The 72089-nt window shown below is 35.9% G+C and overlaps 1 protein-coding gene across 1 annotated transcript; it reads left to right on the top strand.

The window, feature by feature from the left end:
• Positions 1-19797: 19797 nt before the first annotated feature.
• LOC116635222 (translationally-controlled tumor protein-like) lies at positions 19798-51629 on the top strand. The gene is given in 7 exon segments (XM_032409160.1): positions 19798-19985; positions 36468-36530; positions 36922-37033; positions 48552-48638; positions 48964-49016; positions 51114-51472; positions 51475-51629. Coding segments are annotated over 7 exon segments (1017 nt in total).
• Positions 51630-72089: the final 20460 nt, after the last annotated feature.

The following is a 72089-nucleotide window of genomic DNA, read 5'->3' as shown; positions in this document are numbered from 1 at the left end:
TGCATTTCTAATTATTATAACTTTAGAAATTAACACTTTTTAGAGGGGCATTATAGAAGGCAAATGAGAGAGATAGTATGTATGAGATGATGATTTATAATGGCCAATACATTTGGATTATAGTTAGGTCCTTTTAAAATTCTGTGTGGCTTAATATTATTATGAAGATAACCATAGGATTACTAAAAGGAACTTTCACCATGGCCCATTATCAATTTAGCCAAATTGGTTTATCACTTTAACTAAATATATCACTCAATCAGATGAATTTTATTTAAGTAAAATGGAGGTTATATTTGAGTACCATACATACACACACACATACACACACACACAATTCGCATGAAATGAATACTTGTGCCTCAAACACACGTTCAGATGTTGGAATTAAAAATACTTGGTAGATTAATTTTGCAAAGTGGCTTCCAAGTATTCTCTCTCTCTCTTTCTCTATTTCTCTTGGAGGGAAGTGATCTGAATATTGTGCTTCGATAGCTATTATTCAGTGTGTCTAATTATGCAAGCAGCGGCAAGGTATGGATAGTATACATATGCTGGTTATGTATGACAGAGCATCATTTTTTAAATTGAGAGGCATTGACACATCATTATAAAGAACACATCATTACCCAGTTCAACATCTTATGTGTTAGTGTTCATAACAGAACTGTGTCAAAAATATAAATATTGCATAAAAACAAGGGCCTCCCTAGGTTCTGTAAATGGATACGTCGTAAAAAAATTCTGATTCCCTTAAGTATATTTAGACTATAGCTATTTTTTTTTTAAAGATTTTATTTATTTATTTGACAGAGAGAGCGAGAGCAGGAACACGAGCAGAGGGAGTGGGAGAGGGAGAAGCAGGCTTCCCGCCGAGCAGGGAGCCCGATGCGGGGCTCGATCCCAGGACCCTGGGATCATGACCTGAGCCGAAGGCAGACGCTTAACGACTGAGCTACCCGAGACTACAGCTATTTTTAAAGTCACCTGTTCTAGGGTCTGAGGCCAAAATAGAATTTGTAGTTGCTGGAATTGAAATGAAATGAGAAAACAAAAATATCTTTTTTAAAAAGAACAAAACATTTTATTTATTTACTTGAGAGAGAGAAAGAGAGAGAGAGCACAAGTAGGGGGAATGGCAGAGGGAGAAGGAGAAGCAGGCTCCCCGCCAAGCCGGGAGCCTGACGTGGGTCTCAATCCCAGGACCCTGGGATCATGACCTGAGCCGAAGGCAGATGCTTAACTGATGGAGCCACCCAGGCGCCTGAAAACAAAAATATCTATCTCTACATAGATGTACATATTGTGAGCAGATAACAACTCAGATTTCTCTTGTGTTACTATATTTTTATAGAGATCATTTTACCTTTGTAAAGCCTGAAGATCTCTGATATAGGTTGATTTCCATGGACTGAAATCGCACAGTATCAAGTTATTTTAGAATATTTTATAAGATTTCAATTCCATCACAAGAGTTTTTATTAATATGAAGGATTCTTTGATCAGAACTATTTTTTCTTTACCACATGCCACTTCAATAAAAATTATTTAAAAAATTTTAAGGACTATCAAATTCCTTTAACCTTCCAAGAAGCATTCTATCAGTATTATTTATTTAGTTACAAAGATTATATGTGCTCAAAATAATAAATTTAAAAATCCAAAAATATAAAGAAAGATGAGCACAGCTAATTACGCTTCTTTCAGTGTGCTCTTTGCTTTCCCCGTTATTCTGCAGTTAGCAATGTTGACAATATGGCAAATGTCCTTCCATAATTTGGTCATGCTAATTCAACATACATGCAGAAATATTGCTTGTTTTAGTTTAAAAATGGGATTTCACTATGAACATTGTCATTTTTTTTTTTAAAGATTTTATTTATTTATTTGAGAGAGAGAGAATGAGAGACAGAGAGCATGAGAGGGAGGAGGGTCAGAGGGAGAAGCAGACTCCCTGCCGAGCAGGGAGCCCGATGTGGGACTCGATCCCGGGACTCCAGGATCATGACCTGAGCCGAAGGCAGTCGCTTAACCAACTGAGCCACCCAGGCGCCCGAACATTGTCATTTTTTAAGTTACGAATTTATCATGAATATCTTTCTAGATTCATAGAAAAAATCTAATTATTTGCACAGCTTCCTAATAATTGATAGAATCAATATATTGCAATTTGTTCATTCATTCCTCTATTGATGGACATAAAAGTTGTTTCCCATTTTATGTCATTATCAATAATATAGTTATGGATATTCACATATCTGTTTTTTTCTATTTTTTTTTCTTTATACACTGATGCTTTTATTTCAACAAGATCAATTTGTATAGGCAAAGTTGCTGTGTCGTGTAACCTGCTCAGATAAGGACAATGACCTTCTACAGATTTCAGTAACTCATTGCCAGACCAGCAGTGTAGCTGAAGGCTTTCCTTCCTAATGCCTAATGCCTAATGCAACCGTGGTCTTCCCAACTTTTATTAGACTAGGTTAGAATTTTTAAAAATTCTTTGCATTTATTGGAATTTCTCCAGGCACCAGTGATTTTGACTTTTTATGCATTTATTGTTTGTTTGAGATCCAGAAGAAACCAGTAGTTAAGACTATGGATTTTCAAGACAGATTGCTTCTTCGAATCCTGGTGCCTCAAGTTAGTAGTTGGGTGACCATGGTCAAGTGACTTAAGGTCTCTGTAACTCAAGTTTCTTACTGTGTAAACTGGGAGAGCAACAGTTCCCAGCTCAGAACAGAGGTGCCTGGCCACCTCCACCTTCTCCTTGCTCTCTTACACTTCACATCCAATGACTGCTGAAACTGCCGTCTGGCAAAAAGCAGACTTTTGTCCCCAGAACCTCAGAGGCAGTGGTTCTACACTGGCAACAGCTTCCTTTAAACCTTTGTGTGAACTTCCCCTTCACGGTCACATTTTGCATTTCTCTGCAAGCTATGGAGAAAGAGAAAAGGGCCCTTGACATCTGGGAATTGGCTTGGAACTCACAGTGTGGTCTTGGTCTTCTCTTCAGCATAAATATTTTCACACACATCAACATCAGAGAAGGTCACATGACTTTGACGGATCAAAACAAAAATGAGACCACTCCACAATCACGTTTGAACATAAAACAGGAACATTGTCCTAATCACAAAAATAACCACAGCTCCCCTAATATTGGCTAATATGAGTGATTGTTGCTTCTTTGGCAATCATAGTTTTCCCACTGGACTGGTTTTGCCTCTTTCTAGATAATATTTATGAAGATACAAATCATTGAATTATCCTTGTTTCCAGAGTAAATATCTATCTGCATAAGCGAGCCCCCAAATTACCTAACACAAACCTAGATCTTCCAGCAATTCCTTTCTAATACCCTCTTGCTAGGACATTCCCCCTGGTGTGCAATGAGTGATATAGCCAACTTGTTCAACCACTGATATTTTCCTGGTAGTCTTGGCTGGAGGCATCAACAATGCAAATTGTTAACTCACACTAGCACTTCGGATAAACTGAGAAGTGATTTAGCAACTCTGTGATTCTCAGAATCCCTCTTCTATACTTTGACTTTCCCAGCTCCTTCCACGACTATGAAGGTCTAATTTTTATAATATTATCTGCTTTGCTGACTAAACTCTAATGCCCTCATAATAGCATATATTTTACATACTAATATTTTTCTCAGTTCTATCAAATTTTCTATCTATGCTTTCTTATTATTGACTTGATTCTATATTGATATATTGTCTACATGTTTGGAATCATTCTGAAATATTCTTTGGAATAATGTATATTTGAAACGAAATATTTTTCCTTCATGTGGCAACCCTTTGAATTGACACCAGCATATTTTTAAGTAAGTTATTTATTAATGTGGAATCATATCAATCACTCATATGACTTACTTCATTCTGATTTATGTCTCTGTTCTGATGCATTTGGCAGGTCAAACTTAAAATTTTGTGATAGAGACCCTTGACTTCATTGTATTTCCATAATGGAGAGATCAAAGGAAATCATTTATAATGTGGCACGGTATGCTAGTACATGAAAGAGCTTAGTTCAACTTTTGTTTATGCCTCTTCCTAGTGGTGCGTGATCATGATCAAGTTAATGAAGCTTTTGCAGTTCCAGTTTTCCCAATTATAAAATGGAAGGAGTATATGAACTGCATTGTCTTTGTCATTGAAATAAGTACCTATTGTCTAGCACAGTATCTGGCACATAGTGGGCATATCAACCAATAAAAAAATAAATTTTTCAGTTCCCCATGTGTTCATTCAATAATAACTTAGTGAGTAGCTTCTCTATGCCCTGTATCAAATGCAAGAAGAAAATAAAAATGATGAAAAGAGGAATCCCAACCTCTAAAGAGTTTATGTTATGGTAAGAAAAGTGGATGAAAACATTTATTGAAAAGAGAAAGGAAAAGAAGTAGGGGAGGAAGAAGAGGAAGGCAAATAAATTTAATTCAGTGTGGCTCTATTTATTTCCAGTGTAAATGTTGTTCTTTATTGTTATTTTACTTTATTTTATTTATTTTTTATTCAAGTATAGTTAACATAGGGTGTTATACTAGTTTCAGGTCTATAGTATAATGATTTAACAATTCCATACTCGGTGCTCATCAAAATAAGTGCACTCTTAATCTCCTTTATCTATTTTACCCAGCCCACCACCCACTTCTCTTCTGGTAACCACCAGTTTGTTCTCTGTATTTAAGAGTATTGTTTTTGTTTGCCTTTTTTTTTTCTTTTTTTGTTTGTTTTGTTTCTTAAATTCTACATATGAGTGAAATCATATGGTATTTGTCTTTCTCTGACTCAGTTCACTTAGCATTGTACCCTCTGGATCCATCCATGTTGTTGTAATGGTAAGATTTCATTTTTTATAGCTGAATAATATTCCTGTGTGTGTGTGTGTGTGTGTGTGACATTTTCTTTATCCATTTATCTATGGATGCACACTTGGGTTCCTTCCATATGTCAGCTATTGTAAATATGCTGAAATAAACATAGGGGTGCGTGTATCTTTTTGAATTAGTGGTTGTGTTTTCTTTGGGTAAATGCCCAGTAGTGGGATTACTCAATAATTTGGTATTTTTATTTTTAATCTTTTGAGGACCATCCAAACCTTCCACAGTGGTTGCACCAGTTTGCATTACCACCAACAGTGCAAGAAAGTTCCTTTTTCTCCACATCCTCGCCAACACTTACTATTTCTTGTGTCTTGTATTTTAGCCATTCTGACAGGTGTAAGGTGAAGTTTCACTGTGGTTTTGATTTGCATTTCCATGATGATTACCTATGTTAAACATCTTTTCATCTGTCTGTTGGTCATGTGTATGTTTTCTTCAGAAAAATTTGTCTATTCATGTCCTCTGCCCATTTTTAATTAGGTTGTTTTTGGGGGATTGAATTATATGAGTCCTTTATATATTTTGGATATTAACTCCTTATTGAACATATCATTTGCAAATATCTCCCCCCATTCAGTAGGTTGCTTTATTGTTTTGCTGATGGTTTCCTTTGCTGTGCAAAAGCTTTTCATTTTGGTATAGTCCCAATAGTTTAATTTTGCTTTTGTTTCCCTTGCCTGAGCAGACATATCTAGAAAAATGTTTCTGTAATCAAAGATATTACTGCCTGTGTTCTTTTCTAGAGTTTTATGGCTTCAGGTCTCACATTTAGGTCTTTAATCCATTTTGAGTTTATTTTTATGTATGGTATAAGACAGTAGTCCAGTTTCATTCTTTTGCATGTAGCTGTCCAGTGTTTCCAACACTATTTGTGGAAGAGACTCTTATACATTGTATATTCTTGCCTTCTTTACTGTACATTAATTGACCGTAAAAACATGGGTTCCTTTCTGGGCTCTCTATCCTGTTCTGTTGATCTATATGTCTGTTTTTGTGCCAGTACCATACTGTTTTGATTATTACAGCTCTGTAGCATATCTTGAAATCTGAGATTGTGATACCTCCAGTTTTGTTCTCCTTTTTCAAGATGGCTTTGGCTTTGGGTTTTTTTTTTTTTTTTGGTGTGTGTTTCCATACAATTTTCGTATTATTTGTTCCACCTCTGTGAACAAATTTTATAGGGATTGCATGAAATCTATAGATTGCCTTGGGTAGTATGGGCATTTTAACAATATTAGGTATGTGACTTTCCTCAATAGCTTATGAATTCATGTTTATCAGATTTAGGGAAAAAACAGACCTTCATTTATTTTTGTACTTTGTCTTTCCAATTTTCAAAATACACTGTTTCAGTTTTCTTTGGCTTTTGTTAATTTTTTAACTACTACTGCCTCTGACTAAATGATTTTACTTGCTAAATATTGGAAATTTTAGGATATAATATAGGCAAAGTTATAGAAGACATAAAATTAATATTGTTACAGAAAATGTATCTGTACCTGTGTCCAATACTGTTTCATAAGTAAATAATCTATTTTCATAAATGAGACATAGATGAATGTATTCTTCTTTAGTCACTGATCATAACATTTTGAGTGGCTTTACGTTACAGAGATATTTTGACCTCTTCCTATTTTTTCCTATATCTTTTTTCAAACTTAGTATCTATATTCACCTGTGATTCATATTACATTTTCCAAGGACAGAGGTTATGTACTGTATGTACAGACATAGAATTTGAAACACCAAGGCTCACACACACAAAAAGCAGAAATAATGGCTTTATTTATGCTTTGCTGATATTGCTCAGACTAAAATGATCCTTTTAAATGAATCTTCTTCGTATGAATATTTAGTTTAAAAATCAATTTAGATTCAGAACAGTCGTAGGGTTCTGCAAAACATCATCTCCTATGGTTAATTGCATATATACTCTATTTCAATGCATTTGGGAAATCATTATTGCAAGCACATTTGATAAATCATAAAGATGATTTTTTAATGAAAGCTAACTGAACAGGATCTTGCTCTTATTTTAAAAGTTATATTCAATAGCTCCCTGAAGTATAGATTTTATTAATTCATAACTGAATCATAGGGCAATAAGACAAAAATTATAAGAGACTATGGACTCTGAGAAACAAACTGAGGGTTCTAGAGGGGAGGGGGGTGGGGGATGGGTTAGCCTGGTGATGGGTATTAAGGAGGGCACGTTCTGCATGGAGCACTGGGTGTTATACGCAAACAATGAATCATGGAACGCTACATCAAAAACTAATGATGTAATGTATGGTGATTAACATAACATAATAAAAAAAATAAATACATAAAAAAAGAAGAAAAAAGGGATAAGCTATTAATACATGCAACAACATGAATGTATTTCAAAATAACTGTGCTGAATGAATGAAGCCAGAAAATGAGTATATTACTATGTAATTCCATTTAAGTAAAACTGTAGAAAATGCAAACTAAACTATAGTGATGCTGATAAATTGTTACCTAGGGCAGAGGGTAGGGAGGAGTGTAAGGGAGGGGTTACAAAGAAAGGGGCACAAGAAAATTTGGGGGGAGTTATGACTATGTTCACTATCTTTATTTTAATTGTGGTGATGGTTTCACTAGATTGTGTTTATACATACATATATATATATCATATGTATATATATATATATATGATATATATATATCTCACATAAATACCAAAAGTTACAAAAGTGTATAATTTAAATATATGCAATGTATTGTATGTCAGTTATACACCAATAAAACTGCCAAAATTTGTGTAGTTTCTAAAAAAAAAAAAATAAGAGGCTGTAGACACAAATGCATTTGCTTATGGAAAACTGAACTCAGTTGGCACTTGAGATGTCTCCTCCCCATAACCGGAGCGGCTATCAGGGGTGCTACCGTCATATTTTAAGAAGGAGCTTCCAGGACAGTCTTCCAGACCGTGCTTTTTAATATTTCTCAGGACTAAAAAATGTTCCCGCTTCTCAGATTTCCACTCCCTTTGGGCAAGGGTTTCAAAGAAGAATGCCTGTGGCTGAGGTTGCACGTGGAGATATAATAACGCTGTGCTGAGTTTTACTGCTGTGCTCCTGATCTGCCTGACAGCCTGGGGAATAGGTGGTATTCTCCAGAGATACAGGATCACTGCCATTGTATGACTAATCGGCCTGTTAGTGCGTTTTGTTCTTATAGAATTTGAACTGGCAAATTATAATACTATTTATACACTTCAGGGTTTTTTTTTAAAGCAGTTTATTTTTTTTTAAGAGTTCATTTATTTATTTATTTGAGAGAGAGAGAGCGAACGAACAGAGGGAGAAGCAGGCTGCCCGCTGAGCAGTGAGCCCGACGCGGGGCTTGATTCCAGGACTCTGGGATCATGACCTGAGCTGAAGGCAGATGCTTAACTAAGTGAGCCACCCAGGTGCCCCTATACACTTCAGTTTTAATAGGACTATAAAAGGAAGTATTGAGGACTTGAAATGTATTTCATATATAGATTGATGTAAATGCTAATTTTTATACAAATAAAACCTCCGTCATCACCATGCAGTGGCCACGTGATAGAGACCATTAGTTAGTTTATGAAATTGCCTCAAGAGAGAAGGTATATATCCTAGTAATAGAGTCTGATACACTTTGCTTGTCCAATCATGTGATCTCTTTTGCTTCTCCTTTTACCTACTCAAAATATACTCTGTGAAATTGTTAATAATAATAACAACCAGAATTTATTGTATTTCTACACTTTACATATTTTACGTATCACGGAACTCACAACAACTTCCTCACATATAAAATTAACCCCATTTTATAGATGAGACTCTTGAGGCTCAAGGAAGCCAAAGCCACTGAGCAAGTAAGTGTAAGACTTGAATGGTAACCAAGATCTAATCCCAAAGTATACATCCTTTATTACACAACACTGACAATTTATACTGCGTTTTATTCATTCCTTTACTGGTGTGTATTGGCCTCACATAGATAGGTACATTTTAGCCCGAATTCTGAATCACTAAACCACAATAATAGTCCAGGGAGGGTAGTGGCTCATGGTGGCCTTCTGCCTAAACAACACAGAGGTGGTTTTCCACATTTCGTAGTTAAACTGTGGTCACTTTAGAATTTTATTACTGATATGTCCAAAGCATATTTGGATAGTCTTTAATACCAGCTTGTTTTGGACTTACAGGAATGATTGGGATATTTGGAATAAAAATTCATACTAAGGGAATAGAGGGTATGTAAAATACCAGTTCATGGGCAATTGGCTTGGGCTAGAGTGCATGACAGTTCTGTCATTCAGATTATCTTCTATTTCCCTAATGCACACTTTTTTAAGATTTTATTTCTTAGTAATCCCATACCCAACATGGGGCTCAAACCCACAATCCCAAGATCAAGAGTTGCATGCTCTACTGACTGAGCCAGCCAGGTCCCCTCCCTAATGCACATTTGATTAAGCCCTAGAAAGAAGGGGCTGCAAACATAAAGCAAAAACAAAAACAAACAAACAAAATCTCTGTTTCATCTTTCTTTGGGGCAATGATTCATGTGCTGGTGTTGGTGGGTATAACAGTTCTGACAGACATTCTTTGATAATCAGTTATGGGGGTTAGAGAGGGACAGAGACCTTGAACAGTGCTCAGCCAGTTGAAATCGTTACAAAAAGGCAGAGGAAGAAAGAAAGGAAACATCAACTATTACACCTGAAGTGTGAGGTTGTGATTCTGAACACAACTGAGGCACTCTTGAAGTTCAAAGAGAGTTTTACAAGACAATATCCCCAACATTGGTGTTAGACCAGAGAAAACATGTGATGACTGTTTTTCATACCCACATTTTTCTCCAAAAGCTGGTATGGGTCTAAGAGGCGAAGATATCTGATGCATAGAGCTTGATAATCAGATGGGAATTTTTTTTAAGACTTTATTTATTTATTTTGAGAGAGAGAGCAGGAAAGCACGTGTGCGCGTGCGTGTGCAGGAGCCCAGGGGAGAGCAAGAGGCAGAGGGAGAAGCAAACTCCCCACTGAGCAGGGAGACTGATATGGGGCTCGATGCCAGGACCCTGAGATTTTGACTGGAGCCCAAGGCTCAACTGACTGAGCCACCCAGGCACTGCATCAGATGGGAATTTAGAGAGCTTATGTTTCAACTTTCTAATCATATAGAGAAAAGAACTGAATTTTTGAGTGGTGAGGTCACTTACCTAAGAACACAGCTAGTTATTAGCAGAGACTGAGGAAGAAGAAAGACCTTATACTCCAGTCCCTTTACACTAAGCTGTGTCTTATCTTTAGAGCTCAACAATGTATTTTGGAGTGATTAGAGTTTATGTCTCAGAGCACAGAGTTTTGAGTCAGATAGATGTGGGTTCCATCCAAGTCCTTTTTCTGCAAGGTGTATGGCTCTGGGCAAATTACAGATTTCTCTGTGCCTCAGTTTCCTTATTTGAGAAAATCCTAATAATGACAGTATCAGCTTCAAATGGTTGTTTTAAGCATTCATTAATGATATAAGGATAGGCTCTTACTTTATAAGTACTCAGAAAGGGTACTTATTTTATTCATTTATACCATATCAGAGGTTAATTCCAAAGTATTTTTCTTCAGATGTCAACATATTCTCATGTAGTTTTAAAGAAATTTTGGAGGGCTGTCTGGGTGGCTCAGTTGGTTAAGTGGCTGCCTTTGGCTCAGGTCATGATCCCAGGGTCCTGGGATAGAGACCCATGTTGGGCTTCCTCCTCAGCGGGGAGTCGGCTTCTCCCTTTTCCTCTACCCCTCTTCCCCCTGCTCATGCTCTCTTTCTTTCTATCGAAGAAGAAATAAATAAAATCTTTAAAAAAAAATAAAAAGTAATAAATACAAAGAAATTTTGGAAATAAGAGGCATTTTCACTTTCTATGTTAAGAAAAAATTCTGTGGATGTAATACTGATTAATTTCATCAGTAAACATTCACAAGTCACTTGTGTGAGCCTTACATTTCAAAAAAATATCCACTAGGATTAAATCTTCACAATAACGCCCTATTAAATGTCCTGATTTCACATTTAATAGTGAACTGATGGATACATTAGAGAGCCAAGTACCTAAAAATGTGGATTGATAAAGTAATAAATTATTCCTTTATCAAAGATCCATGAATATGAATATCTACAATTACCAGAACTCTGTTACAAAAATGAAATTATTTTGCTTTTTGAACAATGAAATGATTTTAAGGAATTTGCATGATTCTAAGAAAAAGGCTTCATTCTCAAATTTTATTTTATTTTATTTTTTAAAGATTTTATTTATTTGAGAGAGAGAGAGCCCAAACAGGGGGAGTGGCAGAGGGGGGAGAGAAGCAGGCTCCCCGTGGAGCAGGGAGCCTGATGCAGGGCTTGATCCCAGGACCAGAGATCATGACCTGAGCTGAAGGCAGACAGAAGCTTAACCGACTGAGCCACCGAGGCGCCCTCAGATTTTATTTTAAATACTTAGAAGAAAGGATGATTTTCACAAAAAATATAGTAGTTACTGTTTATGGAACACAGTAGAGGGTATTGAAAGGAAAGCTATATATACTGAAATGCCAGTCAATTTGCCTCGTTGTATATTGTTTAGAATATCTGGGGCAACTTTTATTAGATGCTATTACTGATTTGTATTTTACAAATAAAGGAACAAAGGCTTAGACGGGTCAGTTGCTCAAGATGAGAAGGTCAGTTAATCGGTTAATCGGTGGAGAATCCAGAACACAAATTCCTATCTAAAGAATCTAAAACCTTGCTCAATTCATGACGTCCAACTGTGTATTCATGGTGATAATCTTACTATGGATACAGTATGGATAAAGGATGATTTTTTTACGATGCGTAAATGGGTATTTATACTGACTAAATTTTAGCAAAGCCAAATAAATACTGATTTATATATGGTTGAGTACTATATTAAAAACATAAATTTCAAAATCTGAGTAAACTGGTATCAATTGAGATTGTGTCTATTTTGAGAATAATTTAAATCTTGTCTAATTTTTAAAAGATTCGGAAGTATCTTAAGCATGGAAAAATAAAGTAAGGGAACATAAAAGTAATATGCTTCCTAGTGTCTAAGGTAGAAGAGAAAATGGCTAATTTTGCTCACACTACTTGTTCTGAGGATGCACAGCTCATCAGAAAAGAAAAATAAAAGGATAAGTAAAGAAAACAAAATCATTGACCTTTAAGGGAACTTTACTTGCAGGCTCTATGTATAAGACATGCTGAACACTATAATAGATGATACCTGTAACATTATATGACCTTTTCTTAGGTCAACCAATTATAAGCCTTAAGACAAAATGTTAAATCCTAGTTCAGTGGAAGTGTTTCTATGAACTGAATAATAGAGTCCAGTTACCTGGCTTGCTGTCTGCCCTCTTAGAAAGGTCGAATTTTAGAGAACCTATAGAAATAAATGGTTGTAATGTCCCTTAGGTCAACCCTTTTCAAATATCAGTTGTCAAGCTTTGACAGCTGCCATATGAGACCAAATTTCAAGTTGAGAACTCTGACAAGTAAGTGAAAGGTGTTCTGAGTTTTGATTGAAAGGAATCCTCGTGCTCTAGAGACCTGGGATATAGGTTGCAAAGTTCATATTTTGAAGTGAAAATCAAGCACTATGACTAAACCCGATCACCATGTGTTACTTCATGCAATAATTCCTATTTATAGTTAAATGAGAGGCACAAAAATGATACCATTTTTATCAAGTCAGATCATTCATTTGTTTTAAGGATTTCAAATTTAGGATTGCTGGTAAGAAATCTGTTTTTATCATTTCTCCCCACTTTGTCCAATTTGAAAAAAGTCTTCTTTATGTGTTAGTATGTACTTACTTTTTTAATGTTTGTATCACCCTAAGATTTTCATATCTAACTCATAATGTAATTTTATTATATAAATACACTTTAGGAATCAAGTACTTATTTAAAAAAAATGTCATTTGACTTTCCTAGAGCCAGAATCTTCATGTTACATAAAATAAATATTTTGGCGATATCAGAGCATTAATCATTCTATCTTTGGTGTTCAATGTCTATCCTTTGTTCAATTATTTTTGATAACACTTTCTTCAAAGGTTTTATATTGTGCCTGATAGAGTTTAAGCACAGTTATAAACTCTGATAGGTTGTTTTCAGGACTCTACCTAATTATGATCTCCCTTCAACTCTCCCTTATTTTGGAAATGCATATATTGATCGATTCGACTGAAATTCTCTAGCTAATGAGGTGAGAAGCTCATACTCAATGATGAAATGACAATCTGAGATGCAGTGACACTATTTTGCTGCAACATCAGAGCTTAGGAACACTACCAATTACAGCTAGAGAGTCATTGACTGTATAAAGAGAGATGGTTCCAGACTTTAGTTTTGACATGCATCTCTATTCATGTGACTGGTTAGAACTGATGGCAATCCATTCAAATCACTTAATATTTGAGGGTCTGCTACTAGGCGATGTGAGGGATGGAGAGATTCACTTTAACCATTCATTCAACAAATATTTATTAAGTCACCCCTGTATGCCAACTACTACTCTTCTGAGTAGAAGATATTCAGCAGTGAAACAAAGTGACAAAGAGAAAGCAGTGAACAAAATATATAAAGATGCATTAGTTACAACTTTCTTTTAAGGAGAGGAAAAGAGAAAAATATGTACATATTAGACAGTACAGACAAGAGAAATGTCTAAAAGCAAGGCCAAGAACTTAAAAGCCAACATTCATTGAAAGTTAAAAGCAAAATTGGAATTGATCTTTTGAGTCTTGTCCTAGTCTTTAAAATACTGAAAACATCTTTTTAACCTAATAATCAGAAATATCCTCTGGATAGAATGAAGAAAAAACATCGTCAGGCCCAAAGTGATCATTTTCATTCCCTGATTCCATAGTCCACAGTACTTAGGGTTGTTACAAACCATTTTAAACAGAGCCTTCAAATGATGCATTTAGACAAGAACTAATTTACCAATAACCATTTGGAACATTGCCATCTTCTGCAGAAATATTTCACAATGAATACTGCTTTAAATAGAAGCTGTTGGAATAAAGAACTTTTTTTTCCCCCTAAAATTCTCCAGTACCTTAAAAGGATATTCTGATTCCTGTCTGTTATCACTTGGCAGTGCATGCACATGTCTGTTTCTACCACTTGGGGGCGCTGCTGGAGGTTGAGGGTGGGACTGTTCACCCTTTTTCTCCCAGGGCACTTAGCCTGACATTGCGCAAATGCGCATTAAAGAAATGCTGACACAGTTGAATTTTGATCCTAATAAAACCGCTCGTTCTTGAGACCTGCACAGTGTCACATTCAGAAGAAACAAAAAGATGACTCTGAACATTCAAAGTAACAAAAGTTTCTTTACCCAAATTTCTCTTAAGAAGGGAGGTGGTGAAAAGCTGCTTAGAGCACTGTCTGCAGGCTCTTCCTTCTTTACCTGCCGAAGTTCCTCCCCATGTAAGCAGCTGCGTATTCTGTGCCTTTCTCCCTTCCCTTTTTTCCCACTTTGAGAATTCCCAAAATGATCCACAGGATTTAGGCTCTTGCTATTTCTTCCCCTTTCATCTTTATAGATTTCTCTCCCTCAGTTTCCTTTCATAGCCTCTCTGCACCCTTCGGACACCTTTTACATTGCCCCTGTTCTCACCACCTCCAGTCCAGCAAAGCCAGGTTCCGGTAATGCCATCCCAGCAACACAAACACTCCTCCCCTTAGGCTACTGGAGAGCAAATGATTGGAAATGCTCAAAGTAGTTTTGTGTTTCTTTGACTGTTTCTTGTTTTTATTCATCTCTGTCACAAGCAAAAGACCTGTGAGTTGAACATGTCTGCCTGTTCAAGTCTTTGAGAATAAGGAAGCCAAGGCATTTAGTAAACACAGTGGTGTTCGGCAACTGCGGACTTGTGCAGGGCTGAGCGGAGCCAGGTATGCCGTAAGCAAAAGGTTCAGGAGTGAGCCTGTTACACCAGAAAATGACAAGTCACAAACCCATACACTCTAGCCAGTGTTTAGGCGGGTTCCTGCTACTCTGGCTAGTACTTAGAAAAGACTAAAACCAACATAGAACTAGCAGGATGCTACAAACTTAATGATTAAGAATGTCTCTCAAGGGCTGACAGGACTGCTCCCTACATTCTCAGCCGCCCCCCTTTAGCCAAGCAGGAGCTATCCTGCTTCCCTCACTGGCCAACACCTCCAATGGCTTTGAGGCTCCTACCACCTCTCACCTTTTCAAAGTTTTTGATTTGTCCCTGACCCTTTTTCATACTCTGCCTATGTCCTGCTCTCCACTGAATTCTCCCCACCAATACATGTTTTAACGTCTCCTATCTTATAAAGAAACTGCTTCATCCCATGTTTACTCAAAACTACTGCCCCATTTCTGTTTCCTTCACCTAGAAAAATGACTGAAAAATGTGACATCCCTAGTCACTCTTTAGTTCTTGGAACCACCCATCCCTTGGCTTCCATGACAATGCACGCTAGGTGGTTGTCTTCTTTTTTTAAAGATTTTATTTATTTTTTTGACAGAGAGAGACAAAGAGAGAGCACAAGCAGGGGGAGCGGCAGAGGGAGAGGGAGAAGCAGGCTCCCCACTGAGCAGGGAGCCCGATGCAGATGCGGGGCTCAATCCCAGGACCCTGGGATCCTGACCTGAGCCGAAGGCAGACGCTTAACCGAATGAACCACCCAGGCGCCCCTAGGTGGTTTTCTTCTTACCTCACTAGAACTGGCTTCTAATTCTTTTTGGTTGGTGCCTCCTCCTTGATTCTAAGGGTTGTAATAAATTAGAGCTTTATCCTCGGCCCACTTCTCTATTCTATCTACGCAATGTACGTAGGTTATATCATCTATCTAGTCCTGTGACTTTAAACACCATCATTGTCCAAAATGCTCTCAGAAATCCCACACTCATATACCGGACTGCTTCCTTGCCATCATCATGTGGTTGGATAATGTGGTTGTCTAAATAGCTTTTTAAACATGTGTTGGACAATAGGGAACTCTGGATTTCCCTCCCTCCCCTCGGTTTGTTCCATTCCTTTCTATCCTGTTCTAATAAAGGGCCCAACTATCCTCTCAAATAGCCTCCTAACTCATCTCCCTTCTCCAACCTTTCATCTCGGCAGCACAATTTCCATAAAGCGGACAAGGCAATATTTCAAAATGTAAATCAGATCATGTCACTTCTCTGCTCTAAAAACTCCAAGGTTTTCTTTTCAAAGTTAGAACAAAATCAAAGCTCATTATCCTGGCTTACAAGCTCTAAATGATCTACCCCCTTTCCTCTGAAACTCAAGCCTCTCCCCACCCTTGCCTAGCATACTTTTGTGAGTGGGGCTTTCTTTAGATATTGTCAAAGTTGCTGAGCTGAGGTCTGTTTAGGGATTTTGCACAAACTATTTCATCCATAGTTGGTCACATGAGCATTTTCTCAAATAAAAATATCAGTAGTAATGTTTAAATTACAAGCATTACCAGAAAGCCTCATGCATTTCAAATTATGAATATGCTTATTTACTAAGCAAGGTTGACTCACATATATGCACTGATCCTCACTCTGACCTTCACCTGGCTGGCTCCTTCTTATCATTCACATGCTGACTTAAATGTCACCTCTTCAAGTGACTTTAAGAAGCCACTCAGTCATTCTCTATTACATCACCTTTTTACATTTTTCCCTGTATCACTCAGCACTAGGCTGAGGTTGTGTATTTGTTTATCCTCTGTCTCCTCCAAGTAGATTAAAGTCTCTGTGAGAACAGAGACCTTGACCGTGTTCTTCTTCATTGTCCCCAGGACCTCTGCCTGGCTTAGAGCGGGCACTCAGGAAATATCATTCACTGCATTGCGTTGCGTTCCTTATGACACTTAGCCTAGTGCTTGGCTCATATTTTAAATTTAACGATAGCTTTCAAATGTTCATATTTCCCTGAGTCAAATTTTATACCTTTATAATTCCACTGTCCCTCAAATATTTAGACTATGGTTCCTCCCATTATTTTTTATAAAAAATAAAGCTATAGGGATGGAACACATGAGAGTTCTTTTAATAGAAATTGACAGAGAAATCTATAGCATCTCTAGGAAAAGGAGAAAAAAAAGAAAAAAACAACTTCAGACAATTTATACTTTAGAAGAAAATATGGTCAATGCCTCTATTTGGACAGGTATAATATATACCGTAGAGATTTTTCTCCAATTGTATATGGCCATAAGGTAATAGTAAACAAAATAAAAAAAGAATGTAAGTAGTGATTCTGTGTTCCTATGTGTAGAATGCGAGGTACAGCTCTCTCCAAAGGTATTCCCCTTTTCACCCTACTCTGCTCACTTCTTTCTATTTTCTACCGGTAATTTTCCACTACTTTCAAGAATCACTATCCACTGGTGAAAAATGAGAAGAGGTGTTGACAACAGGTTTTGGTGCTTACTGTTTTAGATACTATTTTTAACTGGATTCATTCTCTCTACTGTTACACCTTAGCTTTGTTGTTGTTGTTGTCAACTTAAAATGATCAGAAATGAAGCTCATTGCATCCTAAACATTTTAACAAATATGAACATTTCAAAGGAAATTCATGTTCTATGCTTTACGATTGCTGATCATTTCTATTGAGAAGAGGGTGGAAGGAGCAAACTACAAAGAATGGCTAAGTTAATTGTCTTGAAATTATATTTCCTTAACAAACGCAGCACTCTTCTTTGGTTTTATTTTTATTTGGGGGTGTTTTCAGTAAAGTAAGGAGCATATTGAAGAGGGACCCTAGAACCTCTTTTTCTTTCCCCACTTCCATCCCGATACTCTGTTCTGGTCTTTTAAAAAGAGGGCTTTGTTTCTATGTTGTTTCTTTATCTCTTTTTTAAATTTAAAATTCAAGGTCAAAATACCAACTTGCTTAGAAAACCTGAGCCAAATGTATGATAAATAATATTTTCATTTCTCCCAAATAACTGGGAGTAACTTCTTTCTTTGATCAGGTAAGCTTTTTCCTATAAAATATCAGTGATTAATGTTTAAATTACTATAATCACCTGGAAGCCCAACACATTTACAATTCAGAATAAGCTCATTTACTAAGCAAAATTGACTTACAAATTTGTTCCCCTTTTAATACTATTATATAGTAAGTGTCAGGCAACATTCAGTGAAATCGAAATGTCAAGTGTCAAGTGTCTGCAAAACAACTTACTAAGTAGTCAGTGGACCAGGTCAGTTTTCCTCAAAAGGAAATGCATTTGACAGTCCTTGTTAAAAGGTGACATTATAGCCTGAAAGGAGAGAAAGGACAAATGCTGATGAATATGCACAGAATAGAGATAACAAACAATTCAGTGATACAGCCCATATATGCAGTAGTTTGCTGAGTTTTAGATTGTTACATTTTTACTGAGGATGATTTTCTTAAAATATCACCTTAAGGGAAAATTCATTGCCCCAAAATAATGATTAAGGTTGCATTTTTTTTCTCAAGTTATCTTTTCTGAGACCAGGAAGCAGTTTGGCTAAAAGATTAAAAAAAAAAAACAAAACAAAAAAACAGGAAAAATTATGCCAATGAAGAGTTTAGCCTGAGACAGCTCTTTGGCATGAAGACAAGGGAAACATTGTTAGTTGGTCATAATCTTCTTATATATGCTAAAATAGTAACATTATAACAAAATCTTTTATTTTAATTATTATGTACAGTTGACCTCAACTTGGACAACATGGGTTTGAACTTGAGGGGTCCACTTATATGTAGTTTTTGTGTTGTTTTATAAACGTAGTACAGTACTATAAATGTACTTTCTCTTCTTTATGATTTTCTTAATAACATTTTTTTCCTTTAGCTTAGTTTATTGTGAGAGTGCAGTGTATAATAGATACAACATACAAAATATGTGTTAATTGACTCTATGTTATGGGTAAGGGTTCTGGTCAACAGTAGGTTATTCGTAGTTAAGTTTTGGGGAGTCAGAAGTTGCATGTGGATTTTCTACTGTGCGAGGGGGTGGTCCCCCCTAATCCCCATGTTGTTAGGGATCAGCTGTACTTTAAAGGATCCTGTGCTGTTATAAATGCACACAGACACATGAGCGGGGACAGAGCCTTGTGGGAACCAGCAGCTCTGGTTTTAGGAGCACTCAAGTTTTTACTGGCAGGACATGTGGGAATATCACTTTTACTCAGACATGAATTTTACTCCCTTACTTGTAGCCCCCATTTTGGGATGGCTTCTCTCACAGCTAAATGGTCTTCATTAAACTACTCTTTGACTTTGAAATGCTGTTTTGTGGTTGCCCGATGACAGGAAAATTGGGACATTGATCAGAATTTCACATTTCTCTTTTATTAATTTTTTTATTTTAGTAAGATACTCGAGAATGTTGGATTGACTACATAAAGTTTATGTTTCTGTGATGTATTTGTGACTATTTTAAAGAAGTTGAGAGTGTTTTATTATCTTAGGTAAAATGATCTATTTCAAAACTTGCTATTTTGAAGATGCCCATTTCTAATAAAGCAGTAGGGTCAGCGATTACTACCATCAGTTTGGGTTTGAATGAAAAGATCAGTGCCTCAGCATGAGTGCCTTTTACACTGAGCACACATGAGAATTGTTCATTGATTTATGAGCCTCGCCTCCATGCGAGGCCTGTAACTACTGACATCATGACACGTATAGAGCCTCTGACCGTGACATGTGTTCGCTGAGCTGCTTGCTCTTAGACCTGTATCACGTTCAGCTGTCTAGGGCTGTGTTTTGCCCACAGTTCAGGACTAGGCCTCATGCTTTGTACATAAAGGTGTTCTTCATTACCTGTGGTGTCATTACCCTCTGGGAGTCCCTTATTTACCACGATCATGGGGATTCTGAGACCAGCTGCTCCAACGTGTGGAGTTCAGCCTCGCAGTATTTCTGTGAGCCTCACTGATATTCGGAAACAGGGGCTCGGCACAGCAACGAGGATTTTAAATTGCTTAGTACTACGCACTGAAAGAGAGCATGATGTCACCTTTGACTCTTTCACACTGAATATAGTAGTTCAATTGTACGCTAGTATTTAAGATGGCAACCCTGGGGTGCAAAGCTCCTTGTGTGAAATTGAATTGAGAATTTCATTGTGTTTATATTTATCCTTGCTATTTAAAATGAGCAGATGAGTGCTTTGTTAAAAATGTATTATTTCCCCGTCTTTCTTGTTTATTAAAAGATCACAAATATCTTGACAGTGTTCTCTACCAAGCTTGTCCACTGTTGAGAAACCTCATGCCATCTAAACGGGGTTTCAATTTAATCAGTGATTTGATTTTCCTGCTTACCTTCTCATTTCTTTGATCAGGATTCTTTGATATGCACACCCCCCCTTTCTTTAAGTCATCGGTTCATGTACACAAAGGAGAATCTACTTTGTAGGACACTTAATCTCTAGTTATTTTCAATTGTAAAGTTTTAACTAACGTTCTGGGAGACTGGTTGAGTTATGTTGCATTTTGAGTTCTCTAATGGAATTCTTTAAACTTGTCATTTTCAGATGATTTTTTTTAACATTTCCAGCTGAGCAATAAAATATTTGCACCATATTGACTGCTCTGAATGTATCCTATGGCATATGTAAAAATAAAAGTCTGAATTTCGATGAGCTCAGAAATAGATTTTCATTTTCCCTCCTGTGAAAATAACAAACTCATAGTCAATGCATCTGTACTGTATTATTTTGTTTTTTCTACCTTCTCCTTTGGGTTTATGAAAGGAAATAAGAAAAATTCTCAACCCAATTTAGGAAAAAAAATAAATAGTGAGGCTTAAAAGTTGTATAAAAGAAGTCCTCAAATTAATGAAAAGACAGGAGGAAAATCCTTGGTTAATTAATTTTCGGTTGACCCCTGAACAATGTGGAGGTTAGGGGTGCTGATCCCCTATGCAGTCAAAATTCATGTATAACTTTCAACTCTTCAAAAACTTCACTACTAATAACCTACTGCTGACTGGAGGCCCTACCCATAAAATAGTCGATTAATACATATTTTGTACATTAAGTGTATTATATACTGTAGTCTTACTGTAAACTAAGCTAGAGAAAAGAAAATCTTAAGAACATCATAAGAAAAATATGAGAAAATATATTTACAGTACTGTACTATATTTAATTGAAAAAAATCTGTACATAAATGGACCTGAGTAGTTCAAACCTTTGTTGTTTAAGGCTCAAGTATATTTTTTGAAGTTAATGACCATTGGCCCATGTTTTCTTTTCTAAGAGCATGGCATATTTGAATTTTAAAAATTCATTTAAGGAAAAATTGACTCAAAAGTAAGGAGAACAATGAAGATCTTGTTAAGTATGAAAACTAGGAATTAACCACATAGATGGCATAGCTATTATACAATTAAAGCATTAACTCCAAAAAGTGTATGTGTGTGTGTGTGTGTGTGTGTGTCTATTTCTTTGCTTTCTTTTCCTTGAGTCATTTACTTAAATAAGAATGATGTGTTTTTCTGTAAGATTTTTTTTTCCTATTTTTTACATGCACTTTAAAAAAATTAAATCCTGCCAAGGCAGACCTGCTCCTGGGCAGCAAGGCAGACTAGTTCTCCTGCTACCAAACACTTAGAGCTTGGATAAATAAGAAATATATTTCTAAATGATTTGGGAAACAGCCAAAATCAGAAGGGAGTACTGGAAATTCCCAAGAGGTTCCTTCTACCTGCACCCTTTCTCCTTCCATAAAATACACATGCATACATGTGTGCACACTTCTACACACACACACACACACACACACACACACACAGACACAGAGGAATCTGAAAGAAGCAAATTGATAAGCAACCTGGGGGCTGAAATTGCCCTGTGGGCAGCTTCCAATATAGGAAACTGAATTTTGGGAGTTAACAGCATGTGGAGGATATGAGAATGGGTCTTGGCCTCATAAAATGAGAAAGATAACCTGAAATCCCCCCCATAAAACTTGGAATCTGAAAAGATAGACCTTAAATAAAAGTGTGAACTTAAAAACACATACACACACATATATGTAGAAAATATATATAAAATATATGTAAATATAATATATAATTATACTTTAAAATTAAATGTAATTATATATATTAAAAAAATATTTTTAAAGCAAAGTGAGAGCCTATTGGCAAAGCAAGTCAATCAGGAAACCTTTCTATCCTCACTGAGACTCTATGAGAGATAAAGATAAATGACCAGAACTACAACAATAATAATTTCCCCTGAGAATTTGTCACAGACTCCTGGTCTCACAGTATTTTTGATTTGTTTTAATAGTAACATCATGATTTTGGAAATTCCAAGTTAAAAAATTAAATTAAAATGTACCCAGGGTTAGTAGCACCACCCAACCCCATCTCAATATTTCTACCAGATAGATTAGCAAAACATGAGCCCAAGAAGAAAAAAAAAGCACAAGAAGAAATTTTAAAGAGCAAGAGTCAAAATCATCATCATCATAATGATAATAGCAGTCAGCCTAGAGTCCCCAGAGTGCTTTAGGTGCTGGAATATTATTAAAACAGAATTTAGCATTTAAACATATAAAATTGCTTTAAAAGTATATAATCAAATAAAAAAAATGAGAGAAACAAGAGACTATTTCAAAATGAGCAGACAGATTTGGAAAATAACCAAATAGAAATGAAAAACATAACTGTTAAAATTAACCACTCAGCTGAGATATCAAAAGCTCACAGAAGAGAGAATCTTCGACCAACAATATAAACCTTTAGAAAATGTGGTATGGGATAAAAGTAGAATAAAGAAATCAAAGGTTTTGAGACATAGAGAGCAAATAAGAAAATCTAACAAATCTTTAAGCAGAAATCTAAATGAAGAGCACAGAGAGAATGGAAGTGAAAAAACATTAAAGAGATAATTGCTGAGTATTTTCAGGAGTGTTGAAAATTATGACTGTCCATTTGCCAACGTGGTTACCATTTCCAGTATTTTTTCTCGTGTAGATCCAGATTTCCAGTTGGAATCATCTTCTTCTGCTGAAGGCCTTCCTTTAACATTTTTTTTTTTTTTTTGGTAACTTACATCTCTTGGCCATGAATTCTTCATCTTTTTTGTCTGAAGAGTCTTTATTTTGACTTGATTTTAATTATGTTTCCACTACTTACTAGCTGTGGGACCGTGGGCGATTTCTCTAGGATTCATTTTCTTAATGTATAACACGGAGGTAGTAATAGTACATAGTTCAAAGGATCGTCTTGAAAATTAAGTTAATTAGAGCATGTCATTCACTTATAATAGTGTTTGACAAGTAGTAAGCTCTCAGTACATGTTGTAAATGATGGGAATTTCTGGGGGCAAGCAACAACAATCTGAGTCATTAGGTTGTTACTTAATGGGAAATCCAAGATGTAGTTTCAGGGTTTATGTTGCAGCTCAGTGATATCAGAGCAGAAGTCTGACATCTCAGTGATTTTTCTCTCTCATGGGACAAAAAATGATTCTTTTAGCTCCAAATATTACATATTCATACCTATTATCAAATGCATGAAGGAAGAAGGAAAGGAATGGCACAAGTAAGCCACCTTTATACTCTTGTCCCTTTGGCCAGAAAGCAAAAATGTTTCCCAGAACCCTCCTTGTAGACCTCCCCCCATGTGATCACTGGCCAGAGCCCTCTCATATGGCCACCATTAACTCCAAGTGAGCATATTCTTCAAGGAAGAGGACGATGATGCACCAATTATGTATGATTCATCTCCTTAGGTTGGCCATAATGCTGCCTGTAAAAGTGGAAATATCTTCATAAGGCAGAAAGGGAAGTAGCTAATAAGTAACTGGAGAAAACATATAGATTTGGAAATTTCATATTAATTTTGCTTTTTTTAAAAAATTTTATACTTCAGGCTTACAGCGTCTATTAGAATAATGCAATGCAACATTTTAATCAATTCTAGTCACACATACAAAAAAAATATGTTGCTGGCTAGTGTTGATGAAAACTGGTCCCCCCCCCAAAAAAAATGGAGATTGGCTTAGGGTGTGATTGAAAACCTGATTGTTTTTCTTTTTTATGCAATTACTGCTTTCTTTGCTGCAGACTGTATTTGAAAAGAATCACCTTTGGCAAGAGAAATCTTTGAATCACAGGCAGCTACAAACCTGACGCTTAACTGATGTTTCTCTGAATATTTGGAACCTTGTCACATATCCTGTCGTGAATAACTTCAGGTGAAAAACGTACATGAATTACCATGTTTTGCTTTAAAAAGATGGTTCTTTTTATAGCATCAAGTGTAACTATTATCCTGTTCTTCCTTAGTTAAAACACTGATTTTTAGCGAGGCACATTTCCACTAACCTTAAAGGCTACATTTTTCATCCTCCATTGTAGGAGAGTAACAAAGGTCAGACTCCAAGGAAAGCACACTGTGGGATGAAGATATGCATGTAGGAAGTTTACTGGGGAATGGTTTTAGTATCAGCACCAGTGCAAGAATGAAAAGAGCAGGATTGGTAAGAGTTGGAAGGCAGTCACAACCAAGGCCTTAGCCAATCTCAAGGGGAGCCTTGGAGCTGGAATGGCCAATGGTCCTCATTTTGAGGACAATGTACTAGGCATCAGTTCCGTATATTAACAGGTTTTGGAAGGAAAGTGGACATGGTCTTCAGGCAGCTCTCTACCCACTGACCATCATGGTAGTCATGGGAGGAGAAGGCAGAAGTGGGTAAGAGCAAACTCAGCTGAAAGCTTGTAGCCATTAACACTCCCACAACTATAGGGAATGAGTGCTTCAGTTCTGGAAGGGTACCATAGGATCATCTCCAAGTTGGCACCCTATCTGTGCCCTCAATTGCTGCTCAATCACTCTTTCAGGCTGACAATTTCTAGGAGGTATGGCATAGGATAATTGATAGGACCAGTGCTGTGCTTTTCTGGCTATAAAGTAGGCCTCTGGTTCACTGAGAAATTACAGAGAATCCAGGCTTGTGGGTCAAACACACTCTTCAGGTTCTTAGACATTGGTGCTGGCTGAAGCATGGGAGACAAGAAAGGCAAGATGACATTTGGAATATGAGTTGAATCTGGGCAAGATGTATCAACCCTCTTCAGGGTTGGAAGGAATCCAATATAGGGAACTTGACACCAACTTAAACTTTTTCTCCTAAGAAAAATAAAATATTTTGACCAATAGTAATTTGATGCCCACTATCTCTAATTGAGTATTACAAAATAATAATGATAACATAATAATAATAATATGAGTAATCAGTGAGAGCCTGATTCCTTTGGGGAATGGGCCCCTTGAAACGCTGGCCTTCTAATAGAAAGTGAATAGAGCTGAGCACTTCAGTTAAATTTGGGGATCACAAGTTAAGCGGCTATTATGGAAATTTTGTCAGATAATTCTTTGAAACTCAGTATGACCCCTCTTAACTTGAGCTTTAGGAATATGCCTGTCACAATGAGGTTCCAAGGTAGCCCAGTTTTGTAAAAGGGGCATTACCATTAAGTCCCATGTCATATATATCCATCCTGAAGAATGTCCAGTCTTGAGATTACTCTACATTGAGACCAGATGTAGGATATTGTAGCAAGGAGGTTTTGCTTTTGGTCTAGAGCTAAATTTAACAACAAAAAAGTATTTTCTCCTTTTCTCAAACAGGATATTGGTGTCTTAATTCAGGAAAAACAAAAACAAACATGAAGATGTGCTAAAAGGGAAATAAAAAGTTTTTTGTTGTTATTTTTTCCTTTTTAAATTTGTTTATGCTGGCTCAAAAATCATCTTCAATGGTGAGTCAGAGTTGAAAAGAAACATTTGAACCTGCTGGGTTAGGTAAGAGGAGAAAGAGATCACTAATAAGCTGGAAACATGGCCGTAGGATGGCAAATTTCCAAATTGGAAATGACTTATTTCCAAATTCGCACCTGCCATTAGCTATCTTTTATGTAATCAGGCATTGAAGAAATTTGCAAAAATGTAAAACAAGTCCACCCTTATCACTGTTTTTTTTGTTTTGTTTTGTTTTGGATAATGTAGTTAATTTTACATTAAAATATGTTTTTGTTAATAGGTAACAGGTTTATGATTTATTTTAAGTGTACTAAGAAAGAGTTTCTCAGTTTTAGTTTCTAACAAGGTAATATATATATATATATATATATATATATATACAGATACATGTATGTATATATATAATATCTAGTTGTCCTTAATAATGTTTAAGTTTAAAAACATCCTGAGACCTATAAGTTTGAGAATAATGGGGCTAGAAGAAGGCAAATATGCCCAAAAGAAAAAAAGAAAACAACAATTAGATGTTGCGGCTTTAACATTTTTACAGAAGGACAAAGGAATATAGAAATTTAAAAGTTGCCAAGAAAATGGCTCAAGTGATGGACAAAGGGACTTATCCAAAAAACTAAAAAAGAAGAGAAAACAGAATAAGCTTAATAGAGACCATGGAGTGTGTAGGGAATAGAGGTCCCAATAAAGTTGAAGAACAGATTTAGTTGTGACGGGGGGAGTGTTAAGAGAAACCGAATGTCTGAAGTTTGAACACAGAGGATAATGATAATATGAAATATGATAATGAGTTTAGCTCTCCTATGTTGGGGTTCTCTTGTTTCCTGGGAAGGGTGACATGTAGGGAGAGGGCTGAGAGTGACTGAGATGCATTTGGAATGCAGACCACTGGAAATGGACTTGGGGAATGAGGGTATTGGATGGTTGTTCACTGAGATGTTGAAGATCCTAACTGTGCCAGAGCTTGGGTGATGGTTAAGGAGTAAAAGAAGGCAAGGGAATCTTCAACACATGAGGAAAACAACAAGGAGATAGCAGATGGACTGAAAGTAGGGGGGCAGAGAGCAGGACAAAATGAGGGGAGCCTTAAATACATCTGGCTTTTTGGAGGAGAAGGGATAATTCATTGCATGATTCTTATCTACATGGGGTTGAAAATAATGAGCAGCATCCACTTAAAAGTGCTGAAGGAGATATGATGCCCTCAGGGAAGATCAGTGTCTTTAGGAGAGAACCTGTAGTGCTTTGAGGAAATAAGGGAGTTTACAAAATTGATGATAAAGAAGCAAGTGGGATCTTGATATGGAATGGGGTCTCACAGGACACCAAAGACAAGTGTGGGTGGGGAGGAATCAATGGGAGTATGAGTCAGAAGAAAAGGAAACATAGACTCATATGTATAAGATTCAATAAGAAGGGATAGATGGCTGAAGATATTTACATTTTGGTTGTTGACAGAGCATGACATGAATGTGAATTAAGTGGGCTGTAGCAAGCTGCAAGTCTATATATATATATATATATGTAGGGCCTTACATCACTTTTTACAACACTTTTCCTTTTTTACCTTTTAATTTTCAACTTGATCCTATTTCCCTTAGTGTTTTAGGGGTGTTCCAAAATGCAATATGTGTGTTTCATGTCAAACATGATAACTGTCATAGAAGTAATCTACTTTTTGTGGCCCGTAGCATCTAGAATCTTAGGATTAATGTCAGTCAAAGGAATTGGTGATGCCATTTATGAAGATAAGCTGAGGCAGGGTCATTAAACATAAACCATAATCCCAGAAGAATTAGAAATTGCAGAAACCTTTTGTTTAGATCACCTACAACATCAAAGCACTGTGTCAAATTTGATTTCTTCCAGACAGAAGGCTGAGTTATCTTTGGTCAGTAACTCAGAGAGGAGAGATTTACTGCAGATACCCTTATTCCATAAGATTCAATACTATATCAGGAAAACACTACAAATACTACTAGGAATCATTTAAAATGTGGCAGGTAATTAAAATATACTTTTTCAGCCAAATAAACTTTTCATCTGCATGTTTTCAACATTTAAAAAATATAATTTTAAAGTGAAATATTTCCCAATTTTGATTAATCAGCTAATTCATTTTAATAGGCTTTTAAATGAAATCTGTACTGTCAACAAGAGGTTAACTTCTTAACTGTTCACTTCTATATGACAAACAAAAAATTACCCCAAACATCCTCTGTTCGTTTTGGGTTTGGTAGCTAGACTCTTCAAGGAAACATCTTTTCCATTGAGGAAGTAAATTGCCTCTTCTGTCTGTAATTTATTTTTCATATGTGGCTCTTAACTTTATGGCATTAGCACTTTTTTTATGGAGAAGCTCACCTGCTTGATTCACTGAGTTACAGTTTGCTGAAGTACTGTGACAATCTGGGAAAGAGGTCTTTGGCTGAGGCAAACCCTGGGCTTAGTCACAGTTGGTTTCTAGAGTGAGAGAGGCAAGTGTCTTGAGGGCCTGCAAGCTAACTTTGAAAGCCAGCTACAGGCCACACCAGGGATACACACAAAAGAGCACTTCAAAAGACAAAAAAAGCCCTGAACAATTTGGGTTGAGGACACTGTAACTAAAGCCGGTGTTGAGAGCCAAGCAAGAGTTTTCTAAGACATACAGAAAATTCTCCTCTATCCACTTCCCTGGAAGAAATGGTTTCATAAAATAGCATAAAAAGTCCATCAATCTTCTCTACCCTTTTCAAATTAAATAAAAAGCTTAGAAATGGGCATATTTAGAATGGCACTAATTATAGTAAACTCTAATTTGAGGGTTGTTTCAGAATTGCCAATTAAGTGATTTTCTTTCACAGTATGTAAAATCTGAAGGTGAGGTAGGTCGTATTTGAGCCTTAATGTGCATCATGCTGTTTTAATGATGCCTTGAAAGCATTGCAGAATTGTATGTAAGTAAAGGTTACTTTTCTTTAAATTCTTTATTATCAAACATATTATTTTTCCATCTGGAGTATTACGGATAAGATAACATATAGAAATTCCAAGGAGCACTTAATTGAATCTAAATTGCCAATTAATATATAAAGTTGATTTAAAACATTCCACCAAACAAAACTCACTATCCCAGCTTTTATAAGCAGTTCTATTTCCAAGCGAAGTCGGCTTCTTCCTTTTAGAAAAGATTTGTAACTCACCTACAAGATCGAATTGGTGTGAAATTTTAATGAAAATTTGCGAGAGAAAGTGAGGGGATGTTAAATGAACAAAAAGGAGGAGGTTTTTAATTATGTCATTTTCCTATACTTTCTTTACACTTCACCATATACAGTACAACAAACAATTCAGCAGTTCTTAAAAGCCTTTGATGACCAGTGGACAGGAAAATGAGAACCATACAACTGAAGACACATTCAGCTATACAGATAAGGCTATAGAGAAATTAAATTTTTTTTCTGACTGTTCATTTTTTACTTGAGTTGGCTTTATGAGTATTAGTTAACTGTGCCTTAATGTTTAACCACCATGCTATATGTATCCAGCACCTCTTCTAAAAGACTTTGCTTGGTAACTATATAAAAAGTCAAGAGAACTAATCTAAATTTCTAGGCAATTTCAGAGTTTTATTTAGCTTCTTGGTAATACAATTTAATAGTAAGTCAAGCTAGTTTATGCATTGAATTGCCACATGAGGCCTGAGATTTAGAAATATGAAACATTAAAGATGTTAATGGGATGGAGTTGATAAAGCAATGTTTTCTTCATCTAAATCTTATTAAGGAATGACAGATAGTAAATTAAATATTAGAGATTAAAAAATATTTTGGTTAGGTTTGATTGCCTTTGTTTTTCAGTTTCATTTAGAAGGACCACCTTACAACCTTGGACTATTACCAAAGACACATAATCCTATTAATTGTACTTTGTGATTTTTTTTTTTTTGTGTCTAGGTTAATTTTCAACCACTTGGTAATCAGATGTACAATGTTGTGGTCCTTCATGTTTAAGAAACACATTTAACAACAACAACAAAAAAATCCCCTTCTTCAAAGATCAATATGAATTCTAATGAGTCGTGCATTCTTACTGATTTCTCTAGTGATGTGTTGTACTAATACATCATTTCTGAAAGCTGTCTCTTTAATGATGTATTAATATAATACATCATCAGTCTGAGGCAGAAGAAAGATAAATTGCCTAAAATATGGTGTCTTCAATGGAACAAAAGATTTTTGGAATAGATTAATTTTAATTATAAAAGAAAGGGAGTCTACTTCTGAGTAAATTATTTCAGCTCTTCCCCATCAGTATCTGCATCTCTTCAACTAAATTTAAAGATGCTGTTTAATTAGGCTTCCCCTCACAAGTTTCATTGAGAGATAATGGACATACATTATTGTATAAATTTAAGGCATACAGCATGATGGCTTGATTTGCATATGTTGTGAAATGACTATATAATAATATATAATAATAGGTTCAGCTAATAAACATCTTCCTATCTTCTCATATAGATACAATAAAAGGAAAAAAAAAGGAAACAAAATCCTTCAGATAAGAACTCATAGGATTTCCTCTTTTAACGACTTTTCTATGTATATCATACAGCAGTGTCATCTATACTTATCATGTTATACATTGCATTCCTAGCATTTATTTTATAACTGGACAGTTGTACCACTTGACCATCTTTTAACAATTTCCTCTTCCCACCCTCTGCCTCTGGTAACATGGCCACAAAGTCTGATCTCTTTTCCTCTGAGTTTTGTTGTTGCTGTTGTTGTTCATTTGTTTTCATTTTTCTTTTTTAGATTCCAATATAAGCAAGATCACACAATATTTGTCTTTTTTTATCTGACTTGTTTTACTCAGCATAATGCCTTCAAGGTCAGCCATGTTGTCACAAATGGTAGGATTTCCTTCTTTTTTATAACTGAATAATATTCCTGTGTGTGTGTGTGTGTGTGTGTGTGTGTACCACAACTTCTTTATCTGTTCATCCATCGAGGGACATTTAAGTTGTTTCCATGTCTTGCCTATTGTCACTAAAGCTACTATCAAAATGGGGGTGCAGATGTCTTTTGAAGTTAGGGTTTTCTGGATGTATTCCCAGAAGTGGAATTGCTGTATCATATGGTAGTTTTATTTTTAATTTTTTGAGGATTCTCCTACTGTTTTCACAGTGACTGTATCAGTTTATAATCCCACCAACAGGGCACAGGGGTTTTCTTTTCTCCATGTCCATACCAGAATTTTTATCTCTTATCTAAAAGATGGTGGCCATTCTAACAGGTATGAGATGGTATCTCATTATGGTTTTAATTTGCACTTCCCTAAATGACTATTTAAGTATTTTTTTCATGTATCTGTTGGCTTTTATAGATTTTCTTTGTATGATCCTTTGTCCATTTTTAAATTGTGTTGGTTTGTTTTTGCTATTGAGTTGTATGAGTTATTTATTTATTTTGGATATTAACCTCTTTTAGTTTGATGTAGTCTCACTTGTTTATTTTTGATCTGTTGCTTGTGCTTCAGGTGTCATATCAAAAAAAATCCTTACCAAGACCCATGTCAAGGAGCTTTATTCCTATGTTTTCTTCTCAAAGCTTCACGGTTTCAGGCCTTATATTTAAGTCTTTAATCTATTTTGAGTTAATTTTTGTGAATTGTATAAGATATAGGTCTGGTTTCATTCTTTTATATGTGAATATCCAATTATGCCAGCACTATTTATTGAAATAATTGTCTTCATTTAGTATTCTTGGCTTCCTTGTCAAATATTAGTTGACCATATATGCTTGGGTTTATTTCTGGGCTCTCAATTCTGTTCTATTGATCTATTTTTCTGTCTTTATGCTAGTACCATACTATGGCTTTACTGTAGAGTTTGAAATCAGAAAGTGATATGTCTCCTGCTTTGTTCTTCTTTCTCAGAATTTCTTTCATTACTTGAGGTCTTTTGTGGTTCCACATAAATTTTAGCAGTAAAAGTTTTCTATTTCTGTAAAAAAAATACCATTGGAATCTTGATAGTGATTGCACTGAATCTATAAATGGCTTTTGGTAGTATTGACATTTTAACACTTTAATAATTCAAACCCGTGACCAGGGTACCTTTCCACTTATTTGTGTCTTCTTTGATTTTTTCATCAATGTCTTATAGTTTTCAGAGTTGAGATCTTTCACCTCCTTATTTAAGTTTACTTCTAAGTATTTTATGGTTTCCAATGCTACCATAAATGGAATCAGTTTCTTTATTTTCTTTTCAGAAAATCAGTTTCTGGTGTATAGAAATGCCATTTATTTTTTATTAATTTTGTATGCTGCTACTTTACTGAATTCATTTATTAGGTCAAATGGGTTTTTTGTTTTGTTTTGTTTTGTTTTTTTTGGTTAAGTTTTTAGGATTTTCCTTATGTAAAATCACGTCACCTGCAAATAGGGACATTTTTACTTCTTCCTTTCCAATTCTGACACTTTTTTGTTTCTTTTTCTTACCTGGTTGCTCTTGCTAGGACCTCTAGTTCTATATTGGACAAGAATGGTAAGAATGGGCACCTTTGTTTTGTTCCTGAGCTTAGAGGAAAAACTTTGAACTTTTACTGTTGAATATGATGTTAGCTGCAGGCATGTCATATATGGCCTTTAGTATGTCAATGTATGTTCCCTCTATGCCTGATTTGTTCAGAGTTTTTATTATGATTGGATGTTGAATTTTGTCAAACGCTTTTTCTATATTTCTTACATTGACCACATGATTCATTTGTTTCATCTTACCAATGTGATGTATCACATTGATTGAATTTCATATGTTGAGCCATTCTTGCATTCCAGGAATAAATCTCACTTGATTATAGTATATGATCCTCTTACTGTACTGCTGAACTCAGTTTGCTAGTATTTTACTGAGAATTTTTGGATCTATATTCATCAGGGGTATTGGCCTGTGCTTTTCTTTTCTAGTAATGTCCTTTTCTGGTTTTGGTACCAAGACAATGCTGGTCTTTTAAAATGGGTTTAGGAGTGTTTCCTTCTCTTTGATTTTTTGGAAGAGTTTGAGAAAGATTGGTGTTAATTCTTCTTTAAATGTTTGGTAAAATTTACCAGTAGAGCCATCTGGTCCTGGGATTTTCTTCACTGGGAGATTTTTTTTTAAAGATTTTTATTTATCTATTTTAGAGAGAGAGAAAGAAAGAGAGAGACAGAGAGAGAACAAGTCGGGGGAGGGAGAGGGACAAGCAGACTCCACCCTGAGCATGTAGCCCGATGTGAGGCTTGATCCCACAACACTGAGATCATGACCTGAGCAAAAATCAAAAGTCAAATGCTTAACCGACTGAACCACCTAGGTGCCCCTTTGCTGGGAAATTTTTGATTACTGACTTGATTTCTTTACTAGTAATTGGTCTACTCAGATTGTCTACTTCTTTCTGATTTAGTCTTGGTGAGTTGTATGTTTCTAAGAATTTTTTCATTTCTTCTAGGTTGTCCAGTCGTTGGCAGGTTGTTATTCAAAGTAGCTCTTGTGATCCTTTGAATTTCTCTGGTATCAGTGGTAATATGTCCTTTTCATTTATAATTTTGTTGATTTCTATTCTTTCTTTTTCTTTTCTTTTTTTTTTTTTTCTAGCTAAAGGTTTGTCAATTTTCTTTTCTTTTCAAAGAACCAACTCTTAGTTTGGTTAATCTTTTCTACTGTTTTTCTGTCCTCACCTCAATCTCATTTATTTTTTTTCTCTGATCTTTACCATTTCCCTCTGCTAACTTTGGGATTAGTTTGTCCTTCTTTTTTCTAATTCCTTAAGGCATAGGGTTACATTGTTTATTGGAATCTTTATGGCTTCTTAATGTGGGTGTTTATTGCTATGAATGTTCCTCTTAGAACAGCTTTTGTTGCATCCCATAAATCCTGATATGTTATATTTTCATTTTCATTTGTCTAAGCAAACTATAGAGATAGTAAAATGATCAGTGGTTGACAAGGATTGGAGAGGACAGGAAATGAATAGATGAGGCACAGAGATTATTAGCACGCTAATAATCTATTCTGTATACTACTCTAATGGTGGATATATGATACTGTGAACTGTGCAAATAGCAAAACTTAATTGTAAACTATGGATTTTAGTTAATACAGATTTCACCTGTTGCTATGTCACTTAGCTTTTACAAAAGACCTACATTAGTACTAACTAAAAGAAATCTGAAGAGGATTTTTGCTTTTACAACATAGTAATTACTTCTTCTCTTTATGTCATTTCAGCCTATCAAAGGTTTCAGAGGAATGCTCTATTTTTGGATAGCTGGATAAACTGTAATAATGTATCAATATTGGTTCTTTAACTGTAACAAATATATCACACTAATGTAAGAAGTTAATAACACAGGAAACTGTCTGTGTAGGGGGAGGGAGGGATGGTTACAGGGGAACTCTGTACAATCTGCTCAATTTTTTGTAAATCTAAAACTATTCTAAAGAAATGGGGAATGGGTAGAGAGATCACTGGAGCTGGGAAACCTGGGTCGAAGTTATTGTTCTTTCAACTCAAATGATCCTAGGAGGAAAAATCAGAAAATCTTTCTTTACCCTTATTTTCTCTTCTCTCCCAAAATTTCTGCTTTTACAACCACTTATACTTCCTCCAAGATCTTTATCTGTGGTCCTTTTCAGGAAAGAACAATATACATATTAAGTTTCTATCTGTACCTACTATATTTGTGCATCATGAGACTGATGTCAGCATATTGGACCACATGAATGAGGTATTTCCTAAAGGAGTATATTATCCTAAAATAATCTCACAGTTACTACCATTATCTCAATTTTTTAATTCATATATGCAAATGACCTTAACTAGAGATATGGTTGTTATGATGAGAGCAAGCCCTGGGGGAATAATGAGTCTAATAAAATGATTGTATTTGGAGAACACATTGTTTTCTGGAACAAAATATTCCATTGACATAAAATAATGAAGTGTGATGTATAAACAAGTAAAAAACTTTTAAATTTAATTTGAAATAGTATTTCCCCTTAGTTATTAGCATAGATGAATTAAAAGTTATATCAATAGTCTATCCACAAAGGGGAAAAAAAGAGGAATGGAGAGAAAGGAAAGACTTTAATTGTGTTTGAGAAATGAAATAGTCAGAAATCCTGATTAGTGTGGGAGGAATAAATTATTAAATCTACCCACACCCTCTATTTTTAATCTCCACTATTCAATTTTATATTCACAATGTTCTCATACAATGGTAAAACACTAATTAGTATTTAAAAATTGATTCATTTTATGACTGACCTTTAGCTAATTCCAGTTTGTGAATTCTATTCTTTGGGTTTACAAATAGCTGACAAAACTGATTTCTTTCAGTTCTGAAAATCCAATGTTTAATTAAAATAGTTTTAAGTTATTTTTTCTGGTGCTCAGTGAACATTTATGTCTTAGTGAACATAGATAACATGAAGTGCCTTCATTAATTATTTTGAGAGTAGAAAGCATTACTTTTTAATAATAATTCAGTTTTGGGGCGCCTGGGTGGCTCAGTCGTTAAGCGTCTGCCTTCGGCTCAGGTCATGATCCCAGAGTCCTGGGATCGAGCCCCGCATCGGACTCCCTGCTCAGCGGGAAGCCTGCTTCTCCTTCTCCCACTCCCCCTTCTTGTGTTCCCTCTCTCGCTGTCTCTCTCTCTGTCAAATAAATAAATAAAATCTTTAAAAAATAATAATAATAATAATAATTCAGTTTTAATATAGACTCCTTTTGAATGATTCTTACAGAACTGAGAAATATTTTAAAACCATGATTATATCATACTATCTTTTCATCATAATTAGAAGGTAGAGAGTGTTAGGATTGTAATGGTGAGGAAAGGAAAACACAGATAATTAAAATAATTTTTGCAGTTGATCAACAATGGAAAAAGAGAAAAGTTAATATATCCTGTATCTCTTACCTTTATTCAATAAGAGGTACCACAAGAGGCATTTGCCACATTTCTAAGAGTGTCTGGTGCAATTCTGGATATCACAAAAGTGCAAAGTTCACTCTTGTCCATACTTTTTACCCATGTCCTAATCTTAATTAAGCAATCCTTATATGCTTTACATGTCGATTGCATTCAGGCCAAGTCTTTGGTTTGAGTTCATTCCATGAGAGGGTGTAGATCAAAGTATCTCAATAAGAAAGACACTTGTTTAAAATTTGAGAACTTCTTGCAAGTGTCTGCTATCTACAAGTCATTTGTCTACTGTTTTTTCTGGGTCAACTATAAACTTCTTAAAGTCTACCAGGAAAAAAAAAAAACTGTTAATCAAATAAAGCCAAGTTTATTAGATTTATTTCAGAAAGGGAAAACACCACCTCAATAGAACTTTGATCATGTTTCAGAAGAGGAAGTCAGGAGAAGCTGTTGTAGTATTTCAGAATCAAGACTGGATGGTTTTTAGGCATGACTTACAAGGTAGGAGACTAGTTTGGATTAGACAGAAATTAGGATATACTAACTTTGGATTGGAGGGCACAGTAAGGAAAAGGTCTTAAAATGATTCTTAGTAAGCTTTAATAAGTTTTAGTTGGCTCACAGTTTCATCATCTTCCAAGAGAAGGTATTTCTTGGAACAAACAGGTAGGTTACTTTCACTTACACTCAGTATTGTTTAACAAAGAGAGGGGAGAGAATTTCCAGTATTGATTAACACAGAGATAAGGAATATGCTCATTTTGTTTCTTATTTTGTGGGTATCAATTTACAGCTACAAATCTGAGTCTGGAATGGAAATATTTTGTCAGCTTAACTCCAACTCCCAGCTTTCCAGGTTAGTGGACAGGTCAAATATTATAATTATTGGGACTCCATTATTTTCACTAGACAGAGTCACACATAGATCTCAGTGTTCTATGTGGTACTTATAAACTGGGGGAAGGGACTTTACTTTGTAGTCCATTATAGATGCTACTAGTATTTTCATTGTCTGTATCCATGTAGTTCCCTTAAATTCCAGGGATTTTTGCTTCCATGTCCTTATGGAGCATAGAAGTACTTGTTCAGTTTTACAGGATCAGAAGTGGATCTGGGGGTAATTGATGAAGCTTAAACTTTAAGATTCATCACATGCAGAGTCCCATCCTGAGGAATTTCTAGTGGAACTAGGAGTAAGTTAATATAGCTATAAAATTGTAAAATAATAATAATTACTATAAATTTAGGATATTTAACAATAATTGGCTGAGATTGCTTTATCTCCCCACTATGATGTCCCTCTATTCCACTTCCCCTCCTGTCTGGTGGTATCCAAAGGTCACTCTGACAAATGTAAAGGTAAGTTGAGGATATTTGGGTTGGGTTTAGTAGTATATACTTATGTGTTCATAATCACTTGCCTGTATAATTAAATAATTGAAAGTCATTGAATGTGGGCATGGCTTCCAGAAATACTGTTTTCATCTGCTACAACTCACTTGATATCATGACAAAATAGGTATCATGGTTGAAAAGTTGTAAGGTCAAAATGTTTGAGCACAACTAGCAAAGGAAATATGTAGGTAGTGAGTGAGAAACAGGGCTTGAGATGTCTGGAGCCATCGGGTTAGATAGTTAATAATCAGAAGTGTAAAATTGTAAGCAGAGGATTCATTGATGCACAGAATGGAAATTCTCTCATCAGAAATATACCCCAAAATGCAGTAATGGGCAACATTTTGATAAGTATTCAGTTGTGATAATTTTATTCCTTGTGCCAGTAGCTGTACATGATGATTTTTTTTCCCAATTTTATTCTGGTAAAATATACACAACATAAACTTTACCACCTTAACCATTTGTAATATATAGTTCTGTGGCATTAAGTACATCCATGTTGTTGTGTATCTAGCACCCCTGATTGTCTCCATAACTCTTCATCTTGTGAAATTGAAACTCTTTACCTATTAAACGGTAACTCCACATTTCTTCTTACCCCCAGATCCTAGCAACCACGATTCTACTTTCCGTCTTTATGATTTTGACTACACTAAGTACTTCATATAAGTGGAATCGTACAGTATTTGTCTTTTTTGTGATTGACCTATTTCACTTTAATGTCCTCCAAGATCATTCATGCTGTAGCATGTCAGAATTTCTTTTCTTTTTAAGACTAAATAACATTCCATTTTATGTATACTGTATATAAAATTTTAAATCAACTCTATTTGTATCATTTACAAATAACTGCAGCCATTTTCATTAAAGTATATATCTGTGAAACCAACACCACAATCCAGATATAGAATATTTTTATCATCTCCAAAGTTTCCTTGTGATTCTTTATAATTCATTAATCCTGTTGTCCTCAGCTCTAGGTAAAGACTGATCTGCATGTTGTCATTATAGATTACATTTTGTCTTTTCGAGAATTGTATGTATGCATATATGAATTCATACAGTATGTATTCTTTTCTGTCTGAAATTTTTCACTAAGAATAATGATTTTGAGACTTATTCATGTTGGTGCATATATCTGTGGTCCCTTGCTTTTATTTCTGAGTACTCTTCCATTGAATGGGTATATCACATTTTGTTTTAGCCATGCACCTGTTGGAAGACACTTGGGTTCTTTCCAGTGCTGGGCTATTGTGAATAAAGCTTCTACAAATATTTGTTTACATTTTTATATCTCTTGGGTAAATACCTAGGTGTAGACTTGTTAGATCATTTCATAAAGAAGTCGCCACTGTTTTCAGTGGGGTCAGTGGCATCATATTCTTCCACAACTTTGTCAGCACTTGATATTGCCAATTTTTCTAGTTTTATCTATTGCATTGTATATACAGTAATATTTCATAGTTTAATTTGTGCTTTCCTGGTTAAAAATAATGTTGAAAACTTTTCCATAAACTTACTGGCTATTTATATACCATCTTTTGTGTAATGAAGTTTCTTATATTTTGCCCATTTATTTTTTGGTTCCTTTTATTGAGTTGTGATATCTTCAGGAACCAAGTCCTTTTTCTGATATATATATTGCAAAAACTTCTCTCGGTGTATTATCTCTTAATTTTCTTATTATTGTCTTTCTTCAGGGTAAAAATTTTAATTTTGATTAATTCCAATGTATCACCTTTTCTTTTGTGGTGTGTGCTTTTGTGTCCCCCCTAAAAATTCCATAGCTACTGCAAGGTTGTGAAGATTTCTTCCTATGTTATCTTCTATATGGATGTAGCATTTTTTTTTTACTTTTATTTACTTTTTTATTTTTCCCCCGTTAAATTGTCTTTGTGTCATTACTGAAAAATCAAATGACCTTCATGGGTCTCTATTTTATTCCATTTATCCAAATGCCTGATTTTTACCAAATCACATTCTCTTGATTGCTATAAGTATGGAATGAGTCTTGGAAGTCAAGGAATATAAATCCTCTAACTATGTTCTCCTTTACAAAACTACTTAGGCTTTTCTAGATTGTTTGCATGTCTATAAATTGCTAGCATCTGTTTGTTAATTTCTATAAAAAGTCTACTGGAATTTTAGTTGCAATTGTGTGGGCCTATAGATTAACTTGTGTCATGTTTGGAATTATATTTTTCAAGGAATTTGCCCATTTTATTTAAGATGTCAAATGTGTTATTTATGATAGGTTATTGTTATCCACTTAATGTCTGAAGGATCTGTAATGATAACCTCTCTTTCTTGGTTTGGTTATTTATCTTCTCTCTCTCTTTCTTAACTTAATCACTTTAACCAGGGGTATATCAATTCTATTGATCTGTTCAAGAATCAGCTTTCAGATTTATTAATATATTTATTTTTTTCTTTCATTCCTTCTTTCTATAATCTTTATTATATCTTATTTTCTACTTTTTTTGGGTTTACTGTACTTTTCTTATCAAGCAGCCTAAAATAATACTTTAAACTTCTTTTAGAACTTTCTTTTGTTCTAAAATAATCATTTAAATATATTTTGTGTCCCAAATGCTCCTTCAAATATACTGTATTTTTATTACAATTTAGTTTAATAGTGTAAGAGCTGAAATAAGAAGGCAGAGAGTCACTTTGTTTTTACCTCAACAGGGAACAGGAGCATAAGGCGACTCAAATTTGTCACTGTTCTGTGCGTGTCTATGAATGATCATGAAAGCATTGCAAGTATTGATTTGACAGTTAAAAATAAATTTAGTGAGAAGGAGTGTTCACAAATACAGAATCAGTGAGGTATGAGGATTGATTGCATCTCTCTCTTTCTCTCTGTATGCATATATATAACAAGATTGGTTTGAACTGTGTGGGTCTACTTATATGTGGATTTTTTGATAAATACAGTACCGTACTATAAATGTATTTTCTCTTCCTCATGATTTTCTTTATCTTTTAAGATTTTATTTATTTACTTGAGAGAGGGAGGGGAGGGAGGGAGAGAGCACAGAGAGGGAGGGAAAAGCAGACGCCCCACTGAGCAGGGAGCCCTAGGTGGGGCTCGATCCCAGGACACTTGGATCATGATCTAAGCCAAAGGCAGTTGTTTAACCAACTGAGCCACCCAGCCACCCCATGATTTTCTTAGTAACATTTCATTATCTCTAGCTTATTTTATTATAGGAACACAATATATGGTACATATAACATACAAAATATGTGTTAATTGACTGTTTATGTTATCAATATGGTGTTCAGTCAACAGTAGGCTATTAGTAGCTAAGTTTTTGGGGGGGTCAAAAATTATATGTGAGTTTTCAACTGCATGGTGGGGTCAGTGCCCCTAACCTCTGCATTGTTCAAGGGTCAACTGTGTGTTGTGTATATATACACACATACACACACTTGGTTTACCTGGGATTTTATGTTTTTTTTTTTTTAAGATTTTATTTATTTATTTGACAGAGAGACACACAGCGAGAGAGGGAACACAAGCAGGCGGAGCAGGAGAGGGAGAAGCGGGCTTCCCACTGAGCCGGGAGCCCGATGTGGGGCTCCATCCCAGGACCCTGGGATCATGACCTGAGCCGAAGGCAGACACTTAAGGACTGAGCCACCCAGGCACCCGGGATTTTATGTTTTAAGTAAACATTGACAACATAGAATTGTCTTTTTAATATATCCATTCTGGTTATCTTTATTTTTAATTAGATCAATAATTACTTTGAATTTAATATAATTGCTGATATGTTTATGTTTAGGTTTAACATTTTATTATTTATCATTTTTACTTGGCTTCTCACTTCTGTTTTGTTTCTCTGCACTCCTTTCTCACTTAGTTTTGTATATTTATTTTTTTAAATTCTATTTTCACTATTAGATTCTTAGCTATACATGACTTTTATTGGTTCCTCCAAGGAACATGTGAATCCTCTGATTTTCACAGTCTGTTTAGACGTAATATTATAACCTTTCATGTAAAATGTAGAAAATCTTGCAATTCTATAGTCCATTTACCCCACCTCCATCATCCTTTATGGTATAGTTATCCAAGGTATTATATCCCCAAAAGAAAAATACTGTAATTTTTATTTTATTCAGTCAAATTTGCCTAAATTTCTGATGCTTTTTATTTGTTGCTGAAGTTCTGAGTTTCTCTTATAGTGTGAAGAAGTACATTTACTATTTCTAGTCATACAGCTCTGCTGTGAACAGATTCTGTTGGTTTTCTTTTACCTAAATGTGTCTTTGTCATATTCTTGAGGGATGTAGTGCCTAAATACATAATTCTGGGTTGATAGTTTTGTCTTTAGACACTTCAAAGAAGTTTTCAAATGTCTCTTGGTCTTCATTATTTCTGAAGCAAAGACCACAGTCATTTAAATCACTGTTTCCCTGTGTTTCCGGTGCCTAATGTTGCATAAAAACCATCCCCAAACTTAATGGTTTCACAGCATTTCTTTTTCTCATGAATTTGTACTCTGTGCAGGGCTTGAAAAGGATAAGCTTGTCTGTGCTTCACTCAATGTGTGCTCAGATGGCTCAGATTGTAGGGTTGAAATTATCTGAAGGCTCACTCATGCAGGGTCTGGTCCCTGCTGTGGGAAGACTCAAACAGTGGCAGGTTGGAACAGCTTGGGCTCTTCTGGTGCCTTTCTTCCCTCTAAGCTGTAACATATCTAGCTCATCACATCATCCCTTTTCACTTTTCCTCTGTGACCTGGGCTGCCATGGTTCTTTGCAAACTTTATCCACTGTGCTCACTGCCATCATGACTTTCATAACTTCCTATAGAAGTCAAGAAAATACAATGAAAGGAAAAGTGCATAGAGGACCAGAGAGAATTGAGTGAGATGCCAGCTCACATACATGTTTAGAGCAACACTGTTACATGTTTGTCATCCTGGGGTTAGAAATCTTCAAAAAACACAAAGTAGAGAAATTATGTTTTTAATACAAAATGGAACTCATTTTTACCACCACTGGGTTGTGCAGTAAAAGGTGAATTCCTTCAGGTGTTATGATTCCAGAAACCACTGATGTCAATTTTGCAGTGGAAAGGTGACAGTGAACAATTTCTGTCTATCAACAAAACAGGACTGGCTTGCACTCTTTTCTTATTTTTGGTGCTTGTATCTGTACTTTGACTTACTTTTATCTTTTCTGTCTAAAAGGCTTCTTTGACATTTTTTAAACCATTTTTTTAAAAAGAAAAGAACAACAGATTTCCTTAGTTTTTACTAATTTTTCCTTTTCTTTTGTAATTTTGCCCTCTGTAAGAAGATCTTACCCCCTTTGTTTGGCATGAAAGACTTATGGAGGGAGAGGACTACCAATATATGTAGTGGATTTTTCAGATTTATACTATCCCCGAAAATGACAATGTACTACGAAAAACAACATTTCACACATTTCCGAAGTCTAAGTGTGGATATTAAAAGTTGCACTTACATATTTATCCAGCATATTTGTCCCAGGGTTTGTTAAATATCTCTAGGTGGTATAAAAAATTATTGGAACTACTTATCTTGAGCTCTTTACAATTTAGTTGGAGATCAGATAATTTAAACACTGTTAAATAGCAATATTTGAAAAAATGCTAAATGAATGCTAGACAAAATGACATAGAAGTTCATTCTCAACTTTTTAGTTTTAGGAATGAAATAACAGTAGTAACAACAAAGCTACAGCTCAGTCTTTAGAAACTGCAGAAGTAAAAATCACATAAAACAATTTCACGGTTGGTTGATAACATTATGTATTTCACATAAATACAGATACAACTCAAAGCAATAAATATCAACCACTAATCATAATGCTTGTTTTGAACAATAGTTATTTCTCATTTCCCGTATCTGGAAATAAAGATGCATGTTGAGCACAGTTTTCAGATTGGCATCTAATTCTTACTTTAATAAATATTTAAGGGGCGCCTGGGTGGCTCAGTCGTTGGGTGTCTGCCTTCGGCTTGGGTCATGATCCCAGCGTCCTGGGATCGAGTCCCGCATTGGGCTCCCTGCCCCGCGGGGAGGCCTGCTTCTCCCTCTCCCACTCCCCCTGCTTGTGTTCCCTCTCTCACTGTCTCTCTCTCTCTGTGTCAAATAAATAAATAAATAAAATCTTAAAAAAAAAAAGAAAAGAAATAAATATTTAAAATACTCCTGACCCTTTGAGGCTGACATCCTACTGTATGATTTTTGATGATATTGCATATGACACTCTTAAATGTATTGCATATAGTAAGGTCTTACAGTAATGACTCTTAGCCAGCAAAGTAGCTGGCTTATTCTCTGGCTCATCTGTATTTGCCAGGTGATTCTAAGTGTTAAAGTAGACTGCACCTAGAATTTAAGGACTCTCCCTGTTGTTGTTTGGCAGAGGAGCTCAGCCTGCCGTGGGCCCTTTGAAAATCTCATTTGGGGATAACATACAGCTTCCTTTCTCAAGTTACTCAAGAGTGCTGTTAAATGATTTTATCACCTTCTATGTTTAGAAAACAGGGACTTGGTGTTTTATAATCCTTAGGGTTTATTTGAATTCTATTATGTTAACTTTAAAAATGTTATTCAGTAAGTTGGGAGGACATGGTGTCAATTATGTGTTTTTTAAAGATTTCAGAGATACTCCAGTCTTCAGTGGTTCCTATTTCAATGAGAAATAGTTCCTACAACTATGTCCTTCAACAATGGCCTGAGAGGTAGTTTGTGAACTGGCCCTCAGTACCTCTCTTACTTCATCTCCTGCTTCCTCTGCCTCTAACTTATTCAGCTTCAGCCACTATTTCTTGCTGTTCCTCAAACACACTGCTGCTCTTCCCAACTTAGACCCTTTTTTTTTTCTTGTATTATTCTTTCCTCAGATAACCTCATAGCTAACTGCCTTGCCTCCTCTAAATCTCAATCATTCATGCCTATCATGTCCACCCTATTTAAAAATGAAATCCACCCATCTACCTCCTTTTACCTGCTCTATTTTTCATCATAGCACTTACCACCTTTTTACACACTCTATAATTTTTAATGTATTCTTGTCTTTATTTATTGTCCATCTTTACTGTTAGAATCTAAGCGTGTAGATGAATGTCTGGGACATATTAGGTTCTCAGTAAATATTTATTAAAATATTTTTAATGCTGGGAATGTATTGTAATAGTTACTTCTTCCCGACCTCTGAGAATTATGAAACCTACTGCAGACAGAGGTTATTCCTTTGATCTAAATTCACTTCTCTGCAAATGTAGGCTTCAGTATATGGCTAAGATTCCATGCTTAAAATAGATAAAAGGCTTTTCCTGATTATAAAAGAGATTCTCAGAATCTACGAAGAGTTGAGATTCTGGGGCTTCCATGGCAAGAAAGCTTACTGGCATTGCTGTGAGGAAATGGTAGGACCTCAGGGCAATGATTCCCCAAAGATTAGCATGTCCCCATCATAGGACAGAAGAGGCAAAGCAAAAGAGGTAGAGCCAGGTGGGCCTGAAGAAATCTTACAGAGACACTAGAGTATATCCCAGATTGAAGAAAACACAAGGGACTGAACAGGGATTGGGGATTAGGGAATTAAGTTTAATTTCCAACCTGCCAAACAAAATGAGAATTCTGAGACAAAATTAAGTTAATCTAAATAATGCAGTGGTTTGGGTTTGGTTTTTGTTTGTTGGGTGTTTGTTTTTGTTTTCTGGGGGTTTTTTTTGGCACTAGTTTTGTGGGCTGAGATCTATACATCCTAGTTGAAGGCTAAAAATCTATTCCAAGAGTAGTAAATAGGAAGCTAAATGATAGCACAAGGATACCTCGACACTGATGATTGGTATATTTTCCATTTCTTCTCATGGTTTCTAGTCATTCTTTTTTGGCCGGAGTCTGTGCATCTTCTGTGCGTGTGTGTGTGTGTGTGTGTGTGCATGCGCGCGTGTGCGTGTGTTTTAATGCTCTTCATGTCAGTCTGTGCCTGTAATGCTATTTGTTATCTGGCAAACTCCTTAACCTATGGACTACAGATTCTATTTCCATAGCTCAAGTCAAGTGCTTCACTTATTTTCTCACAGCAGTTTGATTACATTGAAATCATTTACTTCCCTAACTCCTTAACTGTAATCATCTTTTTCTTTTTTTGTAATCATCTTTATGGTAATAATTGTGCTTTTGTTATTTGCTTCCATGATGCTTGGAACATAGATACTTGGTGATGTTACTGGATCCTTCAGTTGTAAGTACGTTGAGATGTACTATTCTTTAAAATAAGCATTAACACATTTTTAAGTAGACAATCAAATAGAAGAGAAGTAGCTTGCTAAGGTGATATGGTGGCAGTCTGCATTCTAGTCAACGTACATCTGCATTCTAAACCCAGGCACCTTCTTCTCTACCAAGCTGCTCTTTGACATATGAGATGTCTTAACAATATGATTCCTAGGTTACAAGGAGTTTTTATTTAAAAAAACTGGAGAAGCCTACAGGCTGCTTACTGCCAGCACAGCCTCTTTCAACCTCAGATTTTTTTAGTACTGTTTTCAATCTCCCAAACTGGCATGCGTTGTGTTCATGTATGTGTAGATCTCTATCAAAGGGGACTTATAAAAATTCCCAGGGAAATATTCTGATCACAAGGCAGCACTGGCCCAGAGTGGAAGGATACGATGATAGCACAGTCTCAACTACTTACCTAACCATTGAGCAGGGGTCAGAGGTTGTAGACCTGGAGCCTTCCACATGGTGGGGGCGGGGGAAGGTGTAGGGGGAGAGAACCAGTTCCTCAAATGAAATGAGGTGTCATTATTAGAAGAAGGAGTAAAAGATGTTGGACAGATTAAAACAACGTAATACATTCCCCTAGATATCAAAATGTAATATCCCAAAATACTTCTAGAGATCCCAGGAGCAAGACATATTAAATAAGTTTAATTTAGAATTTCTTTCACGGTAATCTGCCTTTGGAATAAATTGAACTGCTTCCAATCAAGAGAAAGATTTAAAAGGATTATCTTACTCATTGTTTCTCAAATCCTGTCTTTATATGGAAGCTTAGGGGGAACTGGAATGACTCCCAGTGAGAACAACTCTTATGGAGTTATTCTACTTTTAAATCCAAAAAATTACCTTGGAAATAGACCTGAATAGAATACTGTAGTCCTCCAGTGGAACACCCTTAGCAGGGTAATTATAACGCCTCCTGAGGCTACCAGGAACCAAATTCATTGAAGTAGTTACTTGAGCATCTAGTTCTTCTCTAATTCTTTCTAATGGAAAACAATTGGTTAGCTGAGCAGCTATAATGCACCTTTCCCAATATACCAGTTTTCATTTTTAAAGCCAATCTTTCCCATTTGAAACCATGTCTGAAGGTAATTGCTTTAAACAATGATATGCCCTTCTTAGGTCAATATCCCTTAGTGATCTGTGTTTGCTAATGTAGTTCAAGGGATTTCAAAGGTATTTAAGTTACTGTGAGAAAAGTAAATGGGATTTCTCATCTGCTCCCTTTATTTCACTACAGAAATGAACATGGCAGACTCAATGCATTATTTGCTAAAAGGCTATTTTCTAATTTGAAATAAATGGATGCTAGCTGGTGGCAAAAAGACCAGTGAAAAGGTTACTTTGAAATCGCTGCAGGAAGTGATGAACATTGATAACAGGGTGTGGATCCAGTAGAAATGGAAAGGAAGATGCAGTCTAATCATTTATAAAAGCAATATGGATGTTTCTACAAAATCTTATAATGAAAAAGACATATCATTAACACATATACTGATATGAAAAAAAGTGATTGAAGAACTGCTGAGATTCCAAAGTGGAGGGTATTTAAAAAGAAAATATGAATAGCTATAAAATGCAATGCTAGAGAGAATACTCACCTTATCAGTGAATATCACGTAACAGAGTTCTTCATTGATAAACATAAATGGATGACCAAGATCAACCAGAGAGGAGAAAAACAACAACACAAAAAACATGGACTCAAATGGACAAATGGACAAACTGAACATAGAAATCAGAATATCAGTCAAATGATCAATCAACCATGAGAGTAAAATAAACTTAATTTGGACATGCACAAGCTCAGACATTTTACCACTTACAGGCCTTTTCTGTATATTTATTTAGGAGGTATTACAGCTGTTGTAAAGAGTCCAAGGCATCCAAGAAATAGCCTAACATAGAAGAACAACAGTCAGGGTAATTCTAAGATGAAAAGCAATTGGTGTAAATTAAAATTGAAATTCTTTGCACAGGGACGCCTGGGTGGCTCACTCAGTTAAGCATCTGACTCTTGATTTTGACTCAGGTCCTGATCTCAGGGTCGTGGGATTGAGCCCTGTGTCAGATTCCACGCTGGGCATGGAGCCTGCTTAAGATTCTCTCTCCCTCTCCCTCTGCCCCTCCTCTTCCCCCACTCAAGTGCACTCTCTCTCCAAAAGAAAAAAGAAAGAAATTCTTTGGACTTTCAGAAAATGCCTCTTAAAAATGGGTTCTTGGGGCATCTGGGTGGCTCAGTCAATTAAGCATCTGCCTTCGGCTCAGGTCATGATCCCAGGGTCCTGGGATTGAGTCCCACATTGGGCTCCTTGCTCAGCAGGGAGCTTTCTTCTCCCTCTCCTCCCTGCTCATGCTCTCTCTCTCTCGCTATCTCTGTCTCTATTTCTGTCTCTCTCAAATAAATAAAATCTTTTTAAAAATGTGTTCTTTATAACAAGTACACGATTAAGTAGCTAGAGGGCCTTAGGCATAAAGTGAAGATCTCTATTAAGAGAGTATACAATAAAACACATAAGCAAGCAAACGTATTAATAAAGAATATGTAAAATAAATAAATCCAATATACTTCCTCCCTGTCTTTCCCTTCTTTTAGAAGTCAACATACTCTCTAAAAATATTTGAGCAAAGAAATAGACATTTATGTGTGCTATATACAAATATAAGGGTCATAATAGAGTAAGAAATAAAAATAAATATGAATTTATATTTTTAGCAAAGATTTAGAAGTATAGAAGGAAAGGATGGAACTATAATAAGTGTCAACAATGGAAGGTTAGATCACATTTAATATTGAAGATTAACAAATAGGTGTACACAGGTAACATTTATACGTATTGAGGTAATTATCTCAAGTCCTAAAAACAGACTATTGAAAGTGTCTCTGGGTGGAAGGTAGTAAACTTTCATTTTCACATTATATCCTTTAGTACTGACTGGATTTTATGATCCAGCATGTGCACTTATCTTATAGAGAAAGCAAATTAAAAATAGCAAAATGAAGTTATATCCATAAAGCGTCATTGAGAAAATGATTACTAAACTCAAAAGAAGATTAGAACATGATTGCTTTTTACTATTGCTCATGTTTATTACCACCAGGGCTACTGGCCTAATACTTGCACATTCTCACCAAATGTCATCACCCATTGTTTGTGCTAACGTATGAAGCAACTGTTCTTCCCTTTCGACAGCTTTTCTTGTACGAGTCTGGTCAAGTTCCTGGCCACTATCTCTTTAGAAGCAGTAATGATCTGTGTGAAGAAAGCAGTGACCTCCAGGTGACAGATTTCTTTATATTTCTTATTGCGTTAAAACATTCACAGTAAGGAAGATATGCCTATTCTGGTGAACCTAAAAATCAATGTTGCCATACTATAGATTTCTTTATAATAAATACATTAGGTATGATGCTTAGAAGGACCAGACAGAAGCTTGCATTAGTATTTGGGGAGAAGTTTCCCCACCACTCATTCCATCCTGTAGGACACACTTTTTTTCTCTGTGAAGAAGGCTAGGACTTGGTTAAATCAGCCAACTTCTCCTTTTCCCAGGAGATAAAAGGAAGAGGGAATAAATTGCAGCTGGACTGTTTCTACATCAAAGAGACTATGGGGAGAATTCTTAAGGAATTTTGTTATGATTATCTTTGCTTGGGAAAAGGGAAATAAGACTCATGACAAAGCTGAAAAATTTATTTGTAAAGCACACTCTTCAGAGTGAAAGATGTAGAAGAAATTTTATATATATAAATACACACACGCACTTATTTCAGAGCTCTATACTTGCCTTCAGAAAACAGTTGAATTAACAATAACAACACAAATGTCCCTGACTGTGATGAAATTGACTTAGAAATGATAAAAGCAATTAGGAATGCTGATGTAAATAAGAATCATAAGGAGATGGATTCTTGTGCACTGACTGCCATTAGTGGTGTGTGAGGTCACCTTGAGTGAGGTCCATTGTATGAATAAAGCCTTGGTAACAGGCTGGAACTGTTGCTGTGCACTTTCTATATATCTAAGCAATGCTAACTCCAGACCCAATCTGTGGGTTTCTCCCCTGAAACCGAAGTAGCTCTGCAGTGGTTAAGCCAGGTTTCAAGGAAGTTACTACCTATCCTCATTCATCTTAAGCGAACACACTTGGACTGTTAAAGTGTATGGTGTCTTGGGTTCCAGGATGGTTTTTGTTTTGGGGTTTTGCTTTTTTGTTTGTTTGTTTTTGTTTTTGGTAAGGGAGGTGTGGGGTCAGTAGAGTGGTGATCCCTATTTTCTATAAAACAGTTCACCATTTTGCTCTTTCATTCCACTCCTGGTAGTGATTTGTTTCAACAACTTGAGTGTAATGAGTACTCAATTTGATCATGCCAAAAGTACTCACTAAGGGGTTTCAGGATAGGTGGCTATTCCTCTTGCTATCCGAGGTGCCATTCAAACCCAAGGTGGGAAGTCAGATTCTGGAAGCAGCAAAAAGAGGATTGCCATGTATGATGTTGGTTAACCAGGTGCTGATCTTACTGAATAAATCAGAGGTATTCCAAAGGGAGTAAATAAAGGTGAAGGATTTTGAAACCTTAGGAATTCACATGAGGCTAATTTCAACTTCCTATGTATCTTACCTTTAAGGAAGTTGAGGCTGTCCAGCAGCCATCAACTACTATGTACAATCAACACATGCTTGAACAATAACATTATGTATTGGTTACTTACTAAGCCAGAAGGTTTTAGCAAATAATCTCTATATTTAATCACCTTAGAAGGTAGATATTATTTGATATATAAGATGCAGAAACTGAAGCTCCGCAAATTATAGGTACATGCTACATACAGGTGACACAGCTCCTAGGTAACTAATCTAAGATTCAAGCTAGGATATCTGACCCTAAAGCCCTTTCTCTTCTCACTATACTGTTCTGGATATCAGATAATATGTGTTTTAACAATGGTGTTTGCATATGATGCCTTCTTCCTCCCCCTGAACTTGTTGTATTAGCAACCAGTCTGGTCCACGGAAAGTTAGGGTGTGGAGTGCCTGGGAGTCATCGCGTGTTGAGCTTTTTTTTTTTTTTTTTTTAAAGATTTTATTTATTTATTTGAGAGAGAGAGCATGAGGGGGGGAGGGTCAGAGGGAGAAGCAGACTCCCCGCCAAGCAGGGAGCCTGATGTGGGACTCGATCCCGGGACTCCAGGATCATGACCTGAGCCGAAGGCAGTCGCTTAACCAACTGAGCCACCCAGGCGCCCGCGTGTTGAGCTTTAAATGCAAGCATTCCCTGAATGATGGCTCCAGAGGACATCTGACATCCCTGCTCTCCTACTTCCTTTGCTTATATTAAGAAGCAAGTCAGTGGGGGTGAAGATGTTGAACTTTAACAAATCTAATTGATACAGCCAGTGCTAAGTTCAATTTATGTTAAAAAAGTTCAAATACTATTTTAAAGAATACAAACCCAAGTATATCGTATGTGTATTGTGTTCTTACAGTTGAAATATTTTTTGTTATGTTTGTCATTTAAAAGAATTAAAACCTCATCTTGACAGATGTATGTTAATAAAGCTCTCCTGCACCTGACCTTTTTAATAAGGTATTTATTAACCAGTTTCTACAGATAACATTTAAAAGTCAAGGTGCATTGCTTCTCTGCCCCCTCCCCTCTCCCCCCAAGTGCTGCTCTGGCTGCACCGAGCTCACTCAGAGTTCCAGGCTCCTGCTAGGCTGGCACCACTGTCCAGCCGCAGTCATAATCATCTCCTCATTAGGCATGATGAGATGTTCTCCGACATCCTCAAGATCCGGGAGATCATGGACAGGCTGTGCCTGGAGGTGGAGGGGAAGATGATCAGTAAGACAGAGGGTAACATTGTTGACTCACTTATTGGTGGAGATGTCCCCACTGAAGGCCCCAAGGGTGAAGGTACCAAAAGCACAATAATCACTAGCATTGATCTTGTCATGAACCATCATTTGCACTTCCCGCAAATGATGGAAACCAGCTTCACAGAGGAAGCCTACAAGAAGTACATCAAAGATTATATGAAATCAATCAAAGGTAGACGTGAAGAACGGAGGCCAGAAAGAGTAAAACTTCTTATGACAGGGGCTACAGAACAAATAAGCACATCCTTGCTAATTTCAAAAACTACCAGTTCATTATTGGTGAAAACATGAATCCAGATGGCATGGTTGCTCCGCTGGACTGTCACGAGGATGTTGAGACCCCATATATGGTTTTCTTTAAAGATGGTTTAGAAATGGAAAAATGTTAACAAATTCGCCTACTACATTGGTTGTATCACCTGTTATCATAATTGGCTACTGTGCTTTACCCACACAACACCAGGACTTAGACAAATGGGACTGATGTCATCTTGAGCTTTTCATTTATTTTGACCTTGATCTATTTGGAGTACAGGTGTTTTTTTTTTTAAGAAAAAAACATGTCATGTTATTGTCTAAAATAAAATGTATTTAAACTAATGAGAGGGCGCCTGGGTGGCTCAGTCGTTAAGCGTCTGCCTTTGGCTCAGGTCATGGTCCCAGGGTCCGGGGATTGAGCCCCTCATCGGGCTCCCTGCTCAGCAGGAAGCCTGCTTCTCCCACTCCCACACTCTCTGCTTGTGTTCCCTCTCTCGCTGTGTCTCTCTCTGTCAAATAAATAAATAAAATCTTTAAAAAAAAAAAAACTAATGAGAGAATGCCTTGTAGCTTAATACATAGGCAAATCCCTATCGTGTAGTGTGCTAGAGAAGCTAGAGCCTGGTTGTAGACTAGTGCTAAAAAGCATAAGATGGCCTGCAGCTTGCTTTTACAGTGAAAACTACTTCTGGGACTGGAATATAAAAAATAAGAACCAAGAGTCTTAACTCTGAGGTCAAGTAAAAGGAAAGACCATGCTTAGATCCGGGCCAACATTTGAAGTAGGTTCCTAACACATTTCATCACCTACAAACGGGAGTAATTAACTCTGGAAGAGATTACCAAAAGAATACAGTTGGAAAGAAAAAAAAAGTTGAGGCACATTATGTAGTAAGCCCTATTTCATAAAGGAATTTGACTAGGGAAATGGATTGTCTACACAGAGTCCTAACAATTGAAATACTAAAGCATCCATTATTTGGAGAGATAATAATTGACTCAAACATTTTCTAGCAAAAGCTATTGTATATTCAAAAGTCACTCATTTTTATTTCATCGTTATTCAAAAGTCACTCATTTTATTTCATCATTATTTATTAAAATTATAAAATATAATTTTAGTAAAGGCTAATTTATGTAGAACCAATTTCAACAAAATATGATTGTTAGTATGCATAAATTTGACTTTGAATATACTTATACTTCCATTTTTATTGTATGTGGAGACAACACTGTTAAAATAATGAAACACCAAAATCATTTATGGAAAAAGTCCCAATTGCTCCATGAAAACAAGTTAGTTCTATATTGAATGAATGAATGAATGAATGAATGAATAATAAATAATCATCCAAAATAAAAAGTTTAAATCTTAGCAGTTTATAGTTTTGTTTTTTTTAAAAGATTTTATTTATTTATTTGACAAAGAGAGACACAGTGAGAGAGGGAACACAAGCAGGGACAGTGGGAGAGAGAGAAGCAGGCTTCCCACCGAGCAGGGAGCCCGATGTAGGACTTGATCCCAGGACCCTGGGATCATGACCTGAGCCGAAGGCAGATGCTTAACTACCGAGCCACCGAGGCGCCCTTATAGTTTTTTTTTTTTAACATCTAAGAAACCTGATGAGAATGACAGGTTTAATATTTATAATCGTATTTTAGTTTTAAAAGACCGCCACCATATTTAAATAGCTACACCATTTGCCAATGAGCAATATAAAAATGTCACATTCTTCTAGTATCTGTGGAAGTTCACATAGTACCTTCTAATATGTAGTGTTAAAGCTACAACCATATAATTTCATGGTGATTTATTTCTAAAAATGTATTTTATCATCTAAATCCTCATTCAGTGATGATTATGAGAAACTGGGATACTATATAAAAGGCCCTCAGGTCATTCCATATTGGAAGTCTATAGGTAATTGCCAATAATAAAAATTGTTATTTGTGCAAATTATGTGAGTTAAGTTGTCAAAGAGATTTGTGAATTCTTACTAAAGAAATCACTATTCTTAAATGATTTTAAGTGTAAGTGACTTCTATTTTTATGAGGTATTAGCTCAGAAAATCAAACTGCCATTTAATTTGGCTCTGGTGAGCCTATTGTCTTCATTTCATGTCCTTCTTGGGATACATTTTTCTCTGAAATTTTGAAGATTTATTCATGAACTCCCATTAGCATTAATAGGGGTTGTATAACTCTATCCCCTACACAGCCAGTGGTAAATGAAATCCCTTTGGCATAATTTTCAGGCATTTAAATGAGTCTTGGGCTTTATAAAATACAATTATGGTGCAATGTTACTAATGTAAATACCGAGAAGGTGTGGGAGAGAGAATAAAGGTGCCCTTTATAATGACACATGAGAGGACCCACTTCCTCAAATTGAAAGACACAATTTCGAGAACTTGTCACATTATCCATCTGATCATCACTGGTTTGGGGAATAGTGATGTCTCTCATGGAATTAATAGATATTAAATCCAAAATCTGACTTAACCATCAGATCACATAGCTTTTTTTCTTTTCTTTTTAATACTGGAAACAATGGCAAAAATTTTTATTGCTGGTACTTAACTTTTTAATGTGCAGGTATAGGATTTATTTCTTACCTTGCTTGCAAAAGACTGTAATTAGTTACAGATTTGTTTAATTTGAGTAGCCTCTGTGTTAGAAGAGTTAAAGGAATTTCCAGTGAGAAGGTCACAGATAACAATAAGGCATCTGGGAGCAGGGCACATGCAATTCATAGTGCTAAAATATGTCAAGCTCTTAAGATACCAAGGCAGGGAACTCTTCTCTGTACTCAAACATCTACTAGTGGCCTAATATAAGGTAAAATTGTGTTTCTGCCTTGTAAATAAGTGCAGTGCATATTACGAATATAATACAGATATTTCAGGAAATCACACCTTTTACAAATTTTACCCCTATCTCATGTCACTGTTCCTTTAATTCCACTATTAGTAATTTGTCTCTGTATCTCCAAGGAATTTTAAAAGTATCTTCTGGAGCTCTTTATTAAAATGAGCCAGAAGAAACCTACTGGTTACTTACAAGTCAGGAAGGAGTAACATGTTATAACAGTTTAGTGAGACTTCCACCCAGCAAGCCAACCGAGAATCTGTATTTGTTTGCATGGAACAAGTTGCAAACTGGGAGAAATGAGACCACAGAGTCACAGGAATGGGGAAGGTACTAGAAGGGGTAGAAGGAACATCTCTGATCACTGCTTCGCACTGACTTTGAAACTGGTTCTGCTCTCGGTAGTGGCTGAAGTTTACAGCTACAACTAAATCTCATTGGTTCAGTTCAGTGATTACTTTATAGTACTGGGCTGTGAGGGATGGGTTTTGGATTCAGACAGACCTAGAGTAGTGTCCTTTATCTTCACATAAATAAATGAAGCCTTCTGAACCTCATTTTCCTAATCTAATCATTGCTGATAGTTATTGACATTGAAGAAGACAATGAATGAGGTGGCGACTAGTTTTTGATCTTTGGCAGGTAGTAACGTTCCCTTTGTGTCAAGGCAAGAGGGTCTCTGGAACTGGTAGCCACCATTATCAGCAGTGAGATCTTGCTCTTGTATTATAATTACAGATTCAAGAGGAAAGGTAGTCTTAATCTGGACACGTGCTATGTTTGGACATTTGTTACTTAAACTCCGTTTCATCTCATGAATAATTTTAAATGATTTTATATACATTTTGTTATTTAATGAAAAACCTCAGTTGTTACGGCATCCTTCCCATATGTCCTGCCCTACCCTGTGGTGGTTATCACTGTGCTTCTTTACCCAGAGCACTGTCCGAGATCACGATATTTTGGAATGCAGTTTAAGTCACAGACATCAGTAGAAGTATGCTGGAACAGGCCCAGAGTGGTATGAGAAGTGTGCATAAAATGCCACACAATGATACCATGTAACTTGGTTTCAGATCAGGTAAGCTTAATTACATTTCAAATGGAAAAGGCTGAATTTCTGTTACAGTTATGGTCTCATGTTTATTTTCTCCACTCTGCTCTTCTGAAACCCATGATGTTTGGGGAAAGGTAATCCGTCAGCTTTTAAAAGATGAACTGGAGAGCGGAGATATCTGTTTCAGCAAATAGGTATTGAATTCTTATTATTTTTCAGAACAAATACAAGGTCTTTGTGTACATTTAATCAGAACAAGTGATGTTTAAGTTGTTTTTAGAGTCCATTGATTCTAAGAAACACTCTCTGGGTCACACAGGTAACATGGGGAAGAACAAAGATATGGTCAAAGTACCATTAGGCTGTTCTCTGGAAATATGTTGATCTCTGCTGAGTCCACTTACAGACGAGAACGAAAGCACATACACACACACACACACACACACACACACACACACACACACACATTTACTAACCAACACATGGGAAATTTGGTCTCTCAGGATTTGATTATTAGGGCCGGCACAATTTTACCAGTAACATGACCCACACCATTCAAGGAAAACACTCCCTCTCTAGGATACATCCTCAAACAAAAGGTAACTTCCTTCTAATACCATGAAGGTTTGCAGGGTGTGCTGCTCCTTCCTCAGAGACAGACTGAAAGGATTTGAGCAGCATAAGTGTTTATAAAAGAAAAGTCAAATTATCTTGTCAAATCCTTTAATTTCAGTAATATGATTGCAAGGGATTCTCCCATTTATTTTCTTTTAACTCTTTATGTTCCAGTTTGTGGTTATGAAAGTCCTCATGAATTACTGTGATATTTCAACAGTTGCATATGTTGGCTGGAGAAACATTCCAATATTAAACAAGTCAAATCACTCTTAAATTCGTGTATATGTAATTCTAAACCGGGGCTGAGCACACTATGGCCCACAGGCAACATCTGGCCTTTTGTCTATGCCTGGAAGTAGTTTCTTTCGGTAACACAGCCATTCTCATTAATTCATGTACCATCCATGTGATTTCACGTTACAGTGACAGAGCTGAGTAGTTGTAACAGAGCTATATGGCCCTAAACCTAAAATATTTACGGCATGTTTTTTTTGTAGAAAAAGTTTGGCTGCCCCTGAATATACATAAAGGGTATCTCTGATTCTTATATTCATCAATTAATGTTACATACAATTAATGTTAGAATCACAGTTTAATCTTTCTGAAAAATTATATTTAGTCTTAATTACATGAAATTAAACTTCAGATAATTTTACATAACTTTTTATTTTCTTCACTTACAATTTCTACATTGCCTATGAAAATGAATAGAAATTTTGAATATTTTGGAAGAAAATATTTTAAACATTAAGAATAATTTTGATTTTTAAAAATTCTTAAATTGACTATATTAATTTTTGATTAAAATACATTCAGATTTTTACCCTTTGAATTATGTTTAATCCTTTAAATCACTGAGAATGAGTATAAGTACAGTTAGAGAGAAATAAAAAATATACAACTAAAGCTCAGAAAAAAAAGTAAAAGGTGAAAAGAAAAACAGAAATTTTGACATTATGATGATGTATTTTATCAAGATCGAAGGTAGAGCATAATTATTAAGGAGTTTGTTGGCTTAATTGGTAACTTTGTTTATTTAAGCCTCTAGTATGTGGGCCTCCACCTGTGCTCTTGTCCAATAAATGCCCTATAAATGTCTGCAAGGAGCCTGATCAGTCTCACGCTGAACAGGAATTAGCTGCTTTGGGGTATCTGGATCTGAATAAATTTCATCAGCTTATCTGTCTACTAAGGAGTGAACCAAACCTAATCTTGGCAGGCTTGTTGATCAAAAGGCAGAGAATCTCTCAGCTTCTCATTGACAGTCATACTTGACATTTGGAGCTATCGTCAAAGATATGATTGGTCCTAACACTTCATAGTTTCCTTGTTTTTCCATAATTATGCACCTGCTATTTGGGTAAAGGCACTGCTATTTTTGGTAACTAGGATTTACACAGCCTTTCTGACTGAAGTGTGAACTTGTGATTGAAAAGTCATGTTTTCTAAGAAAATATACAATACTCTAAAACATTTAAATTAATGTATCTCATTTCTTAGGTATGCTCTAAAAAACACATGCAACAATTTTTCTCCAGTAAATGAAATTAAACTTCCATCTGTCTATTCATTTCAGCCTTAGGAGGAAATGACTGGACTCGGTTTAACCAAATATAGATGGTGAAATTAAAATACAGACCACAGTTATTTGAAAAGTTCACTCAGTTGAGGGAGGGGCACATTGGAAAGCACATCAACAAGATAGGCAGTCATGCTTCAGAAGCGAGACAGAGGTAAGAGAGACCCTTGTGATTTCTGGTATGAAGGGATACGCCTTATGTAGATGACAGTGTGAACCAAGAAAAAGCAAAGAGCTTGGAAATTGCCACAGCTCACCTTCAAGACTGGACCTGCAGGGGAACTTCTTCATTACAACCCAGAGTGGGGCAGTCGTGTTTATTTACTTAACAATTAATGTTTCTTCCCAGCAACCCTGGTTACAACTAATTTGAAATAAACCTTAAAGTGTATGCTTTCAACAAGGACATTAAAGTGTATGCTTTCAACAAGGACACTTTAGCACTATGTGTGCATACACTCTGACGTACTTTGAACAACTCCATTAAACTATAAGCTTTTCTTAAAGACTTTCTGGAATCCTCTCCCTTGGACAATTTATCTGCTTCTACCTCTAGCTGGGCTCTGAAGCTTTGTACTGATTTAACTCACTCAAAACACACAGCCCTTTCACTTTAGGTGTACGTTACCTCCTTGTCTAAGTGAGTGCTTCCTGACTGTCTCAAGTGCTCGTAAAGGCTATTTGTCTCCTCAGCACAAGGTATACTATGAGTCTAACTCTTAAACTAAAACATGGGTTATTTCCCTGCTTGTTTCTGATTTTTTTTTTTTTTTGTCCAAACACAATAAACACCAAAGAACTTCCATCTGTTTATTTCTACTTTCTGCTTGACATCTCTGAGGCTCAAAAATATTTAAAATGAGGGGCGCCTGGGTGGCTCAGTTGCTTAAGCATCTGCCTTCGGCTCAGGTCATGATCTTGGGGTCCTGAGATCGAGCCCTGCCTCGGGCTTTCTATTCAGCAGGGAGACTGCTTCTCCCTCTCCCTCTGCCTGCTGCTCAACCTGCTTGTGCTCTCTTTCTCTCCCTGTCAAATAAATAAATACAATCTTTAAAAAAATTTTTTAAATGAATTTGGCAATCCCTTCTTATTTCACTCCTGATCTCAATATTTAATGAGTCTGTTTACTAGTTTCTACATTCACTTTAAGTCAGTAAACTTTCATTGTTCAATGTAAGCTCCATTTTGCCCCCTTCTTTTCATCTCTGTTGTCTTGAACCTGTTTAGCCAAAGTTAGCATCATCTTCATCTTACAGGACTGCAGTTGCCTCCTGACTGGTTGCTGGCTTCTAATTTTGCTCGCATTCAGCCTATTTTCCCTATGGCAACCAGATTGTTTTTGACTTTTTTTTTTTTTAAGGAATGTGTATATATATATATATATATATATATATATATATATATATATAAAATGTTCATTTTCTCGTGTTGTTATTCACTCATTTTCTTTTAATTCTCTCTCTTTGACCTTCAGTGTCTTTCTGTCACCTTTCAGTGAGACCCTTCAACACTGAGGTAGACTGGGCCTCACTGCCTCAGATCCTGCATCTTCTCTAACTTAATCTCAGACATTCTTCCCTTTTGGAATTATGCTCCAGCAGAACTGGCTTTCCTAAGGCATTTATTCCTGACTCACGCAGCACAAACATAGACTAGCCTAATTCTCCCAGTCTAAAGTGGATTCTCCCTTGCCCCATTTTGTTTCTCTCACCCCGTTCTTTTTCTTTATAGCACTTACTATAATTTTCAGTGATATATTTTGTGTTTGCTAATTTGCTTATGGCCTTTCTTCTCTATTTAATTCTAAGCTCCAAGAGGGCAGAGACCTCATATTGTTTGATACCATAGTTTTTGCTACAGCTTACTTTGTACAGTGTCTGACCCATTGTAGGCCCATGATAAATAGTGAATGCAAAATTGATAAATTGATTGAAAGAATTAATCATAAACTATTTGTGGGAAAACAGATAAGAAAACCTTTAATACTGCCTTGAAGGAAGATTTTTCTCCCCAGGGAAAGAGCTTAAAATACAGTTAATATTCATCAGATAGATAAGGGTTAGAGAATATTAACATTCTCGTGTCTGTGATGTTCAACGTATCTAAAGAAGAATGAAAATGTACGTGTGTTAGAAGTTCAGAGAGACAAAATAATAATCACAGTTATATGTGGAGAGGTTTGTTGGAACTGAGTTTTATGGTGTTAAAGTATTTGAATTTTGCCTATAGGGGAATAAGAGTTTTTAAGTAGCAGACTGATATGGTCATATCTATGTGTGTGTTTGAGGGGAGCAGGGGATTATTTTGAACAGGCAAGTGAACCGAAGTAGAGGGGAGTATTTAGCAGGACACTCAAGTAGTTTAAAAAGAGACCATGAGAGGGTCTGTCAAAGAGCAGCATTAAGTGGAATTGACATCACAATAATGTAGGAGGAAATAATGAATCAACAGATTTCTAAGTTGAATATATCCGAAGCAGTTGAATGTTTATAAACTGTTTATAAACACACACACACACACACACACACACACACACACACACACACACATCTTCCTCAATTTACAACAGGGTAATGTCCTGATAAACCCATTGTAAGTTTGAAAATATTGTAAGCCAAAAATGCATTTAGTACACCTCACCTACTGAACATCATAACTTATTCTAGCCTACCTTCAACATGCTCAGAACACTTCCATAAACCTACAGTTGGGAAAAATCATCTAACACAAAGCCTATCTTATAATAAAGTATTGAATATCTCAGGTAATGTATTGAACACTGTACTGAAAGTGAGAAACAGAGCAGTTGTAAGTGTATCGATTGTTCACCCTCACGGTCACAAGCCTGACCGGGAGCTGTGGCTTTGCTGCCATTGCCCAGCGTCACAAGACAGTACAAATCATACCACCTGTCAGGAGCCTGGGGAAAAATAAAAATTGAAAATTCAAAGTATGGTTTCTACTAAGTTCATATGACTTTCAAACCATTATAAAGTTGAAAATCATAAGTTGAACCGTCTTAAGTTGGGACCATCTGTATAAATTCATATTTTTCTGACATATTGATATGTGTGATAATTAAGCAATATAGTTCTATGCATACTTAAAACACTGTCTCCAACTGATATTTCAGTAGCTGAGTTTCATCATTCAATCTCTCTCCTGTTATTTCCACCTGAGCCCAGAGGCCCTGTGCCTGCTATGCTGTGGACACCAGTGGGATGGATGAGGACACTGATCTCTCAAAGAAATATTGACATACAGTAGCAACAAAATCATTGCCTCTTGGGAGAATAAATGAATGAATGATAATACTAGACACACTTTCATCCCTACCATGTAAAATACCTATGATACAGCTGGTTAAGTCAGCTAGTTAACAGTGGGGATAAATACACTAAGCAAAGGATCAAGTCATTTTAAATTTACAGTGAATCAGCCACAGCCAAAATTTTGGTGTCCAGTTGAATAACCTAATATTAAACAAAACAAATTATTTATTTTTCCAAAGAAAATAAGAAGACAAGGAGGAAATATATAACAAATCTGATGTTACTCAGCAGAAAAAGTCAATCGATCAGTGTTTACATATAGTTTAAATTTTGAAGTTTGCACAAACTCATTAATAACTCCATCCAGAATATTGAATGGCTCGTGAGCAATGCTAAAAAGAATTATACACATTTCATAAAAGCAATCTCAGTTTGTTTTCTGAGAACATATCTTCGTGGATTACAAACATTGGGGGAATTTGACAGGCCTTACTGTTCCATTCCATGCCTCACTCCCCCTTCGAAGCTGTTACTACTGAGACTATTTTATAGCCTTGAACTGCTAAGAATTGATTAAACTACATTAATGAGGCACCTTACTTTACAGTGATGGAAAGAAAAAAAAAAAGTCTTTAAGGATTTCCAGATAGTGAGCTTAAATTAGCCTTAATCTTTGACAAGCAATGATTTATATATTTTCTTAAATATATTTGCAGTCCTAGAAAGGTGCGTGTTGGTTTGTTATGTTTTGAGAAAATAGGCTTTTTATCAATTTGATTCAACCAGCAGAATGCACATAAATTGGAGAAAGTAGAGACTTGGAGTAATGATGCATTACACTTAGGCTACTACAAAATTATCCTGAACATTCAGATTTATTACATAGGAGGGGTTACTATATCTTGTTACGGTATTATCCAAGACAACCAAACCTCCTAATAAATTTCTGAACTGTTTCAAATCCAGAAAACAGACCATACAATCTAGAATTTTATATTCTAATACTTGAAGAGGTTCACTCTAGAAAGGAAGCATTTTGTTTTTAAAATATGCCTTACCTACCAGATTATGCAGATATGAATTAGTTTTGAAAACTTTGCCAGCTCTTAAGCACATATAATAAACTAAAAATAGAAGTAAGTCAGTCTTGAAAGCTGACATGCCTATGAGCAAAAAAATTCTGCAGTGGTTTTGCAATATGTTCAGCAGCTAAAATGAAAATGGCACGTATGCCCCATGCATTCTGAAAACATAGTAACTTACAGCATCTCTTTAGTGTTGATTGAGCTGATGACAGAATGGCCACAACTATGCAGGTGTTCTTTAGTCCACAATGGCATTGACAAAGGGAAAAAATGTTCATCACTGGGGCTGAGGTGTCCTCACATTCCCAGATGCATACATTGGAGATATCAGACTTCACTCTTAGACTATGAAATTGTATTGTTAATTTTATTTTTGGGGGGCATGGGATTGCACAAAATCTTAGTTACTGAAAAAATAGAAGTAAATCCTTAAGGAAACTTATGAGCAATAATCCCTTTAATGTATCTTTCATGAAATTAGAGATAATAATTTATGTGACAAAAAATATAAGAAATGCAAATCCAGTCTAGGTTTTGCTTGCAATTTGTAAATGCCGTTTACAAAATCTCTTTGAAATGCTATTTTGCATCTCTCATGTATTACCCAGCCCAAAGTTCTATTTGAAAATGACATTATGGCATAGTTGTTGAAGGGTGGAATAGTGTATTTTCCATGTTATAATCCTCAAAGATTTGAGATTTATCTAATGAATTCATATGTGAACATTTCTGTCAATTCTACAACACTACACAAATGTAAGAAATTACCACAATGTTCCCCCTGACTTCCTTTACATAGGCGTTATAAAAATCAGTGGGTTCAATATCACTCAATCATAGGCGTGCATTTTAATATCTGTTGGGGTATGTGTTTATAGTTGTTGTTCAGGAGATTACTTTTTCCCACTCCTCATGTGTACTTGTGGATGGCCTTCCCCCCCAAAAATACAGCTAGTTTTCTGTTCTACTCCTTCCCATGCCACCGTATGAGGAGAAGTGAGTGGTCTCCAGTTCTTAATTGGATGGATCTATTCTACTAATGTGCTTTAAGCACTAGGGATGTACTCAGGTGAACTATCCAAGGTCTAGACTTAGTAGGATAGAATGGGGAAACCAAGAGGGTTTAGGAGCTCTTTGATCACACCCCTTAGCCACATTCTACAACTTAGGTTTTATTCATGATAATGGTGATACATTGATGTCTACATTTCTGTTACCTGTGTTTCTCAATTTAGTGCAGACTGGGACAAGAGGAATATAATTTACTTGAAGAGTAAGACCGATCATAATAAGCAACAGATCTCCACAACGAAATTACTTCAAAGTGCTTCTCTACTATCCGATTCATTTAATTTTCCCCAAAGTAGATTCAGCACAATGGAGATCTTCCTACAGAGTTGTGTATGTGTGCACATACACATAAAACTTGCTGCTATTGTTTCTTCCATTTCCTCTAGTCCTAAATCATAATAAAATGGATAAATTATAAATATACCATCAATACAGGTAATGACTGTGGTCTTGCTTCTAGTTGGTGCTTGCTTCCTGACTCCATTTCTTTTTTTCCATTTTGTAAAAAAAAACAAAAAACAAAAAACCTATCAAGAAGGACAAGTGCCAAGAAGGACAAAGTGCATTTGAATAACTTCTTTATTTCACTCTACTTTGAAAATATGATTGAATAATTTGGCTTACCTTTGAAAGATGTTCTTAAAAACTCTTAAGCCCACTCGAAACTCTAAACTTCATCATCACCATGGGCACTGACACCAGGAGTTCTTAATAATAAAAACTGCTTTATCTATAAGCTTGTCTCCCATTACCAGGGGTCAAACTCCTTTGATTCTATTTTAGAGTTTGGTATAGTCATAAAATAGTTTCTTTACAAATGAGTACAAAGAGGAGATATAATAAATTGTGCATGTTTGGTTAATTATTTGGACTTGACATTTAGTATTGGCAAACAGTGAATTTGTAATTAACTGGTTTTCTCTTAATCTCCCTTACATTCCCTTTGTTTAAGATACATTTTTAATGTTTTACATTAGAATAACTCTTTGTACTTTTCAAAGGACTTCTAAACACATTTTTTTCATTTGATTATCAGAGAGTGGAATATTCTCTTCATTTTATATCAATGCACACAGAGATAAGAAGAAATTAAGGGAATCACTCGACAGTCCATGACTACACCAGGACAAATGTTAAGAAATCTCTCCTAGCCTATTTCATGGAATGGGACTTGCCTCAGAGCATCCCGGGACTATTGGCTAAATTAGCCTTAAGCATAAAAATGTAAGCACTTTGTTGAATGTTTTGAGTATTGGTCTGATTTTGAGCAAGGGTAATTGATTAGTTGGGGTAAAGTGGAGAGTGAAACAGCTGAGCACATCTGGTGTCAACTGATAAGAACCACAACCACACACTCAATTTCCCTCCTAGAAAAGGAGGAACTGCCCTCTACTTGACAGCTCCCTAATGCGCTCCTGCCACTTCCACCTAATGTCACCGTGGGGAGCCCCTGATGGAAAGTCTCTATCCACTGACAGAAGAAAGAAGGTGGATTTGTGATTTAAGGAGACTTTAGGATGCTGAAATAAGCTCTATTCCTCTTTTCCTCCATTAGTGTTCACTGACTACTTACTGTCTGTGAACTGTGGAGTGGGCACCCTGCCTTAAGAAACTCTCTTTGCAGCTTCTGGGAAAAAGGCATCAAATAAAATAAACTTGTGTTTAACACAAAAGCCTATATGTAGGTGTACTTTTTTTTTCTTTAGGCATGTTCATACATGTACATATATACTTAAGGAAGAGATAAGTCTGAGGAGCAAACATTATTGGCTTCATTTCAAAAGGGAAACAAAAAATGCTCAGATGACTAAAATACTCTTTAAGATGAAGGCATCATCTAACAGGTACGAAGATGATAATCTAGACCATACTTTGAAACTTTAATGTGCAGAGGAATCAGTGAGGGATCTTGTTAAAATGCAGATTCTGAATCAGGACATCTGAGATGGGTCTTGTAAGTCTGTCTTTCTAATGAGTTCCCATGTGATGATAATTCTTCTGGTGTTCAGACTGCACTTTTGAGTAGCAAGGGTGTAAATTACAGACTGATAGAATGGAAAAAAAACAAAACAAAAACAAATCTTTGATTCCCCACAGTTTACTTGCAAGTAAATTTTGCTTTCCCATTTTGGATTTGCTTTCTTGTTTTCTTCTGGAAGTCTTAAAAAAAATTAATATCCCTGAGGCCACACTTACCAGGTTTTTCTTTTTTCCTGCTTGAACACAATATAAAAAATTTAAAAAATCATATATATATATATATATATGTGATGTTTAAGTTGACATATTTATCCAGTTACTGGTTTATAAATTATTAACATTGTACTAAGCATTTATTTCTTGGGCTGTGAAGTAAAATTTTATGTTTTGTAAATGCAGTTGCATCCATAATTTCCTTAGTTCCATAATTAGCCATTAAATCTCAGTGTCCCCAGCTGGGAAATGGGGATATATATTTATGGTAAGTGGGGACAATATGTTCCCATGTTTAGCCATCCATATATATGTCTCAATCACTGTGTAAAAGGCAAAGGCCACCTGTCTCATGGCCAGGAAAGAAGTGGATAGGAAGACAGTCTGTCCCCCTCACGAGACTGGAGCAGATTTCCTACACACTTTTCATGTTCTAAATTCAATTGAAAAACACTTGTATGAGGACTCTGGTTAGAAGCATTTCCCTTCAGCTCTGTGATACTGTTCATTAAAGTTTTGCCTACTCAGAACACTTCATTCATTCATTCATTTGGCAAATGCATTTGAAGTGCACATTCACTAGGAGACACAAAGATGGAAAGAAAACTCTAACCTCACATTGCAAGTGTGCATGCAGTTATATGAGATGAACTGAGATAATGTCTCTAGTAGATTATTCATGATATGCAGCAGGAATCCACAAAAAAGGGACAAATTCATGACATCTTAAGGAAGATGCAGCATTAAAACTGGTGCTTGAAGACTGAGCTTAAAGGAATGAATTTTCCAGGCAGGCCAGCTAAGGTTGGGGGAGGAGAGTAGGAGACAGAAGGAGAACATCCCAAGCACAGGAGGTGGCGTATTCAAAAGGCAGGGCTGCTATATTAGAGAATGGGACTTATTTAGGGAGTCTGCATGTCGTTCAGAAATGACGGAGGGTGATGTGTGAGGGGAGAGTGGTGAGAGGTGAGGTTAGGTATGTAGGCAGTACCACAATATGAAAAATCTTCCATCTTAAAAAAAAAGTTTAGATCTTGTCTTTAAATCGAAGGGAGCCATTTAAAATTTCAGCATCTATAATATCACAGTCTTATATTAAAAGGAATTGCATATAATGTCTCTTCTCTGCAAAACTAAATATATGAATAAATTTTTTGCAACATACATGAGTTTTTCACACTGATTGGCTTAACATTACAAATTAAAAGATTCCCAGTTTCCACCCATCATTCCTTCTACCTACCTTCTACCTTTTGCATGTGCCACTCAGGTAAACAAAGAACTTGCAATCTTCTTGCACTTCAAGCCTGTATCTCCCTATTTTCTTGGTTTCCTTGCTTTGTGAGTAGAAAGAACCATGTTTCTATCAGTATTACCATCAGTGCCTCTTCCCTCCTACTACAGGTCTCAAATGTAGCATACTAGTTGCTCTATCCTTTCTTTGAGTGTCATAGTTACTTACACATCAGATAAACAAAACTATTCTAAACATTTGCATCACTCAGATTGATGTCCTGAGATACCTATATGTGGATGTCTCATTGCAATCTGAGTATCAGAGCTATGGATTTGACCCTTTATTAAATGCCAATGGCAAGGGGAAAAAGTATTGGCTGGCAATATACCCTGAGTCATTTTCTTTGAGCACTTGAAAACACAGAATGAATCTCCTTTGGCAATCTTGGGACATGAGCTTTTTAAAATGCATGTCTTGGAAAACTACTCTAAGTTCAAATTAATTACAGAAAGAGCATGCATTACCAGTTTCTACTGTATGAGTATCAGGATGTCTTTCTTTTTCTGAAATTACAGATTTGGAAGAGAAGATATTTATGTAACACAGAATTACTGAAGTGATATTTTCTCTAGTAATTAAAATAGCGTTTGTTTTCTTCGCAAACAATTTATGATGGGAACATCTTTTTAATGATATACATTATAGTTTAGTAAACAGACGTCATTAAATGTAGCGCTTGGTAGGATTCTCAAATTTTAACTCAAAGTGTTGGCAAAATGAGGCTTGGTGTGGCTGTTTCTTCAAATTGACTCAAATGCTGAAGTAGAAATTTTATAGTGTTAAGTAAGCAAAATGCCTCTTAGAATGGTTAGACAATGTTGCCTTTTATTAGTATGGCATGCTGCCTGATATGTCCTTTGTCCTTTTTCTTTAGTAGCATATGGTCCTTGAATGAGAAAACATCTTTCTAAAGGCCTTTCCAGCTTAGCTCTGCTTCATTGGTCATAGCTCTAAGAGTGCAGAGAAAGGGTTTGGGGGCACATTTGACAAACTAAGCATCTTGACAGGAACATAAAGAGTTAATGGCTGGCTTCCCGACATCTATGTGATGTATGAATCAACAAAAGAAAAAAAACTGTCTTATAATTATGAATATATTTTTAAACTAGAGAGAGCATGAGAAAGGGCTGATTTCTGAAGACTGTTTATTCTATAAATATGCTTATGTACACACAACACCTTCTTAATATATGATCCATGACAACAATCACTAAAAGGGCTCAAAGGGAACACAGGAAATTTCTGATTCATCTTTTTGTCTGGAAAGTGCTACCAGCACAAATTTGCAACCTCGTCCTACAGTCCCGATTCTGTTCTCCTGGTTCAGAATAGAGAAGCCCGCAGGGAATTTTGAGACTTGGATCATTTTTGTTCCCAATTCTCACCACAATTCATAAAATATAATTAAATTAGTGACAAAAGACAGTTGTTCTCAATGTCCCCAAATCCCAAAATGGACTGGATTAAAATATGACATAGAATTTTTCTGGCTTCACTTGTTCTCTTACCTACTCCAGAATCAGTTAATTAAATGTTCCCTTCCAATAATACCCTACAGCCCCCCATCTACTTGAATTTCCCTAGTGATTGTGATCTGTTTCCAAAACCTAGGCAACTATCACCAAATTATTTCTTTGTTCTTTTTCATGTGTAAAGTATATGGAGGAGACACAAAGACTATAAAAACTTGATCCATGCTATATAGTCTTTATGTCAAATTTCAACGGATTCCTCGGGTTACACACGTTTCATGGTTCTTTTGTCCTTTATTATTTCCTCAAAAATAATTCCATAATTTCCACTTTTGTTGAGTAGTCCCTCCATTTCCACTAGGTTTCAGCAAATAGTCTCATTTTCTACTTTGTTTACTATTATTAACTGCCAGGTATGATGTTAACTAATTCAAATGTATCCTAAGGTAAGCACTATTAGTAACTCAATTTTACAGATGAGATGACTGCAAATAAAATTGTATGATGTTTGGGAAATATTATTTTCTTAATATCCTTTTTATTATCATTTGCAATTCCCTATCTCCAAGCCAGAGCAGTGAGATTTACTGCCCTGGGGAAGGAAGAAGGTGGGAACCACCAAGAACAAACCAGCTGTTAGTCAGCTTTGAACCTCATATCTTATATTTTTATTGCTTTAACTAGAAAATAGTGATCAAAAAGACCAGTTGAGAGAGACAAAAATTTTAAGAATTTCTTCCTTATCTTCTTTTAATATATCTAGAAGCAGGATAATGGACTTTATTTTAGCTCTTTTTTAACCTGATGTGTCAGAGCTATGAAAAGAATAGGAAGAAAAGCCTCAATTTCCAAGAAAATAACCTGTCGGAATAAATATGTGTTGACCTGCATTATTTGACTACTTCCTGCCTGAGTTCCAGGGAAGAGTCCTGTTAGGAGGATTCTCAATTTCTCAAGGGACTTTAACAAGAGTGTTCTTTTCATGTGGTTGTACTAAAGCAGGCTTAGATTGTTTAGGGAGAAGTAAGGGCCTATTCAGCCTTCCTAAGCATCCTTTGGCTCTCTATAGTTGGAAATGACCTATTAGTTCCATTATCATCCCCGTGGGGTGTGTGTGTGTGTGTGTGTGTGTGTGTGTGTGTAAATGGGGCAGGTAATGTGACTATTAGCCTGTCCGCAGACTATTGAGAATGTCAGAAGCAGATGTTGTAGGGGATAAATGGCCCTAGAAATGAGGGCTGAAGGATGGGCTTCCTAGACCAGGTGCTAAAAAGAAATCGGGGCAAGTAGGAATATCAGTGGAATCAGTCAACGAAAGGACATGGATGATTTAAGAGGAGCATAGTCTAAATTAAGAACATAGATCATCATACCTCTAGCACACCTCTAAGAACATCTGTCACACCTCTGCAAAGACTAGCAATGGTCCCAAGAATGTTGAATAGATCTCAGTAGCTTCCACCCTTAAATTTCATTTGGTTATATCCCATGCATATTCATCATCCCTTCATATACCCAGATAACATCTTAAAAAAAAGGAAAGGAAAGGTGGAATTTCTTCTTAGGGTGGCAAAATGTTTAAAATTAGATAGTCTTGATTGTTTCACAGCCTTCTGTACTAAAAATCATTACATTATATACTTTAAATAAGTGAATTGTTTAGTATGTAGATTATATCTCAATAAAGCTGTTAAAAACAGATAAATGTGATTATCTTGTGATTACTTGTACAGAATAAAAGGCCATGGAGCAACTATTGTTGAAAATTTATTTCCCATGAATAAAAGATTTGTAAATATGTATTAAAAATTATGCACAAGAGTGGGGGGAAAAAAGGAAAGGTGGAAATGGGAATACTTCTGAAAGGATGTACATTTAACTGAGTCATCTAGGCAGATATCAACTTCATAAAGAGATAATCCAAATTGCTGAACTTGGCTAAGATTACCAGATCAGAATTCATCTAGTTTCCCTCAACTCCAAAACATCCCTGCCCCTTGTCAGAGGTCGGGAGCTAACAATAAGGATAATTTTAGTTATAGTGAATTAAAGAAGACATTTTCCTTTGCATATCTAAGTGTAGTGTGAATAAATTTTCTTAACAACTACAGTCCACTATACTGTGAGCTCTGAGACCAAGGATCATGTCTTTTTGTTCACTGTGTACAGCATGAGTGTCTGCTTATTCAATTATCATGCTTTTGGAAAGTAAAGGTAATTTAAAGAACTTGTCCTTTTTCCTTTAAGGCAGAAACATAATCATGATTTTAAGAACTAAATTCTTCACTACTGATCATGAACCCATTTCCTTTCACATTTCCTGGAGCCCTCATATCTCAACCACTCTACTTTGTTCCAGCCTGTTCAATCTTGATTTCATTAGTGATTTCCTCTACATCTATAAACATGCAAACATCGGCTCTTCTTAAAATAAGGAATAAAATGGAATATATTTGAATATTCTGACCCTTTGGATAATCGTTCAACTTCTGTCCCTTTCAAACATTTTAATTAAGATTTATAGTACCCTCGTCCATGCCCATACTTATTTTTCTCTCTCCTTTTCTTCTGTGTTCTCACTAGCATCAGAAATCTTTTTTTTTTTAAGATTTTTTATTTATTTATTTGACAGAGAGAGAGATAGCGAGAGCAGGAACACAAGCAGGGGGAGTGGGAGAGGGAGAAGCTGGCCTCCCGCAGAACAGGAAGCCCAATGCGGGGCTTGATCCCAGGACCCTGGGACGATGACCTGAGCTGAAGGCAGACGCTTAATGACTGAGCCACCCAGACACCCTTAGCATCAGAAATCTTACCTAAGAACTAAGGACTAGTCTTTAGTGACTAAGGACACTGTTGATTTCCTGTTATTAAATGAAAGAGCATATTTCTGTTCTCCTTCCTCCTTGACATCTCCAGAGACCTTGACTTTGATCACACTTTCTTTATCTCTTCTCTCACAGATTTAGTGAAATGCAATTATCCTAATTCTCTTCTCACCTTTGTTACCTCTATTTTTTTTTTTTTAAATACCTTTGCTTTGTTTGCTTTCTACTCACTGACCAAACAGCCTTTCTGTTTCTAAGGCTGTTTTATTAACTGCCTTCCAAATATGTGTCACCCCCAAAGCTATTAGTCATCTAAAGACCATCACTGTTAGAGCTTAAGAGCACAGGGTTTGTATTAGACATTTCCAGGGTAGTCTTAGCTCAGCTATTTAATAACTGGTCTTGGATAAGTTCTATTCTTTCTAAGTTTTATTATCTATAGGGGTTGGATCATTATATTTACATTAAACTGTTGCTTGATGATTAAAAAAAAATGAACCTTAGAAGTGGTACCAAAGGCTGGCGTACAGTATATACTAACACATAGTAGCAATTTTTATTCATGGTATTTTGAGGATGTATTTCATTTTCCTTTTATTTTCCCACTAAAATCATAAACATTCATCAAAGCTGGGTCAAAGTCCTATCTCTCTGAAGAAGTATGTCATTTCCATTCTAGATTCAGGGCTTTACTTGCTCTGCTGAGCAAATTTTAAAACATATATTATCCATTAATTACATCTTCCTTTTGTACAGAGGTTATTATTTGAAAGGTACTTTTGTTACATCATAAAAATGATCATCATAAATACAGTATAAGAAGAGTAAGTTCTCACTCATCAAAGGTTCAGTATAAGAACCTTTCAATAGTATGTATCAGTCTTCTCCCTCTTAAATTTTGTACTACGGTGACAAAACATTTTACTTTTGCATATGTTATAAACCACACCATACATGGTTATTATTTTTAAGTAGTAAATCATGTTCCAGAGAGATTTACATAATAAGAAAATTGTTATATACTTACCAATGCAGTTACCATTTCCAGTTCCCTTCTATCCTTTGTGAAGATCCATATTTCTATCTGGGGTAATTTTCTGTGTAATCTAAGGACTTCCTTTGATATTTTCTGGAGGGGGTCTGGTGGTAATGACTATTTTCAGATCTTGTATGTGTGCAAAAGTCTTTATTTTTGTTGTTGTCATGTTGTTTTGGAAAGATTATTTAACTAGGTGTAGAATTCTAGGTTGACA

The sequence above is a fragment of the Phoca vitulina genome, unplaced genomic scaffold (assembly GCF_004348235.1).
Source record: "Phoca vitulina isolate PV1807 unplaced genomic scaffold, GSC_HSeal_1.0 scaffold10, whole genome shotgun sequence".
NCBI classification, from domain to species: domain Eukaryota; kingdom Metazoa; phylum Chordata; class Mammalia; order Carnivora; family Phocidae; genus Phoca; species Phoca vitulina.
The sequence above is the reverse complement of the archived record's forward strand: the minus strand, read 5'-3'. Positions and strand labels throughout refer to the sequence as shown.